This window comes from Neoarius graeffei, chromosome 5 (genome assembly GCF_027579695.1).
Source record: "Neoarius graeffei isolate fNeoGra1 chromosome 5, fNeoGra1.pri, whole genome shotgun sequence".
NCBI lineage: Eukaryota > Metazoa > Chordata > Actinopteri > Siluriformes > Ariidae > Neoarius > Neoarius graeffei.
In genome coordinates, this window is record NC_083573.1 from 256,072 (window position 1) to 328,160 (window position 72,089).

General features: G+C 44.2%; 1 protein-coding gene across 1 annotated transcript; it reads right to left on the reverse strand.

Annotated features, from left to right (window-relative positions):
* Positions 1–7,273: 7,273 nt before the first annotated feature.
* On the reverse strand, positions 7,274–51,611 carry LOC132885809 (potassium/sodium hyperpolarization-activated cyclic nucleotide-gated channel 3). Its single transcript, XM_060920327.1, has 11 exons — positions 51,001–51,611; positions 34,120–34,438; positions 33,576–33,686; positions 26,154–26,315; positions 21,088–21,306; positions 20,034–20,180; positions 18,632–18,872; positions 16,699–16,863; positions 8,159–9,708; positions 7,723–8,002; positions 7,274–7,668 (listed from the first exon to the last, which is right to left on the reverse strand). Exons 1-11 carry the CDS (start codon positions 51,609–51,611, stop codon positions 7,274–7,276), a joined length of 4,200 nt encoding a protein of 1,399 aa, XP_060776310.1.
* Positions 51,612–72,089: the final 20,478 nt, after the last annotated feature.

The window sequence follows — 72,089 nt, forward strand, 5'->3', positions numbered from 1 at the left end:
GTACCTTGTATAGTGAATGCTTCACAGATTTGACAGACCACGACAGATATTGACAGACCCTGACAGACCTGGACAGACTTTGACAGACCACGACAGATTTCAAAAGACCCAGAGAGACCTCAACAGACTTTGACAGACCCTGACAGACCTCGACAGACCTGACAGACCTTGACAGACTTCGAGAGACGCTGACAGACCTTGACAGACATCGACAGACCCTGACAGACTTCAACAGACTTCGACAGACCCCGAGAGACGTCGAGAGATTTCGAAAGACTTCGACAGACCTCGACAAAATTCAACAGACCATGACAGACATGAAAAGACCCCAAGAGACTTCGGCAGACATCGACAGACTTTAAGAGAATCTGATAGACTGCAACAGACCCTGACAGACTTTGACAGATTTCAACAGAGCCTGACAGACTTGACAGACCTCAACAGACTTCGACAGAGTTCGACAGACCCGGACAGACTTCGACAGACTTCGAGAGACCCTGACAGATTTCGAGAGACCCTGAAAGACTTCGAGAGACCCTGAAAGACTTCGACAGACCCTGACAGACCTTGACAGACCATAACAAACTTTGAGAGACACTGACAGATTTCAACAGACCCTGAGAGACCTTGACAAACTCTGACAGACTTTGACAGACCCTGAGAGACTTTGACAGACTCTGAGAGACTTCGACAGACTTCAACAGACCCAGACAGACTTGACAGACCTCAACAGACTTCGACAGAGCTCGACAGGCCCGGACAGACTTCGACAGACACTGACAAATGTCGAGAGACCCTGACAGACCTTGACAGACCCTGACAAACTTCGACAGACCACGACAAACTTTGACAGAACCTGACAGATTTCGACAGACCCTGAAAGAGCCTGACAGACTTTGACAGAGCTCGACAGACTTTGACAGACTTGGAGAGACTGCAGCAGAACCTGACAGAGCCTGAACAGACTTCGACAGAGGTCAACAGACTTTGACAGACTGCGACAGACTCTGACAGACATTGACAGAACCTGATAGACTCTGACAGACTTCGACAGAACCTGATAGACTCTGACAGACTTTGACAGACCCTGACAGACTCTAACAGACTTCAACAGACCTTGACAGACCTCGACAGACTTCGACAGACGTCGAAAGACCCTCACAGACTTCAACAGACTTCGACAGACCTCAACAGACCTCAACAGACCCTAAGACACTTTGAGAGATGTCAACAGATGCTGACAGACTTCGACAGAAATAGACAGACCGTTACAAACTTCAACAGACCCTGACAGACCTCGACAGACCCTGACAGACTTTGATAGACCTCGAGAGAACTCGAGAGAACCTGATAGGCTTCAACAGACCCCAAAAAACTTCGATAGACCTCGACAGACTTGGACAGACCCTGACAGACTTCGAAAGACCCTGACAGAATCCGAGAGACCCTGAGAGACCCTGACAGTCTTCGACAGACTTCAACAGACCCTGACAGAGGCTGACAGACTTCGACAGAGATCAACAGAATTTGACAGACTGCGACAGACTCTGACAGACATTGACAGACCCTAATAGACCCTGAGAGACCTCAACAGACCCTGACAGACCTCGACAGAATTCCGCAGACCCTGACAGACTTCGACAGACTTCGGCAGACCCTGACTGACTTAGAGAGACGCTGACAAACTTCGACAGACCTGACAGACTTCGACAGACCTCTACAGACCCTGACAGACTTCGACAGACCCCGACAGACTTCAACAGACCCAGACAGACTTTGACATACCTCAACAGACCCTGACAGACTTTGACAGACCATGACAGACTTCGGCAGACCTCTACAGTTCCTGACAGACTTCTACAGACCTCGACATACCCTGACAGACTTCAAAAGACCTCAGAAGATCCTGACAGACTGTGACAGACCCTGACAGACATCACCAGACCCTGACAGACTTCAACAAACCTTTACAGACCATGACAGACTTCGCCAGACCTCGACAGACCCTGACAGACTTCGACAGACCCTGACAGACTTCGACAGACATCGACAGATGCTGACAGACCTCGACAGATGCTGACAGACTTTGACAGACCTTGACAGATGCTGACAGACTTTGACAGACCTCGGCAGATGCTGACAGACTTCGACAGACCTCGACATATGCTGACAGACTTCGACAGACCTCGACAAACTCTGACAGACACTGACAGACTTCGACAGACCCTCACAGACTTCGACAGACCTCGACAGACCCTGAAAGACTTCTACAGATGCTGACAGACATCAGCAGACCCTGACAGACTTCGACAGACCTTTACAGACCCTGACAGACTTTGCCAGACCTTGACAGATGCTGACAGACTTTGACAGACCTCGACAAACCCTGACAGACACTGACAGACTTCGACAGACCCTCACAGACTTCGACAGACCTCGACAGACCCTGAAAGACTTCTACAGATGCTGACAGACATCAGCAGACCCTGACAGACTTCGACAGACTTCAACAGACCCTGACAGACTTCGACAGACCTCAACAGACCATGACAGACGTCGATACACCATGACAGACTTCAACAGACCCTGACAGACTTCGACAGAACTCTACAGACCCTGAGAGACTTCGACAGACCCTGACAGATTGCGACAGACCTGGACAGAACCTAACAGACTTCAACAGACCTCGACAGACCCTGACAGACTTCAACAGACTTCGGTAGACACTGACTGACTTCGAGAGATGCTGACAAACTTAGACAGACCCTGACAGACTTCAACAGACCCTGACAGACTTCGACAGATCCCGACAGACTTCAACAGATCCCGACAACTCGGAAACCAGGAAGTATGTCGCACAAAATGATAGGAGTGAGAGGATAGAGAGGGGGAGAGAGAAGTGAGGAGTAAGAGGAGACAGGCGTGAGAGAGGAAAAAGAGGGGGAGAGAGGAGTGAGAGGGAGAGAGAGAAGTGAGAGGAGACAGGCGTGAGAGAGAGGAGTGAGGGATGAGAGAAGTGAGAGAAGGGGGAGAGGAGAAAGGAGTGAGAGGAGAGAGGAGTGAGAAAAGGGTGAGAAGAGTGAGAGAGGAGTGAGAAAAGGGCGAGAGGAGAGAGGAGTGAGAGAAGGGGGAGAGGACAGAGGAGTGAGAGGAGAGAGGAGTGAGAGAAGGGGAGAGGAGAGAGAGGAGTGAGAGAAGGGGAGAGGAGAGAGGAGTGAGAGGAGAGAGGAGTGAGAGATAATGAGGAGGATCTTGTTCATTGTAGAAAAATATTTAACTGTTGTTCAGCTGTGGCTTTTCGGAACCATTTTCACTGATGGAGTAAAACTAAACTCAATATTTGGACATGTTGTGTCTGAAGTATAAGTTCCTCAAAATTAATTTCTGAACTCAGTAATTTTAATGCAACGCTTCAATGAAGGAGAATCTTTCATCTGGTAAATCACTTTGTCCTCAGTTCCATTCTTTGAATTCTTTCTCTACTTCGTTGGAGCAAAGAAGCAATGAAAGGAAATAAGGAGATGTGATTAAAGAGAAGCAGCTTCAGTGAAAAAAAAATGACTTGACATGACTTTAATAGCCAATTGAACCTCAGCTCCAACAGAGGGTGCTGTGAGCACTTGGCGAGAGGGACAGTTAGCTACGCTCTGACTCATGTCTCTCTGTCTCTTTGATCCAGTGTCCTTCAGTCTATGACCCAGAAACCGATGGAAGATGAATCGAGGACTCAGGAAACATGTCGATGAAGTAAAGGAACTTCCTATGCACAATTTTTTTTATTGTGTCAGGCAAGCATCTACAGTATAAATGCTCAAGGTGTCCAAAAAATACCAATTCCAATAAATAATGTGAAAATAAGAGCCACAAATGTGGAAGAACATGTTGGATGTCACTGGAGTTGACGTGTTTTGAGCAACACTGAGTTTTCAGAAAAATAATGTGGAAATAATTTTACTTGGGGTTTTTTGTTTGTTTGGTTGGTTTTTAATTTAACCTGAAGCTCGTGTTTAAACACCACAAGTGACATTTACCTCAGATGATGAGACAGACTGATATGATGCTGACAGTAAAAGTGAAAACTAATTTCCTCTTGTAAATTTATAATTTTTAATTTTTTTCCTCAGGACATTAGTTCAGCTATACATGTCGAGGTAGATGTCACATCTATCAGTGGAATTGGAATGAAATGCTAAAATGTGATTTTCTGTCCTTTTCACTTTAAAATGCTAGAATGTTGCTTCTGGTTTACAAACAACCAAAAAAAATAGAGAAATAGATTTCAGTTCAGTGTGTCGTTTTCAGAACTATGTGTCGTTTTCACTGTGCTTGAAGTGTGCATGCGACAAATAAAGGTTTCTTCTTCTTCTTCTTCTTCTAAAGTAGAAAATTTTAGAATTATCAACATAAAGCATTTTCACAGACCAGCACACAAATACGCAACTTACAATTCGAATGAAATAAACAATCCAATAAAGTCATGGCCTCATGGTCAGTCAGATAGATGAGAAGGGGGGAGGTTTGCAGCACACTGATTCTAAACTGTCTTTATTCTTTTTAACATCACCTTATGCACCATAAATCACTTACATCACCTCACAACACCCCAATACCCCAGTCCCCACCACAAACACCACCACTCCACATCCCCTCACCCTGAGAGAAAATAAAACCCATTTGGTCCATAAGTGCACACTCTATAGGCAGCCTGGTTTAGAAAACAAGAATGCTAATTGCAAAAACACATCTAACCACTCTGTGTGTGTGTGTGTGTGTGTGTGTGTGTGTTGATCATACAGATGGCTAGTGATGGCACAATCAGAACACTAACCCAACATTACAATATTGTTTCCACTGTGCCCATGTCCACTTCCCCTAATGTTAAGTGTTAGTTATTTTGACCTGATACCATCCAGATGGTTAAACATGTGAAACACTGGTGCTAGGAAGCTGAGACAGGAGACCCTGCTGTTGCTGTAAATAAGGCTAATGAATTCGCTCGCAAGAACGTGTAACCGAAACTTAAGTGTTTTATAGAGACAGTGGAAAGACAATGTGTATGTGGAAATGAGATGGAATCATCTGGAACATTAATGCGTTTCTCAGTGTTGGTAAATTATGAAGAAAAGACTTGCACAAAATTTACAATTAGTATCACTGCAAACACAACTACCATGTTTAACCATCTTGTGAAATAAGATTGTCACAGTTCATGAACTATTTTGTCAGAAAATAGAGAGCATCCTAATAATGGACAATTAGTGTGGACCATGACTTTGGAGGAGTTCAAGCGCTCTGTTTATGTTAGCTATTTAGCTAGTCTGACCTACGCTGGTCTTTTCTCATTTTAAAAAGTATATAAACAGAGATATGAGCCTGATCGATCCTGGTGTGAGCCTGATTTTGGCCAGTAAAGAACCAAAACCATCTTTTCCTCCATGATGAAAGCATAAGCTGTAAAACTCAGTGCAAGTTATTCAACATCGAAATGAATATTTACTGATAATTGCACACAAAGGCAGCACGTAACCTGAACATACAATCAAAAACTCAAAATATGAAGAGATTACTTGCTTCAATTTACACTTATAAACAGCCTTCTTCTTCTTTCGGCTGCTCCCGTTAGAGGTCACCACAGTGGATCATCCTTCCCAATTTATGATCGGCATATTTGATTTGGTGTAGCTTTTACACTGGATGCCCTTCCTGACGCAACCCTCCCCAATCTATCTGGGCTTGGGACTGGCGCTAAGCATGCACTGACTTGTGTAACCCCAGTGGCTGGGTATTTTACCAAACCTGCATGTCTTTGGACTGTGGGGGAAACCGGAGCACCCTGAGGAAACCCAGGCACATACGGGGAGAACATGCAAACTCCACACATAAAGGCCCCCGTCAGCCATGATGTTCGAACCCATAACCTTTTTGCTGTGAGGCGATAGTGCTCACCACTACACCACCACTTAAAAACAGCATTAAACACCATTAAAAACATAAAACACTTGAAGAAAGCATCCTGTGTAATTTGCAATGTTGATGTGATCCTCATTTCAAACGAGGCTTACACAAAGTGTGATGATGAGCAAGTCCCGTCAGTGACCAGCTCATGTGAGCTAGCTTGCTTTTTCCCCCAACTGGTAAAGTCCAGTGTGAGCACGAAGTACAAAGAGGTCATGTTTTATTCGTGTTCAGGCTCATCACTGATTTACACAGTTCGCTCAAGTCGCCAGAGTCATGTCACAATCATTTAGATGGCCGAGACAACTTAACCACTTGAACAAGGGAAGCGGATGAGAGAAAGTGTTCCAGGATTGGAACAGGGCCTCAGTGTTTCACAGACTAAAGCCTAGGTCACAACCGGACGTACGATTTTTTGGGCCGTGCGATTTTTGGCATTTCCCAAATCGCTGCGTTTTTTTTGTTCGTGGAGAAAGACGCACGTTGGCCATAAGTTTGTCTTACAACCAGAAAAAAACGTAAGCGCCCGTAGAGTTTGTTTGACATGACAAAGAACCTCTGCGGCCGGTCTACGGCTCGAAAATCAGCACGTCACATGCGCGCCCTCCGTGCGTTTCTTGCGTTTTTTGCACGTAGACTGGCCGTAGGAGCACGTACGGCCGGTTGTGACCTAGGCTTAACAGAGAAGCTGTTATTTACAGGGCTGTGTGTAACTACATCACTGAACACCAAAACCACATAGTAATCACAGTAGAGAGAGAGTGTGTGTGTACAAGAACAATAGAGCTGCACTGTCTCAAACTAACACTGAACACCTGAGACGAGACACCATGAGTGGACTGTTCCTAATTTGTACATAAATATTCCTATTTATATTTAATATTTATTATTATTTGCATTATTATTTATATTATATTACACTTTGGTGAATAAAAGATGAGTGGAGGAGGCAGAGCTGGAAAATGATGACATCACTCTTCTTTACCTTTTTACATGCCCAGTGTAGGCTGCTGTTCAGGTCATTAACGTTTCACTTTAATTGAATTTTTAATGAATAAAAGTGAATAAGTTTTTTGCTCCTGGTAAGTGATGTTCCCCGACTCACTACAGCTGCTGACCAACCGATTTCCAAAATTACATTTACTTTCTCCACTAACTGTTCACTGTCTTGATAAGATTTTTGAGTATCGTGTGCACTTAATGAACAGCAAAAGAGATGCCATGTGCTTTTCCCAGCTCCGCTCCCTCACCTGCTGCTTACAATCACTAACATATTATGACCTCTAAACTATCACCTGCTGTGATGACCTATGATTCTTTACATGTTAGCAGGAAGCTTGTGACTTCGTGCATCAGACTCTCTCTGAGATGGCAGTGTGGCTGCGTCTGATTTCCCCGACTTGGAGGACGTGAAGGATGCAGTGTTTGAGGTCTCTGAATCTGGAGCTGTGGTGGATTTAGCAAGTTCTGGTGAGACTGAAGTTGGGTTTGAAGAAGCTGCAAGAGACTGTGGTGAGGAAGGGCAGAGGGTGAAAGAATGCTGTGGCATGTGGAGGGTGGATGGAGGCTGAGTGGGTGGAACTGGTGCTGGAGTTTGGGATGCTTTTGGGATTTGAAGTGTTGAGGAACCTTTCTGTGATAGGGACAGAAGGGATGAAGATGGAGTTTGTCTTAGAGTTTGGTTTGGAATTAGGCTCGTTTCTCGGGTTTGGGCTGTAGTTTCAGTAGAGCTCTGAGTATGAGCTGTGGTTGGAATTTTAGTAGAACTCTGAGCTTTGGATGTGGCAAGAGTTTTAGTGGAACTCTGAGTTTGTGCTGAAGATGGAGTTTGAAGGGAACTCCGAGTTTGAGTCATGGTAGGAGTTGCAGTTTGGTTTTCCATGAGCATTTGGGTTGGTCTTTGAGTGATTGAAGACCTGGCTGCATTTTCTTGAACTGACAGTTGCATGGTGTTGGTTGGAGTTGGTGGTATGCCCTTGCTTTGAATTTGCAGAGCGGCTGAAGTTTGGGACGGAGCTGGAACAGATGGTGGAGATTGAGGTGTAATCTGGGTTTGAGCTTGGGCCATGGTTGCAGTTTGGATTTGCGTCTGGGTTTGAATTGGGCTTTGGGTGGGTAGAGAGCGGGCTGGAGAAAGTACGTTTGGCATCTGCACAGAGGTTCCCATTTGAGAAGGAGGAGAAATAGAAGTTATGGTTTGGGCCTGGGTCATTGAGCTTGTTGGAGTCTGAGCTGGTGTGATTGTTCTGGTTTGGGTGGCAACTGGGATTGGGAGCAGAGCTTGAGTATGTGTAGGTGTTGGAGCAGGTGTGTGAATGGGGGTTGGAGTACGAGTGTGTGATGGAGTTGCAGATGGAGTAAAGGATAATGGAGAAGGTGGAGGAGGAGTCTGAGAAAGTTTTGAACGAGGACTCTGAGGCTGAGATGGGGAAGTGGGTGAGGGCTTACTAGTCTGAGTTTGGGGTGGTACCATGGGGGTGGTGTTAGAATAAATGGGTGTATCTGAGGTGGAGAAAGTAGGAGAAGGGGAGGACTGTGTAGGGATGAGTTTGGGATGCTGAGTTTGGGGCATCAGTGGGGCAGAAGAAGCTGGACCTGGAGCTGGAGAGGCGTGAGCAGAGGCTGAGAAGTAAAAAGCATGTGTTTTTGGAGGGGAGGAGCCAGTGGGAGGGGGCGTGGACTGTATGGCTGATTGTGTATGTGTAAGTGGAGAGGGGAGGGGCAAAGATGTCTGTGCAGGTATTTTCTGCACCTGTGAATTGTGAGAGCTAAGCACTCCAGCACTGCCTCCCCATGCAAACTGAGGCTGTGGCATCACAAAAGGAGCAGGGAGTAAGTTGCCCCCAGAAGCTTTTCTGTGGAGAGGGGGGTGTGGCCAACCACGATGGAGAAGAGTGGGCTGAGAGGCAGAGAGTAGACGTGCCTCCTGGGTCAGACGGCCCAGTGAGGGAAGGCCTTGAGTGCTCCCACCTCCAACATGACGCATTAGAACCTGTTTGGCTCCAGAGGAAGGGGGCATGGCTTTCTGGAGAGGTAACATATTAGCCCCTCCCCCAAACATAACATACGGTTCTGTTTGAAGGCGGAGGTTGTTGCGTAGAGTCCTGCTGGGAGCAGGAACTGATGACATGGGAGTGCAAGGTGTTTTGGTGACTACTGCTCCACCGGTAATTGGTGGGCCTGCTGTAGAAGGAGAAGGAGTTGAGGTATTGGAAGTGTGGCCACCACGGGGCATTACAATAGCACTGAGGGACTGGCGGGGTGGTAGAATAGGGGCACGTGGGGATGAGAGGGGGCAAGATGATGAGGAGGGGCAAATAGGAACAGGAGAAGGGCAAATAGGTAGAGGGGTGGGGCAAACTGAGTGGGGGGAGGGAAGAAACATGCCCTGCTGTTGTTGCTGCTGCTGCTGCTGCTGGAGAAGAGTAATGGCAACATTCGAGGCAGCTGCTGCAGTGTGTAAGGGGGCATGGACTAATGGAGCCCAGATTACTGGCCGTGGGTGTGAGGATACTCCCCCAGCCACAGTCCCTCCTGCACCCCCAATCCAGTTACCAGTAGCAACATCCTGCATGGTTGGCATGCTGTCATGTTTGACAATCTGCTGCACTAAAATGCTGTCGCAGGATCCAGCACCTGCACGGCCACTGCTGGCTCCGCCCCCAGTCCCAGGCCCGCCCCCACGGCCCAGAGTGCTGCTTGCCACAGAGCCTCCCTGAGATGTCTTTCGCAAGAGGATGGAGTTCTTCTTACCTGGTATACACAAATGGAAATTATTATTATTATTATAATAACAATACTTTGACTTGAGTTCAGTTTTTGCTTACTCTACCCACCTCTGGTCAACTGATAATTTCTGTCCCATCCCGATTCACATGTATGTGATTTTCTTTGCAGATATCCCCTTGCATTGGAAATAAAGATGTTTGACTGATGCTACTTGCCATATTCAGTCTCAGAGCGCACTTATCAGTGACCAGCCCCCACATATTAAACACTTCCTGAGTTGCAAAATAAAAAATGGATGCTTCTCATATATTTTGTTTTATTGCCAGCATCTTTTCTCTATTCCTGTGCCTCTTTGACTGCTTGGATGAGATGTTATGAATAGAACATTAGTATATCACCCCTCCTGTGGTCATTTAATTGCTGTCTGGGTGCAAGAGCTTTATCACTGAGGAGACGTAAAAATATATTACCTGCATCCCCATGATAAACTAAGGGACTTTAATGCATGTCTGACTTTAGGACAAGTCTGACTTAAATATACAGTACCAGTCAAAAGGTGCCCGAAAGGAGAGTAGATTAGATAAAACTTTATTGATCCCTTTGGGCGGGTCCCCTCAGGGAAATTAAGATTCTAGCAGCATCATTACAGATAAACAGAGAAAAGAAATAGAGAAAACATCTAGAGAAATTAAAATAAATTAAGTATTTACATATACAAATATAAAAAGAATAAGATATGGGGAAGAGAGGAAGGGGGAGGGGGGAAGAGAGGAAGGGGGAGGGGGGGAAGAGAGGAAGGGGGAGGGGGGGAAGAGAGGAAGGGGGAGGGGGGGAAGAGAGGAAGGGGGAGGGGGGAAGAGAGGAAGGGGGAGGGGGGCTTCAGCAGGGGCAGCAGGGGGAGAGATATTGCACTTTATATTGCACATTGTCCGGTATTGCTTATTGTTAGGCTAGGCTACTGCTCCTTTCCATCCTCTGTCCTCCTGTTACCCCTCCTCCCCCCCAGAGAGGAGTTGTACAGTCTGACGGCATGAGGGACAAAGGAGTTTTTAAGTCTGTTCGTCCTGCACTTTGGAAGGAGCATTCTGTCACTGAACAGGCTCCTCTGGTTGCTGATGACGGTGTGCAGAGGGTGACTGGCATCGTCCATGATGTTCAACAGTTTGTCCATAGATCTCTTCTCTGCCACAGTCACCAGAGAGTCCAGCTTCATGCCGACCACAGAGCCGGCCCGCCTGATCAGTTTGTCCAGCCTGGATGTGTCCTTCTTGGATGTGCTGCCCCCCCAGCACACCACGGTGTAAAACAGGACACTGGCGACCACAGACTGGTAGAACATCCACAGGAGTTTCCTGCAGATGTTAAAGGACTGCAGCCTCCTAAGGAAGTATAGCCTGCTCTGTCCCTTCCTGTATAAGTGTTTGGTGTTGCAAGTCCAGTCCAGCTTGCTGTCCAGCCACAGCCCGAGGTACTTGTAGGAATCCACAGCCTCCACCTCGACTCCCTCGATCAGAACTGGTCGTGACCTTGGTCTGGACCTCCCAAAGTCAATGACCAGCTCCTTGGTCTTCGAGGTGTTGAGCTGCAGATGGTTCCTGTTGCACCACACAGCAAAGTCCCTCACCAGGCTCCTATACTCCTCCTCTCTGTTGTCACTGATACACCCAACGATGGCTGTGTCATTAGCAAACTTCTGAATGTGACACAGCTCTGAGTTGTAGCAGAAGTCCGCGGTGTACAGGGTGAAGAGAAGAGGGGCCAGTACCGTGTCCTGGGGTGCTCCGGTGCTGCTAATCACAGTGTCGCCCCGTGCCGCCCCGGTCATTAACATGACTGGGTATAAAAAGAGCATCTTGGAGTGGCAGCGGCTCTCAGAAGTAAAGATGGGAAGAGGATCACCAATCCCCCTAATTCTGCGCTGACAAATAGTGGAGCAATATCAGAAAGGAGTTCGACAGTGTAAAATTGCAAAGAGTTTGAACATATCATCATCTACAGTGCATAATATCATCAAAAGATTCAGAGAATCTGGAAGAATCTCTGTGCGTAAGGGTCAAGGCTGGAAAACCATACTGGGTGCCCGTGATCTTCGGGCCCTTAGACGGCACTGCATCACATACAGGTATGCTTCTGTATTGGAAATCACAAAATGGGCTCAGGAATATTTCCAGAGAACATTATCTGTGAACACAATTCACTGTGCCATCCGCCATTGCCAGCTAAAGCTCTATATTTCAAAGAGGAAGCCGTATCTAAACATGATCCAGAAGCGCAGACGTCTTCTCTGGGCCAAGGCTCATTTAAAATGGACTGTGGCAAAGTGGAAAACTGTTCTGTGGTCACACGAATCAAAATTTGAAGTTCTTTATGGAAATCAAGGACGCCGTGTCATTCGGACTAAAGAGGAGAAGGACGACCCAAATTGTTAACAGCGCTCAGTTCAGAAGCCTGCATCTCTGATGGTATGGGGTTGCATTAGTGTGTGTGGCATGGGCAGCTTACACATCTGGAAAGACACCATCAATGCTGAAAGGTATATCCAGGTTCTAGAGCAACATATGCTCCCATCCAGACGACGTCTCTTTCAGGGAAGACCTTGCATTTTCCAACATGACAATGCCAAACCACATACTGCATCAATTACAGCATCATGGCTGCGTAGAAGAAGGGTCCGGGTACTGAACTGGCCAGGCTGCAGTCCAGATCTTTCACCCATAGAAAACATTTGGCGCATCATAAAACGGAAGATACGACAAAAAAGGCCTAAGACAGTTGAGCAACTAGAATTAATTTGTAATTTAATCTATTTCTATAGCGCAAAATAACATACAAATGATCTATTGCGCTTTACAAGCTAAAATTTCCAAAATTATATGATAAAACAAAAAATACTAAAATTGCAACGTATATAATAAAAATCTTATTTATATATTTATAATTAAGATAGATTGACTATAAAATAAAACAAAAATAATAATAAAGTTCTATAGAGTTATAAATTATAGGCTTCCCTGAAAAGATGAGTCTTCAAAAGGCGCTTAAAATCGTCTATATTCTGGGACTGGCGGATTACTTGTGGAAGTGCATTCCACAGTGTGGGGGCTGCCGCTGCATATGACCTGTCACCTAGCGTCTTCCTAGCTGTCCGCGGTCTGTTTAAAACTGGCGCTTCGAAATACCTTAAATGATATCTAGTTTTCTTCACCGAGATTAAGTCGGAGAGATAACTAGGTGACAGGCCATATAAAACCTTGAATGTGATTAAACAGATCTTAAAATTGATTCGGTACTTGATGGGCAACCAATGCAGCCGAACAAGCACAGGGGTAATGTGACAGAACTTAGGCAGGCGAAATATTATGCACGTGGCAGTGTTCTGTACCCGCTGTAACTTGTCCAGCTGCTTGGCCGGCAGTCCGTAGAGCAGACTATTGCAATAGTCGATGCGACTAGAAAAGAAACTAGAATCCTACATTTGACAAGATTGGGTTAACATTCCGATCCCTAAACTTGAGCAACTTGTCTCCTCAGTCCCCAGACGTTTACAGACTGTTGTAAAGAGAAAAGGGGATGTCTCACAGTGGGAAACATGGCCTTGTCCCAACTTTTTTGAGATGTGTTGTTGTCATGAAATTTAAAATCACCTAATTTTTCTCTTTAAATGATACATTTTCTCAGTTTAAACATTTGATATGTCATCTATGTTCTATTCTGAATAAAATATGGAATTTTGAAACTTCCACATCATTGCATTCCATTTTTATTTACAATTTGCACTTTGTCTCAACTTTTTTTGGAATCGGGGTTGTATATGTACACATACGCACACCCTTTTTTGTATACTTAGTACTTTTGCATGACTCCTTCACTGCCTTGTCTTTTTCTCCTTATTTATTTTGCTGCTGTAACAATGCAAATTTCCCCTTGTGAGATAATAAAAGGCTATCTTATCTTCTACCGCGGGGTTGGATGACCAGACCGTTGTGGTCAACGGCCAAGTTGGAGTGGAACAAGCATTGTTTAGGGGCTCTTTTATACCCCCCTCTCCAGCGGGAGAAGGCAGTGCTGTCCCTAAATCGGGCTGCCTTGTCGTCCTGGCAGGATACAAACAGGAACGTTGTTCCAGGTCGTCCCCTGAGCTACCATTACACTCGAACCACCTTGCATGTGGAATCGTGACTGGAAACTCCCAGGAGCATCCTCTCCCTGCCTCCATTGCCACTTGTCCCTTGCCCGCAGGACTTAAAATGATGGATAAAGGATGAGAATGAAATGGCAGGGAGAACTACCTGCACAGTGATGGATTAAAGTGGGAATGGGGTGTGCAATCCCAGGGTCAACCTCTCTTCCTGACACTCAGCAGTGGGTACAGGTTCAGAAGTCCAAACAGGTATCTGCTAGGTGGAGGCGCAGCAGCTGGCCAGTATCCTTCTTCAGAGGACTGCCCTCACAGTAGCTTGCAGTTGCTGGGACTTGATTTCAGAGTTTCCTCCTCCTAGGATCGTTGCTGGACTAAGCTGAAGAGTCCATCCTCCCCTGCTATTTAAGCCATAGCTGGCACCCTAAACAGGCATTACTGCCCTGGGTCAGGGCAGACCTGGGAGTGATGGCAACTAAGGGGCCACTCCACATTCCCCACAGCCACAAGCATCCCTGCTTGGAAGCCTTGCCATCAGATGCAGTTTTACATCATACCCAGGACAAGCTGGAGCCTATCCCAGCTGAATATGGTTTGAGAGGCGGGGTACACCCTAGACAAGTCGCCAGGCCATCGCAGGGCTGACACTTAGAGACAGACAACCATTCCCACCTACAGTCAATTTAGAGCCACCAATTATCCTAACCTGCATGTCTTTGGACTGTGGGGGAAACCAGAGCACCCAGAGGAAACCCACACAGACACGGGGAGAACATGCAAACTCCACACAGAAAGGCCCCCGTCAGCCACTGGGCTCAAACCCAGGACCTTCTTGCTGTGAGGTGACAGTGCTAACCACTACATCACCATGCTGCCAAAACTGAAATCAATGATTTATAAATAATCTTTGACATGTATTGTGCCCAAAACAATACAACAGCATGTATTTTATGATTTACTCATTATTTTGTTGGGTTTTTTCCCCCAAAGTAAACATATTTAAATTTTGATTGTTTCAACACATTTCAATGTTCCTGTTCCTTCTCCCAACACTTAAAAGATGTTTATGGGGAGCATCGCAGCTCAGGTGGATAAGGCGCCATACCATAAATCCGGGGACCCGAGTTCGATTCCGACCCGAGGTCATTTCCCGATCCCTCCCCGCCTCCTGCTCATTTCCTGTCTCTACACTGTCCAATAAAGGTGAAAAAAAGCCCAAAAAAGATATCGGGTTTTTTTAAAGATGTTTATGGACTGAAGACTCCAAGTGATGAAGTGTTTCAGGTGTTATTTTTGTCCCGTTCTTCCTGTAAACAGGTCTTAAGGTGTGTCACAGTACGGGGTCGTCACTGTCATATTTTCCATTTCTAAATTCTCCACCCATTCTCTATTGAGGACGGAGGGGACACGCCGTCTTCTTCCACAGCCACGCCTTTGTAATGTGTGCAGAACGTGGGTTTGCACTGTCTTGTTGAAATCTCCCTGGAAAAGATGTCGTCTTGAAGGCAGCAGATGTTGCTCCAAAATCTCAGTGTACTTTTCTGCATTAATGCTCCATTACAGACGTGTAAGTTACCTTTGCCAAGGGCACTGACCCAACCCCATACCATGACACACCCTGGCTCTGGGACTTGTTCCTGCTAACAGTCTGGATCGTCCTTTTCATCTACAGCACACACCATGTCCATTTCTTCCAAAAAAACCTTGAATACTGATTCGTCTGACCACAATCCATGTTCCTACTGTGTGATGGTCCATCCCAGACGCCTCCGAGCCCAGAGAAGTCGACGGCGCTTCTGGACACAGTTAACATAAAGCTTTCTTTTTACACAGTAAAGTTTTAACTGGTGTTTGTGGATGTCACACCGTATTGTAGCTTGATCAAGGTTTTCCAAAGTAATCCCGAGCCCATGTGGTTCTATCAGCTGTAGATGAATGACGATTCTTGATGCAGTGTTGTCTGAGGGATCAGAGATCAAGGGGGTTCAGATTAGGATTGAGCCCATTACATACCGAAATTCCTCCAGATTCCTGAAACGGTTTAATATTATTCACTGTAGAGGGTGAAATATCCAAATCCCTTCCTATCTTTCTTTGAGGAACATTGTTTTTAAACATTTCAATCATTTTCTCATGCATTTGTTGATAAACTGGAGATCCTCAGCCCATCTTTACTCCTCAAACGCTCGACCTTTCCTGGAGACTGATTTTGTACCAAATCATGAATATAGTCACCTGTTGACATCACTGGTTTCAAAATCACATCATTATTTCATTGTTTTACCTCATTACTCGCCCTAAATTGCCCTGCCCCAACTTTTTTTGGAATGCGTTGCAGGACTGAAACACAGGAATGGATGGATATTAACTAACGAAATGAAGTCGACCAACAAAACATGAAATATCTTGGGTTCATTCTGTCTGCAACAAAATACAAGTCAAAGTCCATTTAGAAATCACTGCTTTGTTTTTTTATTTGCATTTTCCACACCGCCCCAACTTCTTCTGATTTGGGGATGTATGTTCCAGATGTTATTTCATAGTTTTGATGACTTCAGTATTGTTCTACAATGTAAAAAATAGACAAAATACAGAAAGACCTATGAATGGGTAGGTGTGTCAAAACTTTTGACTGGCACTGTCTGACTTTAGATTCTGTCTGACTTTAATCAAAATCTGAGTTGAGGGTATTGTATGTTCTAAAATTAAATAAACAAGTATGACATTAACAATTATGAAGTACAGACATGAGGTGGAAGTAAACTAATATAAATAAATGATAAAATGCACAATGATGAAATAGCTAATGTTCTCATCGTGTTTGAATATTAAATAAAGTAAAATAAAAGCAAGACTGAGGGATTGATTTAAGTTACCAATGCGGTTTAGTCGGTCAGCTGCGACTGTTTCAAATGCTCGTCTCATCATTGGATGTTCTTCTAGAACCTCGTTAAAACTGTCCACACTCAGAGAGTAAAGACGACAGTACGTATCAGCTCTCACACTGGCTGTCCTCCTGCCACGGGTCAAGAGACAGATCTCTATAACGGGGACACACGCACACACACACACACACACACACACACACACACACACACACACACACACACACACACAGTCATAAACTATCCATTTCACCAGATCCACTCATACATCCATCTCTACACCCATCCATTTGTGTGTCCATCCAGACAATTATCCGCATATTCAACTGTACAATTTTTCGATCTCTCCTTTTGTTAAATTAGTTTTCCATCTATTGAGGTTGTTCACCCACGTGACCAAGTCATGTGATGCATCGTTAGGCTGCCATTTTGGACGTCACGGCTCGAATCAGTTTGAATGCGAGGAAGGCGACAAACGAAAAGCATAAAAGAAAAAGGAGCGAGATGCAGAAAACACCTTCACTATCCAGCGACGTAGGGCATTTACAGGGCGAGCAGAGGGAGAGGGATTTGCAAAAATTGAAGTTAGCAGGCTTAGAGAACGACGTTTACCTGCTTCCACCAGGATTGTTCACTGACGTACGGAAGTACAGGAAGTCCTCGTCTTTACCTGACTTCGGCCCACATGATCTGTATACCTAAGTCGTTAAAAACCCATCGCCATACACAGGTATTGATCTGAAAGCGTATAAGAGTTTGGATACCTACAAATATTTTGTGTCAGGCTGGGTAACATGCCTACATCAGCGGGTCGTCCCTGGAGCCGGTGGTCGCCATCTTATTACAGCTAAGGTTTGTTCACATTTTCATTTACTTTCGGTCCTCAGGATAAACAAAATGTTATTAAATGTCATTGAAATAACTTCTTAGTCTGTTGAGACATGGCCCGTTATAAATTTGCTGTTACCAGGCAATGACCAAGAACTGTATTATTAGGGTCGGTGTCTGTGTTGTAGCAGTGTACTAGCAGCTAGCTGTTAGCACTAGCTAATGTCAACAACATAGTAGCTAGTATGTTACTGTAGCAATGTTTACGTTCAGTCATCTGGATGACTGTTAAAACCTTTCAGTCTCAAGTTTTTCCTTTACTGGATTTACTAGTTTACTGTAATTATGATCCGGCAGCTATTTACACCGGATCCAGTATAAATAGTTGCCGGAGCGTGCTCCAGCTTGCTCCCCCTCAAATTAAGCAGCGCGGGAGCAAGCCGGAGCGCGCTGCTTAATTTGAGGGGGAGCAAGCCGGAGCGCGCTCCGGAACCTCGGCCGGAGCACTCCGGGAGCAAGCCGGAGCGCGCTGCTTAATTTGAGGGGGAGCAAGCCGGAGCGCGCTCCGGAACCTCGGCCGGAGCACTCCGGGAGCAAGCCGGAGCGCGCTGCTTAATTTGAGGGGGAGCAAGCCGGAGCGCACTCCAGCAGCTATTTACACTGGATCCGGTATAAATAGCTGCCGGATCATAATTACAGTAAACTAGTAAATCCAGTAAAGGAAAAACTTGAGACTGAAAGGTTTTAACAGTCATCCAAATGACTGAACGTAAACATTGCTACAGTAACATACTAGCTACTATGTTGTTGACATTAGCTAGCTTGACCTTCAAAATGGCGGACACCGGGGCGTCACGTGACCCTGTGACGTCAGGTGAAATACCTCAATTAAAGCCTTTGGACCATCAATCCAGACTTCATCTATCCATTCAACCACTATTTTATCTATCCATCCATTCATCATGCCTATTATGAGGTATGTTATATGTAATTCAAGACATTTATTTAAACTCTAACACTAACACACTTTAAATCACAGTTAGTTATCTCCTAATTATTCTGTAATTATTATATTCTGGGAAACAAATGTGTTCACCTCCAAAATATGATCCATCACTGAGTTTGGTCTCCTTGTTTCCCCTGGTGAGGACGCTCACTCGGCCATGCTGAATAAAGTACATCTTTCGGCCAACAGTCCCCTCACGAATGATGAAGTCTCCAGGCTGAAATACCTCAAAGCGCAGCTTAGTGAGGACCGCAGTCACGAAGTTTGGATCCGCGTTAGCAAATAGTGGCATGTTAGCCACCAAACTGCGGCAGTTAAAGCTCACAATTTCCTGTTTAGAAAGGGAAAGTATGTAGGTGTTTCTTTTCTTATCTTTAATCAAGAGCGTGGACTTTAAATTTGAGAGCAGTATTTATTCATTTCACATTCAGAATCATGCACTCTCTTGGATTTTTGTGAAGCGACCCTATCAAAATTCAAATACATGCAGATTAGATAAAATACCCAGTTACTGGGGTTGCACAAGCCAGTGCACACTGAGTACCAGTCCCAAGCCCGGATCGATCAGGGATGGTTGCGTCAGGAAGGGCATCCGGTGTAAAACCTACACCAAATCAAAATATTGAGATCATGATGATCTGTTGTGGCGAACCCTAACAGGAACAGCTGGAAGAACAACAAGAACAGCCTATCAAAATTCTCCACCCAATAGAATGCAAGGTTTGACCAATGAAACAAATCAAGTTGTCACTATCTCTTGAGTGGACTAGCTTTACTTACGGGCAAGTTACTGTTTAATCAGGTTCAGCCACGCATCACTCCATCAGCATGGATCACTCCAATTAAGGACCTCAGGGAAGAATTTTATTGTGATTGCGCGACTACTTTCTTCAAATGTTATTTGAAAAGCCATATTTACAACACAGGAATACATCCATGACAATAAACATGACTTTCAAGTGTTAATTATGCTTAATTATATGAACACTGTTTCCTACAGAACCTGCTGAGATGTCACAGAGACTGCAAAACAAGATGCAAAGTATCGTCAGCCATCTGGACCGAATGATATCTGAAGAAATTAACAGTAATACTTGAGGTCCTTGATTTGAGTGATCCGTGGTGAGAGTGGAGAAATCTGTAGCAGAAGATTGGTGAGTGCACAAGAGAAGTGTGAGTGCAAGGAGCTGGACTCAAACTGAAGCACAGGATATCTGAGCAAGGAACAGTCTATCTGAGGGCAACAAACAGCTCTGAGCAGGAACAGAGCAAACCTGCACCCGAGCAGGGGCTATTGGAGAGAGGGGCCAAGTTTTCAGGGAGAACATTGGAAAATCTGAACGTGAAATGAATAAATACTGCTTTCAAATTTAAAGACCACGCTCTTCATTAAAAATAGGAGAAAAAAACTCCAGAGAAAAGCACAACTCGTTTTCAAAAAAGTGAAAGCGCTCTGTGTGTATGTGTGTGTATGAGAGAGAGAGACACTGACCTCCTTTAGAGGGTCACTCAGTTCCCCCAGTATGTTCTCCTCATCAAACATTTTGCCCTGATAGCGATGTTCATAATACTCATGGATCTTCTGTCTCACATCAGCTGGAAGTTTGTGGAAGGACATGTACTGCTCCACCTGCTTATACTGTAACACACACACACACACACACACACACACACACACACACACACACACACACACACACACACCAGTGATTCAGATCAAATGTAAATCAGTGGGTCATTATGAAACATTCAGGAATAAGTCGTTCAATCAACATTAATATCAATCATCACATCAATATTCAGGAACCTTCCTCTCTGTAACTGAGAACCAAAAATTAATTCTCTACCCCCCACACCCATCCCTCCATCAACTCCTCTGTCCATTCCTCCATCAATCCCTCCATCCATCCCCTCGATCCATTCAGCTGTACATGTCAAGTCACCTTTATATAACACATTTAAAAGACGAGTATTGGCCAAAGTGCTGTACATCATCTCAGCATCACCAAACGACAATGAAATAAAACACAAATAAAATGAGATAAAAGAATAAAACCAAAATCAAATCCCTCCCAAAAAGCATGTCTGTCCAACCTGGATACCTGGAATGAACATAAATTTGTCTTTCCCTTCAACCATCGACCCAATTTTCTATTCATCAGCTTCATTTATCCATCTACCTCACTATTATCCTGTTTATGAATGACAAATCATCTATCTGTCCATCTCCAGCCATTCACCATTTATTTCTCCAAGTATCATCCTTTCATACATCCATCTATACCACGACCCATTTCCCATCAGTTAATGCAGCCATTTGTCCATCCATCTAAAAAAAATCAACTCTTCAGCCATTTATCTATTCTTTTATTCATTAACCCATTTTTTCATGACCAGTCACCATCTGCCCATGCATGCATCCGTATATCCAACCATGTATTTTTCCATCCATCTACATATCCATTACACCATCCAACCATTTCATTGTTTGTCTGTCTGTTCTTTTATCCATTCAGCCAATCCTTCACTTGTCCCTCCATCCATACCTTCTCCTGGTACTGTCTCCGTGAGGAGTCCAGGGACTGGATGAGAGCAGTGGCATGACCGATGAACATGGCGTAACATGTTGCTCCCACGATCATGCTAAGCATTGTTAGCCAAACATCAGTCATTCCTTCTGGAGCCTGAGCGCCGTAGCCGATACACAGCATGTGACTCATCGCCTTAAAGAGAGCATATGAGTACTGCACACCCCAAGAGTCATTCTGCACAGCAAACAGACAGACAGAAAGGAGAGACAAACAGGAAAAGAAACTGAACATTTAATTGGGACATGGCTAATCAAATTATCCGCTAACTGTCAGCTAAGGAGTTACGACCTTGTTATCAGAATTATCAGCTAATTCTCTCTCTCTCTCTGTGTGTTGCATGCTGGGAGTTTGGGAGTGTGAGTGCGTGCGAGTGTTCATGGTGAGAGGGCGATTGTTAGGGGGTTTATCCCTTTCTTTTTCATACTTTATTTCTTGGTTTAAGCATTAAAATAATTTTCAGTTGAAAGTTGCTGAGAAATTGGTGCCAATTGTTGATTTAGTTTGTTAGGAGGAAAGTGGTGACATGGCGGGGTGTAGGAATGGCGTCTCACCCGGATGGGTGTGGGCCTTCCCTTTCACTCCGTCATGGAGTTCAATGTGTCCCTGAAGCGTGATCGAGCGTGGAGGATGTGCTGCTTGCAGTCGGTAAGCAGGTCAGGTATGACAACATCGCTTCGGAGTCAAGAATGAGTAAGGCAGTAGTGATATTTCTGAAGGAGGAATGCCTTGTGAATCATCTTGTTGAGACTGGGATGTGAATAAATGGAGTGTTTGTGGCTATTATACCATTAGTCTCACTAACAATTAAAGTCACCATCTCCAATGTTCCCCCTTTTATCCCGAACAGTGACATCGAGCACGAGCTCTCAAAGTTTGGGAAATTCACTAGTGCAATAAAGATGATTCCACTGGGCTGCAAGAACGAGGCACTGAAACATGTGCTGTCTTTTCGGTGGCAGGTGTTTATGTTCCTCGAGTCACCGACATTGGAAGTTTCTTTTCGTGTCCTGCATTAAAATAAGTCGTATACTGTATGTTGTATGCGACTACGGGGAGCATGCGGTGTTTTGAATGTGGCGATATTGGCCATAAAAAGTTTGCATGCCCTCATAAAGCTCAGGCCAATGAGGGCGAAGGGACCAGCAATGGTTCAGCTGGGGTCCAAAAGGGACCTGAAGTAGTGGAAAGACAAACGGAGATTTCTGACTCGAGCGTCCTGGCTGCGGAAAGATCAGTGGGACAAGAAAACAGCGACAGTAACAATTCAGTGGGAAACACAGCAACTGAAAATGAAACAGAAACTGACACACTAATTGAGGTACAGTCAGCAGAGCAGAACCCTACAGAGGTGAGTGATGGGGTAGGCACTGATTTGGGGGGGAGATACCAGGGTACAGGCCACCACTCCAGAGGCTGCGACTGACTTACCCATTACAGACAGACATCGCTTTACTGGATACTGGTGAGTTACCGGCAGAAGACATGGGTGATGAGGTAACGGGGAATGAGGATGCTCTGTCCGATGTCTCTAGCATGCCTGATTTGGGCTCACAGATAATGGATGAATAGCTTTACTCTTTAGAGGAAATTAATATGTTTTTAGATGAGACATTCAGGAAAAGTGTGGAGGTGAGTGACTACTTTTCAGATGATGATAAGTTCATCGTGTCAGTGGTCATGTTACAGCGGATGGTCAGCTATGATGTGCTGTGTAAAAGAAAGTGATTCAGATTGAAAAAAAATGTTAGCAAAATTGTGGAGGGGCAAGACCCTTGTTACTCGGAGAAAAAGTGAAAAGGTCACGTGGTGAAGCCCATCCTCTGACTTCCTCTGTTAGTTCTTATTCTGCTCTTTTCTCACTTCCAGAATATTTACGGATTAAAAAAGTTGATATCGCATTCTTGCAAGAGATGTACTCCGATAGCACTAATGAGGTGGGGGGGGGGGGGGGTGTTTAGTGGGAAGAGAAACACTTTTTAAGTCATGGATCGAACACTAGTGCAGGAGTAGCGATTCTCTTTGCAAAAAAACCGATGTCACAGTTCCTTCAGTAACAGAGCTTGTAAAGGGGAGGGTTTTAGTTATTGAGGCCGAAATTCGGGGCACCTTGTTTGTTTTTAGAAATGTTTATGCACCTAATAGCGGCCCATAGTGCTTAAGTGTTTTTCAGAAGATAGAAAACAAGTGCAGTAAAGATTGTTTTATGGTAATGGGGGGAACTGGAACTGCACTACTGATTTTATTTGAGACAGAAATGGGGAGGAGCCACATCCCCAGTCTGGTCAGCTGCTTACAGCCTCATAAAAAAGGCTAATTTAGTAGATGTATGGAGAAGCAGGAATGTAAAATCAAGACAGTACACATGGGTAAAGGTGTCTGATGATGTTTTTTTTTTTTGCTGCTAGATGAGACAGAATATATGAGAGCAGTTCATATAATAATAGAATAATTAATGCTTTTATATTCCCCAATGGTTTTACTTATCATCACATGACAACTGTTGATATGAGCGTGATTAAACTACCACGCCCACATTATTATTGGCATTTTAATGTAAAACTGTTACTTGATACAGTGTTTTGTGAAAAGTTTATTTTATTTTGGAATCGCTGGAAACAGAAAAAAATGTATTTGAGAATCTGAGTCAATGGTGGGAGGTGGGGAAAACTCAGATAAATATTTTTTGTTTTGTTTTTTTGCCAGAACTATACTGCATGTTCCACTGTGAACATAAAAGTGACTATTCAGAGGCTGGAGAAGGAGATTTTACACTTTGAAAGCAACTTAGAACATCAAAACACTCCAGAGGTGAGCAGGGCATTGCGGGAGAAGAGGCAAGACTTGGGCGTATTTCTTTGGGAACAAGTGAAGGGGCCAGAACGGCTGCAGTGACAGACATGGACACCCCCGGTGCTTTCTTTTTCAAACCTGAGCAGAAGGCGGCACAAGAGAAACAAACGCTTCCTCTTTGTTGACCTGATGGGTCCCTGACAACAGACCCAGCTGAAATGAGGAAGTTGGCAGTGTCCTTCTACTCTGAGCTCTACGCAGCTGGTGACTATGATGAAGAGAGCACAGCTCAACTCCTTCAGGGACTACCAGAACTCAGCCCAAGGCAGAGGGAGACCCTGGACACCAACATCACCTTCAGAGAACCTACACAAGCCATTCAGCAGCAATCAGCAGGACGCGCAGCTGGAATAGATGGACTGCCAGCTGAGTTCTACAAGCACTTCTGGGGAGTGCTGGGGGAGGACTATCACAACGCGATGAAGGACTGTGTCAGGAGGGGGTTGCTGCCCAGCAGCAGCCGGCATGCTGTTCTGTCACTGCTGCTGAAGAATGGAGACTTGGGTTTACTCAAGAACTGGTGGCCCATTTCCCTTCTCTGCCTGGACTAAGATTTTAGCAAAGTGTCTGGCAAATAGACAAAGTTTTTTTTAAGCACTCTGGTTCATAAGGATCACTCATACTGTGTGCCTGACAGATCTATCATGGACAATTTGTTTTTAATTAGAGACATTATAGACATCGAAATCCTGCAAAAATATAACGTGGGTCTTTTGTCATTAGATCAGGAAAAAGCTTTTGACTGGGTAGGACATGACTACCTTTTTAATGTTCTTAAAAGATTTGGGTTTGGAGAAACTTTTATCTCTTGGATTAAGCTCCTGTATGCTGATGCTTTGGTCATGGTGAAGGTGGGAGGTGGACTGAGCTGTCTGGTTCCAGTACAGAGGGGCATCAGACAGGGCTGTCCACTCTCTGGACAGCTGTATAGTCTCGCTATTGAACCACTCTTCAGCAGGCTGAAGAGAGAACTCAGTGGTTTTAGTATTCCAGGTGACCCCACAGGAGGAAAAATGTATTTTGTCTGCACATGCAGGTGATGTTACAGTTTTTATTATGAAGCAGGAAGACATATCAAGACTTAAGGCCAGCTTGGCTATATATGAGGGAGCATCCTCAGCCAAAGTCAGCTGGGGAAAGAGAGAGGGATTCCTCATAGGTAGGTGGGAGAACACTGGACCACCACGAATACCAGGGGGCTTACAATGGGGAAAGGATGGGATGAAGTTCCAAGGCGTGTTTTTAGGGACAGATGATTTTAAGAAATGAATTGGGAGGGCATGCTGGAGAAGGTGGTTGCCAAGCTGTCGAAATGGAATTGGATATTGTCTCAGTTGTCCTACAGGGGGAAGGCCTTGGTGACAAACAACCTGGCTGCCTCCATCTTATGGCACAAACTTGGCGTCCTGGAACCACCTGTGGACCTCATATGTGCAATTCAGAGGAGACTGGTGAACTTTTTCTGGTCCGGCCAACACTGAACTAGGGCACCAGTGCTCTATTCACCAGTACAAGAAGGGGGACAGGGCCTGATCGACGTACACAGCCGGACCACCACTTTCCAGCTGCAGGCAGCGCAGAGGCTGCTGTACAATGAAGATGTAATATGGACAAAAACAGCAAGCACATTCCTCAGGAAGGTGGAGGGCCTCGGCTACACCCAGCAGCTGCTCCTGTTGAACACACAGCAGATGGAGTTCGGGAGCCTTCCCAATTTCTACCAGTCAATGCTGCAAACATGGCAGCAGGTGTTTATTGTTCACAGGGGCCTCTCTCAGCCAGAGAAGTGGATTTTCAGAGAACCTCTGTTGTATAATCCATGTCTCTCTCTCCTTCCCCCTCCCCCCGAGAATTTCTGGGCATCTCTTACCTGACAACTGTTTCTATAGCAATTGCAGTGGAAACACGGCCCCAGCATGAGTCAGCAACAACACTGTTTCGTGTGTGTGTGTGTGTGTGTGTGTGTGTGTGAGAGAGAGAGAGAGAGAGAGAGAGAGAGAGAGAGAGAGATTTCAGATTGAATATGTCTTTCCTTAAAATTCAAGTTATTCTTTTATTTCACCTCCAAACACAAACCAATGAAAACCTAAAGTTGGATCTCACACACACACACACACACACACACACACACACACACACACACACACACACACACACTCTCTCTCTCTCACCACCATATTGTTCTTGTAGACCCAACAATCAGGCGGGAAGTCCTGCAGCATGGGGACGAGGAACTGCAGACAGCCATCCCAGTGACACAGCAACAACATCATCCCGATGAGATTCACGATCCGCACCATTGCACTCGCCAGGTCATACGTCATGTGGAAAATCTGATATTACACACACACACACACACACACACACACACACACACACAGAGCATTGACACCAGCACTGGGTTTATAAGATGGGTGATTACAGTGTGTGTGATTATAGTGTGTGTGGTTGTCGTGTGCGTGTGATTATAGGGTGTGTAACTATAGTGTGTGTGTGATTCTAGGGTGTGTAATTATAGTGTGCGTGTGATTATAGGGTGTGTAACTATAGTGTGTGTGTGATTATAGGGTGTGTAATTATAGTGTGTGTGTGATTATAGGGTGCATAGTTGTAGGATGTGAGATTATAAGGTGTGAGATTATAGGGTGTGTGTTTTGACAAAGGAGGTGATGATAGAGTGTGTGGGTGTGAGGAGTGTGATTATTGGGTGCCTAATTATAGGGTGTGTGATTAAATTGTGTGTGTGTGGTTATAAAGTGTGTTATTATAGTATGTGTGATAACACACTTTATAATCATATACACTCTATAATAACACACTTTATAATTATCGACTGTTTGTGATAAGTGTATGATTATAGACAACAACCCTGATGACTCCTGACCTTTGTTTAACTTCTGGTGGCCAGATCATAATTTATAGCAGACACCTATCAACACACACACACACACACACACACACACACACACACACACACAAAGTCCACCGGTTGATGACCTTTCCTGATTAGTCATGTGATTGGACCAGTCCGACATGTGATCTGCAATGCAACTGTGTGCAGGGTTTGATGAAACTCAGCAGTGTTAATTTCAGGTTTTAGCTGTTGGTGAATTTTACTTTCCTCAAAAAGCAGAATTATCTGGAAGGTTTAATTTCTCCAAGTTGGATGTGTTGATGTTTATATAATTGGCCTATCATCTGCTTTTCCTGCTGACTAGTCGACGTATAGTGCATGTCTGCACAGCGTCTGTCTCAGAAAGCAGAATGTGTAAAATCCACAGGAAGCAGTGAAGCGAGTGTTTAATTACACTGATCTGAATGCTTAAAACAACCTGCTTTTTTCAGGAATTCAAAACAAGGTGCTTTGTTTCTCCAGGAAATGCCAAGAATCTGCTGGTGGTGATGTTGGATGTTATTGTCTGTTTGAGGTTCAGATAGTGAAGCGTCATCACTCTTGAGGAATGTAGAGACACAGATGGCTTCATAGATATTAGCAAGGTTTATAAAGTCACTCAGTTTTTAAGGTTCCACCCGAACGCAAAATGTTATTCTGGGTCATACCCTAAAGAGAATGCTCTCAGTGCAGTTTGTGTTGCCGGAGCAGTGATTGGTGGCTCGGTGGTGTAGTGGTTAGCGCTGTCACCTCACCGCAAGAAGGTCCGGGTTCGAGCCCCGTGGCCGGCGAGGGCCTTTCTATGTGGAGTTTGCATGTTCTCCCCGTGTCCGCGTGGGTTTCCTCCGGGTGCTCCGGTTTCCCCCACAGTCCAAAGACATGCAGGTTAGGTTAACATGGGAGGGCCTTGGGCTGAAGTGCCCAGGAGGCGGCGGTGTGCACAAACGCAGCAGCTTTACTCTCCTACGATGAACTGAATTTCGTTGTACATTTGTGCAGTGACAATAAAGGCATTCTATTCTATTCAGGAGCAATACAGCACCAATCATATCCGAAATCCTCCATACAAGGACACAACAAAGTGAAATTAAACCACAAACACATTATCAAAATAAAAAGACAGACCCCACAGTAACAACCTGATCAGCAGCTGTGATAAACCAAGTCCTAGCACATTCATGACACACAATGGCCAGGGGAATTTTCATGATACCTTTTTCTCTCCACACAAAACAGTAAAAAAATAAAAAAAATCTCTCTCCACCTTGGAGGGTGTTTTCTGAAAGATTTGTTTACACTGACCCAAAACACTGTGTTTGTATGGATGGGGTGACAAAACACAGATATTGAAATAATATCCGTATGTGTGTGTGGGTGGGACCTCAGGATATGTCGTCTCCTCTGATCAACGTCATTAATATCTGGGATAGAATGCTAGTTACACCATTTTTTGTGGCCATTACAAAATCTTAAAAGGTGAATAAGACAGATAATCTCGCTGGGATTCTGCTTTTTCAATGAGTCAGAAATTCAGTTTGTGAACTTTGGCATCTTTCCACCGGTGAAGGACATGACCTCACTGCCAGACCTGGCTAATGAACAGATGGAGGGCTCAAGTGATGAAATGTTCTGTGCGCGTGAAGACCACTAGAATGTTGTCTGCGCATTTTTAACCAATTTTACAGTTTCTGTGAAAGCTAGAAGAGGAATTTTGGTAATGAATCAGAAGACAGTGTTTGGGTCGATATCATATCAATTTCAGTATGTGCATGCTGCTATATTTCTCCAACCTCAACCACCTGTTTTTGAGGGTGCAGGCCATGCCTTTAACTTATGTTAAGGTGTGATTGTGAAATGAGAGAGAGAGAGAGAGAAAGAGAGAGAGAGAGAGAGAGAGAGAGAGAGAATGGTCTGGGATGTGAATCTGTGAGATGATGGAGGAAGGATATTATTGTCTTTAAATATTTGGGTCATTCTTTGTCGACGGAGTTAAAATAACTTTGGTCATCCACTGTTGCTCCAAAAAGAGGAATGCTGTAATTACGGGTCGAGTTCCCACAGGAACTCTGCTGAACTCAGAAAGTGAGAAGAAACCAATGACCCTTTATAGAAACCACCAACCTGATGGACAGTGCAGAAGAGAGGATAACTGATTCTGGTAAAAGGAAATATGATTTCAGTATTTGTAGGCTCTAAGAAGTTCTGTGAGGCAGACACCATCCAAAGAACACTTCTGTACAGGAACAGAACTGATGAAGTGACTGTGAGAAGGTGGGAGATGATTGGCTGATCCTGAGATATGATTGCAGTAGTTGAGGACTGACAGATATTTGTCACCCTGTGAGCAGTCAGCTGATCTGAGGACTGTGAGAATGATGCCGTCGAGGTGACTTCAGCTGGTGAGGTTTGAAAGGATACTGTATAAAAATTCCAATGAGGAGGAAAAGGCTGATGTTAACATCTAAACACCTTATTCCAGATTTGGTTTCAATCACTTTTTCCACTTTGAGGAAATACTTCATAGATCGAACGGATCCTTTATATGCTCCTCAGATGCGAAGGTGGGAACACGGGTCCTTCTTATTTTTTGTGTCAATCAGTGCAATCTGTAACATGGCTGCTGACTGTCTGTTGATTGCGGCTGCTACTTTAGTCCAGCTCAATAACTTCTCGTGCTCTGACTTCTCCAGGTCTTTTGGACCTGCTCCTTTTGCTCAGCTCTCCATTACCACCAAAACTGTCTTTATTGTATGAAATTATTTCTGGGCATTCACACAGGACAACCAGCACCAATATTAGAGCTACTGAAGGACACCACTACCTGCACGTGCTTTCTCTGTCAGCATGTGCTGCCTTTGGATGAGCAGATTCGTCTCCAAGGCCATGGTGCAGTGGCTGATTAGCTCGACAATGGACACCATCCTCTGAGGCCCCATCCGGGCCAAAACTTTCCATCTGTCTATCCTTCAATTTAGGCTTTCAAATGAAAATATAGCCTTTAAAATAGTACTTTTTTTCACTAAGATTTACTTTTATCTTTTCACACTGATATTAGCATTTCATACGAACATCAAGGCTTTTCATTAGCATTAGCCTTTAGAGGTTCACAGACTTGTCCTAAATCACAGACTCGTAGCTTTCAATTGAGACTGTGCTACATTTCATCAAAAATGTGGCTTAGAACCAAGGGAGTTTATGTTCATCACTGTTACCCCTGGCTTGTGAAGTATCTACACTATATGGCAAAAAGTATGTGCCCCCTGACCATCACACCCATATGTGTTTCTTCCCCAAACTGTTACGACAAAGTTGGAAGCAGAGAATTGTACAGAATTGTCTTTGTTTGCTGTAATATTACAGTTTCCCTTCATTGCAGCTCAGAGTCCAATCTTGTTCCAGCATGATGATGCTCCTGTGCACACAGCGAGCTCCACGAAGACATGGTGTGTGAAGGTTGGAGTGAAGAACTCATAGCCCAGGAGTAATAGGGTTATACCCGGAACAAATTAGTAACAAGCTGAAAAATTCAGAATATGTTCAGAATACCTTTAGGAATAACATATTAAAAGTCCCCGGAAATCCCCCTTGTGCTCTCTGAGAAATTCAAGATGGCGTCCAAAATGGCCACCAAATGGAGATCTGCCCATATCTCAGGCCCAAAACAAAATATTAATGCAATTAAAAGGTCAGAATATATGTTTTGTAGGGTAGGAGAGTAAATTCCAACATGTGTGTATTAATTACATTGTGTATTAACATTATATAATAACAATGTACACATTATTATAACAGTATATTTGTGTATAGTGTGGATCCATTGGTTACTCGTTCACTCCGTATCATCCTATTCTGTTCACAAAACAACAAACACAATTACTAGGGGTTGGAGCACTTATTTTCATTAATATTAATTAAAGTAAATTGGTGGTGTAAAATGAAAAATGGCATGTTAAAAGGTCATGCTGAGTTCAGTCATTTTTAAAAGGTCATGCTGAGTTTAGTCATTTTTTGTCCGAACACACTGGCATTGCTAGTAGTAAAGACTGGTGCTAGAAACTCAAAGATTAATTTTTTTCCACCCTTAAACAAGCTTGAATAAATTCCCTACTTCACTGATGGTACAACAAAGGTCCAAGCATTACAACTGAGGCACTGAGAAGTGTTTAAGTCTACTCATTGTTTATAAGCAAGAGCTTTTATTGAGGCAGACCTTTTTGTCATGAAAGTCGCCGGAATGTTGAAGAAGTGTACTGAAACAGCTTGCCATTGTAGTTTTAGAAGATAGAGTTCTCAAATTTAATTTCCCTTTAATATTTTATCAAAGCTTAAAGATGCACTAAATATTAAGGAAATTGATGTCTAATTGTTGTCTTACATTATGTTCATGTATGTAGGTAGCCTACTAAGGTAATCTGTCAATCATGTCAACCATCAAATTCCATGTAATTTCCACATTAATGACCTTGTAATCTTGGTTAATTTTAACAGTGTGACAATGGTGAATTTGCGTTGCTTGTATGAGAGAACATATAATTTAACATTTTAATTGCATTTATATTATGTTTTATCCCTGAGATATTGAAAAATCTCCAATCGGCGGCCATTTTGGATGCCATCTTGAATTTCTCAGAGAGCACAAGGTGGATTCCCGGGGACTTTTAGTATGTTATTCCTAAGGGTATTCTGAACATATTCTGAAAAATTCAGCTTGTTACTAATTTGTTCCGGGTTGGACTCAATTTTGAGCTAATGCTCTTGGGCTATCAAGTGTCCTGCACAGAGCCCTGACTGAACTCAACCCCACTGAACACCTTTGGGATGAACTGGTACTCGAGCCTCTTCACCCAGCTTCACTAGTGCTCTTGTAGTTGAATGAACACAAATCCCCACAGCCACGCCCCAAAATCTAGTGGAACACCTTCCCAGAAGAGTAGAGCTCATTATCAGAGCAAAGGGGAATAAATCTGGGATGAGATGTTCAACAAATACATATGGGTGTGATGTTCAGGGTACACATACTTTTGGACATACAGTGGTGCTGGAAAGTTTGTGAACCCTTTAGAAATGTTCTATATTTCTGCATAAATATGACCTAAAACATCATCTGATTTTCACACAAGTCCTAAAAGTAGATAAAGAGAACCCAGTTAAACAAAGGAGACAAAAATATTATACTTGGTCATTTATTTATTGAGGAAAATGATCCAGTATTACATATCTGTGAGTGGCAAAAGTATGTGACCCTTTGCTTTCAGTATCTGGTGTGACCCCCTTGTGCAGCAATAACTGCAACTAAACATTTGCGGTAACTGTTGATCAGTCCTGCACACCGGCTTGGAGGAATTTTAGCCCATTCCTCCATACAGAACAGCTTCAACTCTGGGATGTTGGTGGGTTTCCTCACATGAACTGCTCGCTTCAGGTCCTTCCACAACATTTCCATTGGATTAAGGTCAGGACTTTGACTTGGCCATCCCAAAACATTACGTTTATTTTTCTTTAACCATTCTTTGGTAGAACGACTTGTGTGCTTAGGGTCATTGTCCTGTTGCATGACCCACCTTCTCTGGAGATTCAGTTCATGGACAGATGTCCTGACATTTTCCTTTAGAATTCGCTGGTATAATTCAGAATTCATCGTTCCATTGATGACGGCAATCCGTCCTGGACCAGATGCAGCAAAACGGGCCCAAACCATGATACTACCACCACCATGTTTCACAGATGGGACAAGGTTCTTATGCTGGAATGCAGTGTTTTCCTTTCTCCAAACACAACGCTTCACATTTAAATCAAAAAGTTCTATTTTGGTCTCATCCGTCCACAAAACATTTTTCCAATAGCCTTCTGGCTTGTCCACATGATCTTTAGCAAACTGCAGACAAGCAACAATGTTCTTTTTGGAGAGCAGTGGCTTTCTCCTTGCAACCCTGACATGCACACCATTGTTGTTCAGTGTTCTCCTGATGGTGGACTCATGAACATTAGCCAATGTGAGAGAGGCCTTCAGTTGCTTAGAAGGTACCCTGGGGTCCTTTGTGACCTCGCCGACTATTACACGCCTTGCTCTTGGAGTGATCTTTGTTGGTCGGCCACTCCTGGGGAGGGTAACGATGGTCTTGAATTTCCTCCATTTGTGCACAATCTGTCTGACTGTGGATCGGTGGAGTCCAAACTCTTTAGAGATGGTTTTGTAACCTTTTCCAGCCTGATGAGCATCAACAGCCCTTTTCCGAGGTCCTCAGAAATCTCCTTTGTTCGTGCTATGATACGCTTCCACAAACGTGTTGTGAAGATCAGACTTTGATAGATCCCTGTTCTTTAAATAAAACAGGGTGCCCACTCACACCTGATTGTCATCCCATTGATTGAAAACACCTGACTCTAATTTCACCTTCAAATTAACTGCTAATCCTAGAGGTTCACATACTTTTGCCACTCACAGATATGGAATATTGGATCATTTTCCTCAATAAATAAATGAGCAAGTATAATATTTTTGTCTCATTTGTTTAACTGGGTTCTCCTCATCTACTTTTAGGACTTGTGTGAAAATCTGATGATGTTTTAGGTCATATTTATGCAGAACTATAGAAAATTCTAAAGGGTTCACAAACTTTCAGGCGCCACTGTATAGTCTGACACCATCTGTGGGTGGAGCTCAGGTTGTCGCTGCTACTGACAATGCTGATGATCTCACCTCCTCCCATTGGTGAATGTATCGAATGAGGCGAGACAGCCGGAGCAGACGCAGCAGGCTGAGGATTTTTGTAAAACGAACAATGCGCAGGGCTCGAGCTGTTCGATAGACCTGAAACACAAATTCACACCTCATTAAGCTCACATGACACTCGCTGAAGTCACTCATAGGTTAACACTTGGAATCAGGTCAGTGATCACAAACTATTTTGTAATGTTGTAATGGGCGTGTCTGATATTCATAGACTCCATACTGTAGGATTTTATAAGTGTACTGGATATTCTTCAGTCCAGTTTCAGTAGAGTTAAACAGCAATAAAACTGAGGTCATTTTTCCTGTTATTGAAAGGAACTGATCAAGGAATTGGTTGATATACCCTCCCATACACATTTCTGCCTGAAAATAAGAGCTCGAAGTCAGTGTGTGTGTGTGTGTGTGTGTGTGTGTATGTGATTTTAGAGTGTGTGGTTATAATGTGTGTGTGGGGAGGAGTGATTATAGACAGCTTGATGATAGAGTTTGTTGTTAGAGAGCTTGTGTGAACCTCAGAATCTAGGCGCTCCTCCAGGTCCACCATGAGGAAGATGTAGTCGACAGGGATAGAGGAGATGAAGTCAACAGCGAACCAGCTCCTCAGGTAGTGGCGACGGATGGCTTTGGGGTCAAGCATAATCTCAGTGCTGTCCTCCTTCACAATGCCGGTCCTGAAATTCAGTACCAGGTCCACCAGGAACAATGTGTCTGACACCACATTGAAGATGATCCATGGTGGCGTGTTCTCATCCTTAAAGAACGTGATTCCCACTGGAAGGATGATCAAGTTCCCCATCATCAACAGAAGCATCAGGAGATCCCAATAAAACCTGAACACAGAGAGAATCAAGTCAAAGTGCTGCACAGTTAAATCAAACTAACGTAAACAAAAATAAAATAAAATTAAAATCAATGCAAAGATGCATTAATTAAACAAGTTGAACTCGATTCCAACAGCGTCCAGCACCATCAAGTCTAGTCTAGTCCAGTCCTTCTTGTTACTAATTTGTATGCCAGAACTACCCTTCAAGACACTTCAAACAGGAAGGAAGCTATTGAAGAAAAACTATTTCAGATATTTGACCTTACTGTGACCTTGACCCTGGTTGAATCAATTCCAAAATCCAATCAGTTCATATGCAGATTACAATAATCACTCCATTTAAATCTACAAGCATTCAACCACTCAGTCTTGAGATATCGCACTAACGAGAATCTTGGATGGATGGATGGACGGACGGACGGACACACAATCCAAAAACATTATGTCTCCCCCACTAAGTGGCAGAAGCATAACAAAAAAAGGACAGTAACCAAGACAAACCACTGCTGAGAGGAGAGGATGAAAAGAGACACTTGCAGACACTTTATGGACTTTAAAAAGCCTCAAAAGTCTCTAAGAATACACATTTTTAAGCTGAATCATTTTGCTCACAGATGTCATTCTGCCTCAGCTGGGTCAGACGGCCACACCACCCAATCTGCAACCACAATTATCCATAGTGTGAATGCCTGCAGCATTCAAACTCTGCATAGTCCATCTCAATCTCAATGACGTGTGTACATCATAACTGTTGGACACAGGCACTACGGTGTCTCTCTTGAATGTTGACACAACAATTACAACTTAAAATAATTGTTCTGTTCACTGACACTGTCGGCACCATCTACTGCCCTTTGTGGTTACGGCAACTCCAGAATTTATCTCTCTCCAAATCACTGTTTGTCATGGAACCAAGGTTCTACCCAGCATTGGCTTTCATGTTTCCCATCAGGGAGCCAATCTAATGGGGTTCTCCCTCTTGGATACAAGGGGTCTGCAATTTTAACGGTTGTTATACCCTGACAACAGAAATAGCCTGAATCTCTTTGCCTTTGAGCACCAGCCTCTCCTCAACCCAAGTGTTACCCCTGTCATCCAGCCATTTCACGGCTTCCCACTGGATCTCCACAATGGAGTTATGACAGAGCTGCAGCAGCTGCTAGACCAGGGGTGTCAAACTCAGGCCCGCGGGCCAATTTTAGCCCGCGAGGTACTTAAATTTGGCCCGCGAGGTCATAAACAGATCCGTATTATAGCTGGCCCACCGCGTATTCTATACAGCGCATCCGTATTGGAGCTGGCGCGCCAGTGTTCTATTCAGCACATCAGCAGCGCGGCCCATCGCTGCATAGGCGCTACATACTATACATTCAGCGGATCATGCCGATAACACTCCAAATCCCAAAATGCCTTGCATTGTTATTGCCGCCTTTTCTGTTCACAGACAAATTTGTATCCATGCAACCAGACAAACTTTCCTCGAAAATGGCGAAGCGAAAGATTGATAATCGGACTTTTCAAGATAGGTGGGAGAACGATTACATGTTCATATTATTCAAGGACAAACCTATTTGCTTGGTGTGTGGATTTACTGTGGCTGTCACTAAAGAGTACAATTTAAGACGGCACTACGAAACTAAACATGAAGAAAAATACAAGAATCTGGATGCAAAACTCAAGCTACAAAAGGTAGAGGAGTTGAAAACAAGTCTGCTTTCAAGACAAACTATGTTTATCCAAGCAAAGTCATGAAGCGATGCTGCTGTCAAAGCTAGTTTTACTGTTGCACAAGACATCGCTATATCAGCCCGACCCTTTACAGAGGGAGAGTTTGTTAAAAACTGCATGGTGAAAGTGTGCAATATCGTGTGCCCAGAAAAAAAACAAGCGTTTCAAAACGTAAGCCTCAGCAGAAACACCATAGCTGAGCGTACATGTGAGCTCACCACCAACCTGCAAGAGCAGCTGGTGGAAAAGGGGAAAGACTTCGTGGCATATTCCCTTGCTGTGGATGAGAGCAGTGACATACCGTAAGTGACACTGCGCACCTGTCAATCTTCGTCCGTGGAGTGGACTCTAATCTGTGCGTTATGGAGGAACTTTTGGGAATAAAGTCGATGCACAGCACAACCACGGGGAAGGACATTTTTGAAGAGGTGGCCAAGTGTGTTAATGAAATGGGGCTATCTTGGGAGAAACTCGTGTCACTGACCACAGATGGTGCGCCAGCGATGTGCCGACAGAGGAGCGGACTGGTGGGCCGGGTTAGGGAGAGAAAGCAGGAGCATGCAGCAGGTGAGCTTACTGTGTACCACTGCATCATACACCAGGAAGCGTTGTGCGGGAAAAGCATGCGAATGGAGCATGTGTTGAGCACCGTGACGAGCGTGGTGAACCTCATAAGGGCCAAAGGACTTGATGAAATTGGCTCTGAATACACAGACGTGCCCTACCACACTGACGTGAGATGGCTAAGTCGAGGGAAGTTTTGAACAGGTTTCTTGAGCTGCATGAGGAAATCTGCCAGTTTTTGGAGAGCAAAGGAAAAGACACCACAGGCCTCAGGGACAAAAAATTTCTGTGTGAGCTGGCATTTTTGTGTGACATCCTGAAACACCTTGATGCGCTCAACCTACAGCTTCAGGGGTGTGGCCACGTCATCACAGATATGTACGCTGCTGTCAAGGCTTTCAGGACCAAGTTGCGCCTGTGGGAGACTCAGCTGCTGGGCAGAAATATGGGCCACTTTCCGTGCTGCCAAGCAATACAACACCAGATCTCGCCTGCCACGGTGCCAACCGCACAGTTTGCTGAAAAACTCAGCTTACTCAGCGCCGAGTTTACCCGACGATTTGCCGATTTTGAAGCCCAGAAATACAGATTTCAACTGCTCAATAATCCGTTTACGGTTGACATCGAAAGCTCACCAACCAACATTCAAATGGAATTGATTGAACTCCAATGTAGTGACGCGCTCAAGTCAAAGTATGACTTCGTGAGCAAGCTGCTCAAATGCTCTCTATGTTCGGCAGCACATATCTGTGCGAGCAACTGTTCTCTTTGATGAAGATGAACAAAACGCCACTCAGGAGTCGCCTCTCAGATGAGCACCTTCACTCAATTCTGAGGATTTCCTCAGCTCAGAGCTTAACCCCAGACATTGATATGCTCGCATCTAAGAAGAGAAGCCAAGTATCTGGTTTGAACCAATGCGAGTAGCCCATGTCAGACCGTATAGCAAAGATTGGTTTTCCATGAACTGTTAATAGTTGAATGGTTTTTTTTTTTAAATTAAATGTAGGTAGTCTATTGGATTTCTTTGGTATAAACAGAAATGCATTTGTTTTATTTCACATTTTATTTCTTGTTTGTTTACAGTGTTTTATTCAATAAAAAATTAATTATTCAATAAATATTGAGTTTGGCCCGCGACTTAGTCCCAGTTCTTAATTTTGGCCCCCTGTGAATTTGAGTTTGACACCCCTGTGCTAGACGCTGGCATCATCGAGCCAGTGGACGCCTTGCCCTGGGTCTCATACCTGGTGGTGGCTAAGAAGACATCAGATGCTCTGCCTGTCTGCGTGGCCCTCCATGCTTTTAATAAGGCTGTGGTACCCGATAAATATCTACTTCCCATTTCTGAACTCACAGCTCAGTTCTATAACTCAACGGTTTATTCAAAACCTGACCTCAAACAGAGATACTTACATGTTCTGCTCCAGCCCAACAGCAGATACCTCACAGATTTTATAATGCATGCATGTTCCAGTATACCTGAATGGCATTTGGTTTAAGTCCCACCCCCAGCTCTTTCCAGAAGGTCATGGACTCTGTGCTAGTTGGCATCCCAGGTGTGGTTATCTATGTTGATGACATTGTCATACACGGGCCCACGACTGAAATTCATGACAACTGAGCTCTGTTGCCCAGCTCCTTCCTGGTCATGACAGACTACTACTTAAATTTCCTCCCCGAGTATTCCACAACCACAGATCCACTACACCAAGCTGCTGCATTAGGATAAGCCTTGGGAATCATCTCAGACGTATGCTGATACTGTGCACACCCTCAAAGCACAACTCAGCTAACCCTCAGTCTTGGTTCACTTTAATGTCTTCAGTCCCACCCTCATCACCTGCGATGCCTGTGGGGGCTGTGCTTATATAAATGTGGAATGATGTGGACAGGCCTGTTGCCTTCACCTACTGGGCCCTCAGTCCAACTGAACAGCGGTACTCTTTGGGTGAGTGAAGCATTGGCCTGCATTTAGGCCTGTGAAAGATGTCACTGGTACTGTTATGGCTGCCCCTTCACACTGAGAACTGAGCACCATGCCCTGACTGCTCTGCTATCCACTTCAGATATGGACCATCTTTGTCAGTAAAACTATATTCTGCAGTTCACACAAGGCAGAGACAATGTCGTGGCAGATCTATTCTCTCGCTGCAACTCTGCCCCTGCTACTCACGGAAATAATGATCAAGGACAGCAGGAAATCATCTATGCACACCCCTCCAGGCGACAGTCACACTGTAAATGTTTTCAAATCTCACTGCTGAGGCAAGTCTCCAAACAGGACCCAGTTCTCTCTCAACTCTGCACTTTTATTCAGGGTGGCTGGCCTAACAAAGTCTCAGAAGAAACGGTTACGATCTCCTGAATCAAACAGGAGCTTTCATGCTAGAACGGGACACTTAACCACAGGTGTCTCCCCAGTTTCCTTCATGCTCAGCCTGGAACTCCATCGTCTCTACAGGCTCCGCCCTTTCCCAACTGGGGTGCCTTCTGACCGAAAGTACTATCAACACACAGTGAGGATAATACATGCCAGACCCTAAACTTAGCATGGTAAGATGCACCACTTGCACCTCCAGCAGGCCCCAGACTTTTACCCCAGCTGCCCCAGCCTTGTGCCTCCCCAACCCATGTCTGATTTTCTATGTTATGTTTGCAAACAGAATAGTCCTGTGTTCTGCTGTGTTCAGTTATACTGCAAATATTTGGTTATGTGTCGCAAATTAACCTGTGAGGGATGATGAGAACGGGGGGTTCTGAGGTGTGCAGAGAATTTAAAGCTCAAGTTAATGAAAAAGTGTTGAGATGTTTGATTACAAACACAATACTTGTCTCAGATGCTTCTCCTCAAGACAAACCTGGTGATGATGGAGACATGAACTACACATACAGTACCGGTCAAAGGTTTGGACAAACCTCCTAATGCTCTGTGTTTGTTTTTTTTGTTGTTTTTTTTTACGAATTAAAAGTCACCTCATGTCTTAAAGTAATGATGGATGTCGTTTCTCTTTACTTAGTTGTTCGGTTCTTGATATCATATGGATTACTACAGTTGTGTTATTGGGCTATTTACTATATTTTTATTATTTACCGTTTGATCTCAAACACATTAAGAAGGTAAGAAACTCGTCCGCTAATTACCTTTTGATGAGACACACCTGTTAATTGAAAAGCATTCCAAATGACTCCCTCATGAAGCTGGTTAAGATAATGCCAATAGCGTGCAATGCGTCATCAAGGGAAACACTGGATATACTGAAGAATCTAAAATATCAAACAGATTTCGTTTTTAACACTTTACCACATAATTCCATAAATGTTCCAGATGTTATTTCATAGTTATGTCTTCACTTTTGTTCTACACTGTAGAGAATAGTGACAAGACAGAAACACCTCTGAACAAACCTGTAAGTGTCCAAACTTTTGACTGGAACTGATTTTAATAATCTGAATATGGAGCACAGTCCATCAGACAGTTTCTGAATGTGCAGAGTTCTCCTTGCCCGAGATACTTAAACTCCTCCACTTGAGGCAGGACTTCTCCACCAAGCTGGAGAGGACAAGCCACCCTTTTCCGGTTGAGAACCATGGCCTCGGACTTGGAGGTGCTGATTCTCATCCCTGCCGCTTCACACTCGACTGCAAACCGCCCCAGTGCATGCTGAAGGTCCTGGTTTGAAGAAGCCAACAGGACAACATCATCCGCAAAAAGCAGAGATGAAATCCTGTGGTTCCCAAACAGGATTCCTTCTGGCCCCTGGCTGCGCCTAGAAATTCTGTCCATAAAAATTATGAACAGAACTGGTGACAAAGGGCAGCCCTGCTGGAGTCCAACATGCACTGGGAACAGGTCTGACTTACTGCCGGCAATGCGAACCAGACTCCTGCTCCGTTCGTACAGGGACCGGACAGCCCTTAGCAAAGAGCCCCGAACCCCATACTCCCGAAGCACCCCCCACAGAATACCACAGGGGACATGGTCGAATGCCTTCTCCAGATCCACAAAGCACATGTGGACTGGTTGGGCAAACTCCCATGAACCCTCAAGCACCCTATGAAGGGTATAGAGCTGGTCCAGTGTTCCGCGACCAGGACAAAAACTGCATTGTTCCTCCTGGATCCGAGGTTCGACTATTGGTCGAATTCTCCTCTCCAGTACCCTGGAGTAAACCTTCCCTGGGAGGCTGAGAAGTGTGATTGGAGCACACTCTCCGGTCCCCTTTCTTAAAAGAGGGACCACCACCCCAGTCTGCCACTCCAGAGGCACTGTCCCTGACCGCCACGCGATGTTGCAGAGGCGTGTCAACCAAAACAGCCCCACGACATCCAGAGACTTGAGATACTCAGGGCGGATCTCATCCACCCCCGGTGCCTTGCCACCGAGGAGCTTGCAAACCACCTCAGTGACTTCGGCTTGTGTAATGGACGAGTCCACCTCTGAGTCATCAGCCTCAGTCTCCTCAGTGGAAGACATGATGGTGGGATTGAGGAGATCCTCAAAGTATTCCTTCCACCGCCCGACAATGTCCCCAGTCGAGGTCAACAGCTCACCACCCGCACTGTAAACAGTGTTGGCAGAGTACTGCTTCCCCCTCCTGAGGCGCTGGACGGTTTGCCAGAATTTCTTTGAGGCCGACCGATAGTCCTTCTCCATGGCCTCCCCGAACTCCTCCCAGTTCTGAGTTTTTGCCTCCGCAACTGCCCGAGCTGCAGCACGCCTGGCCTGCCAATACCCGTCAGCTGCCTCAGGAGTCCTGGAGGTCAACATGGCCCGATAGGACTCCTTCTTCAGCTTGACGGCATCCCTTACTTCTGGTGTCCACCACCGGGTTCGGGGATTGCCGCCACGACAGGCACCGGAGACCTTGCGGTAAAGACCTGCACTCCCGCGGGAGTCCCGCGGGACTCGCGGGACCCGCCGCAAAGCAGTGCGGCGCGGGACAAATTTTGAAAGCTCATTGCGGGCGCGGGCGGGACCGGAAGTGCACATATGCGGGCGCGGGCGGGAGCGGGAGTGCACATATGCGGCGTGGGCGGAAGCGGTGATAAGCTGCAGTCCCGCTAACTAAAAAGGTGTTTGAAATAAAATTTATAAATTATTAATTTATGTTTGTCATGTATAATTTGTGCTGGATATTTTATTAGACATTAATAAAAACATTTTAAGATGCCTAAATTTGCAGAGAGAGTCAGATTGCCAGATTGAGTGAGGAATGGCATCTTAAATTTGCCATTGATCACCCTAATGGGAAATCCTTTGATCACGCTAATGACTCACCGTTCACACCCAACTAGCAAGAGAACCATGAGTGAAGTGATTTACTGCTTGAGTTAGTCTACAACTCTAATCAGAGAGACAGGTTACACAGTGCCGGTAGGCTTGACTCAATGCTATCCCAGAAATCCTTCCTGTAATATGCAAATTTGGCTGTCCAATCAGAGGCAGCCAAATTTGCATATTACAGGAAGGATTTCTGGGATAGCATTGAGTCAAGCCTACCATCACTGTGTAACCTGTCTCTCTGATTAGAGTTGTTCACTTATGGTTCTCTTGCTAGCTCTGCTTTGCAATAAAAAAAAAAAAACATTGGTACAAAGCAAGCCCATTCACTTTTTTATGCTGATCAGAGAATTACAATGGTTTCTCATGTGACAAAAATGTGCGATTCGCTATTAAATATTTTAATCGCTTGACAGCACTAATTATTATTATTATTAGAGACACTACATGCTGAATTCAGAAACAAGGTAAATAATAACGAACGTGAGCTGTAGATATTTATGCTCAAATCCACTCAAAGTAGGGGGCGGGGCACCATCACGCTGTGTCAAGACAAGAACTTTCCTGAGAAATAACGCGAACGTCTGCATCATGCGGGATTTGCGGGCGGGAGCAGGACAAAATATGGTAGGCGCGGGTGGGAGCGGGACTGAAAATCATAATTCTTTGTGGGCGCGGGCGGGAGTGGGACTGCACAATGCGGACGCGGGCGGGAGCGGGACTGAAAATCATAATTCTTTGCGGGCGCGGGCGGGAGTGGGACTGCACAATGTGGACGTGGGCGGGAGCGGGACTGAAAAATCCGACCCGAGCAGACCTCTACCTTGCGGCCACAGCTCCGAACAGCTGCGTCCACAATGGAGGTAGAGAACATGGTCCACTCAGACTCAATGTCCCCCGCCTCCTTCGGAAGCTGGGAAAAGCTCTCCCGGAGGTGGGAGTTAAAGACCTCCCCAACAGAGTGCTCGGCCAGACGTTCCCAGCAGACCCTCACCATACGTTTGGGCCTGCCAGGTCTGTCCAGCTTCCTCCTCCGCCAGCGGATCCAACTCACCACCAGGTGGTGATCAGTTGACAGCTCAGCCCCTCTCTTCACCCGAGTGTCCAAGACATAGGGCCGGAGGTCAGATGAAATGACTACAAAGTCTATCATCGACCTCCGACCTAAGGTGTCCTGGTGCCACGTGCACTTATGGACACCCCTATGCTCAAACATGGTGTTCGTTATGGACAAACCGTGACCAGCACAGAAGTCCAATAACAAAACACCACTCGGGTTCAGATCGGGGAGGCCGTTCCTCCCAACCACGCCCCTCCAGGTGTCACTGTCGTCGCCCACGTGAGCATTGAAGTCCCCCAGTAGCACAATGGAGTCCCCAGTCTGAGCACCTCTCAGTACCTGTCCCAGGGACTCCAAGAAAGCCGGATACTCTATACTGCTATTTGGGCCGTAGGCACAAACAACAGCAAGAGCCCTCGCCCCAATCTGAAGGCGCAGAGAGGCGACCCTCTCATTCACTGGGGTAAACTCCAACACATGGCGGCTGAGCTGGGGAGCTATAAGCAAGCCCACACCAGCCCGCCGCCGCTCACCATGGGCGACTCCAGAGAAGTGGAGAGTCCAGCCCCTCTCGAGGAGCCGGGTTCCAGAGCCCAAGCTGTGCATGGAGGTGAGCCCGACTCTCTCAACCTCCCGCACAAGCTCAGGCTCTTTCCCCCCCAGCGAAGTGACATTCCATGTCCCAACAGCCAGCCGCTGTGTCCGGGGATCAGGTCGTCGAGGCCCCTGCCTTCGACTGCCACCCAATCCACACTGCACCAGTCCCCTACTGCTACCTCTGTGGGTGGTGAACCCACAGGAGGTTGGGCCCACATCACCTCTTCGGGCTGAGCCCAGCCGGGCCCCATGGGCAAAGGCCCGGCCACCAAGCGCTCGCATACGAGCCCCAACCCCAGGCCTGGCTCCAGGGTGGGGCCCCGGCTGCGTCATACCGGGCAACGTCACGGTCCTCTGTTTTTTCTCCATAGGGGTTTTGGTGAACTGCTCTTAGTCTGGCCTGTCACCTAGGACCTGTCTGCCTTGGGAAACCCTGACAGGGGCATAATGCCCCCGACAACATAGCTCCTAGGATCATTCAAGCACACAAACCCCTCCACCACAATAAGGTGGCAGTTCTAGGAGGGGTCCTTGCATAAACATAACTTTTTTTTTTATTTGACATAAGCTTTTGTTGTTTTACCCAATTTTTCTCCCTAATTTAGACAGGGCCAATTCCCACCCACCACACAGGTCTCCCCTATCACATGACGGCTACCAACTTGCTTATGCAACGTGAGGGGGTGATGTAATACTCTTAGAGGAAAGTGCTGTCCATCCTCCTTATGTACAAGCTCACAGATGCTCATGATTAGCGAGTGTTGCTGTAACTGACAGGGGAGCGAGTATATCACCCCTCCGTCCCCTCACTGAGGGTACAGGCCAATTCTGCTGTGAGTTCCTGCCCTATGGATGGCTGGGGTATCATTGGGATTCAAACTCATGATCTCCGGATGAGAGGGCAAATGCTTTTCTGTTGCACCACTTGGGAGCCCAACATAAATTTGTAAAATGGTATCACCCAGAAGAGGATTGGATCAGAAAACTGGCCTCATGTGTAGAACTTTGTCAATGAGATATGTCATTGAGAAAAGTACATTCAAGCAGGATTATTACACTCCAGAGCAGGAGCTTACTAAAGTGCAACAAAGTAGTTCAAAGTGCTGTGTGTTAATACAGCGAAGAGTACTGCGTGAGTCTGAGGAAAACACTGATTATAATGAGAGCAGTATTCGGTGGGGGGGGGGGGGGGGGACAGGCAGACATCAATGCAGTAGAAAACTGGATGCTTTTACATGAGCGTGCGCAAACACACACACACACACACAACCTTGAGAATCTGAAATGAGTGACCCTCTGATATGTGTAAAATTGCTACTTCAATATTCATCACATCATTCGGTGCTGTGAATATAAAATCAAATAGAAAACATGTTAATTTTTGATAATGTGGCCTGATGATGTAATGAGTTAATTTACATACAGAGTATCAGTGGAGCTTCGGTTAGAGCGAGAAGCCATGTTCACTCTCAATACAGGAACGCAAACACTGAAACAGGAACTCCAACATGAGAGCACAAACACGGGAACGCAAACACAAAAACGCAAACATGACGACCTAAACGGAGGAACACAAACACAGGAGGGCAAACATTTGTTCCTCTTCTACACCCGTACACTGTAATGATTTATTCCCAGATGAGCATGGGTTCCTTTTGAGTTCCTCGACAGGTTTCTTCCCATCATCTCAGGGAATTTTTCCTCGACACTCTCACCCAGACTCGGACTGGGCATCAGGAGATTCGGGAGAAACCCCGCTGGGCCGGCCCATCTGGTGACTGATTTTGGCCTTATGGAGTCATAGGAGTGCCATAAAAAAGAATAAATCTGTAAAAGAATAAGAAAATAAATGTTTACAAAGAATAAAAAAAGATAAATAAAATCATAAGATATTAAATAAAAATAAGAAAAATGCAGAAATTAAATTTAAAAAAATAACAGAATAAGAAAAGAAATGCTTTATTTATTAATTTTGCTTTTCCTTTTTTGACTTTTTCTGTTCCTTGAAGGGCCAAGCTGTCAATCAACTGGCTTTAAGCAGGCCTTCCTGCCCAGGCTGAGGATTCAATTCCTGTTCACAAAAATCCTGATTTTCAGGTACTTTTCAAGTAAAACTGCCAAACTGCAGAAATGCTAAAATAAAGTCCATCCTTTCTGTTTATTTCTTTTGATGCTAATATTGTCCCCATTTGTTTCATTTCTTTATCTCTTGCTAACAGCTAATGGCTAATGTTTAATGTCCTAATGGCTAACATGCTAATGGATAATGTGCTAACTAAACTTTATCTATCTATCTATGATGAACTTTTAATTTTTTGCTTTGCAAGCATTTCAGGAAATGCAAATCTAGTTTATAACTGCAAACTATTTGTTTGATATTCACTAACAATTGAGCTAAGAGCTAAACTATTTAGTGTGCATCGAAAGCCTCCTTGAAAGATGGTTGAGCCAGTGAATTTGAGTATGTAGCCCCGCCCAGTTATCCAGACTGCAGCTGGGTGTATTTGTAAAAGGTCCTGCCAAAGCAAGATGTGTGTACAGGAACTGAATCCTCAGCCTGGGCAGGAAGGCCCGCCCAAAACCAGCTAAGTGACAGCTTGGCCTTCAAGGAAAAGAAAACGCAATGAAGAAAAGCATTTATTTTCTTATTCTTTTACTTTTTTATTCAAAATGTATTCTCTTATTCTGTCACATGTTTATTCTTATTTAGTTTAAATACACAGGTGTTTGTAGGAAATCACGTGCACCGATTGGTCGAGAGAGTTAGATTATTTCTCGATAATCACCTCGAGCGACTCAGCAAGATGGCGTCCAATTGTTTCGTCACTGTAAGTGAGGAAGGATTAAAATGATGAAAGAAAATGCTGTTCCTAAAAGCGCTAAAGATGCTGCAAAGTTTGGTCTAAAACTATTCAAAGGGAAGGTGGGATCAGGATTTATTTTATCGATTTCAAAACAAAGCATTTTATGTGATTCGGTGGAGATCAGTGACAAGTCTGCACCACAAAGTTATTACATTTACATGAAGAATTTAAAATTTGAAATGAATGATATTTCACTTTTTTTTTGTCAACATAATCACCAGTGTATTTATACAAAACTATTATCTGCCTCAGACTCAGTGAATACCAGTGATTCATCACTTTGACTTTGTCTCGATTATTATTCACCAATATTTGCTTCACCTTCAGAGAATAATTGTTAAACATGGCACTCCTGTGACTCCATAAAATCCTGACGTTCCTAGAAATTATGTTCAGTCCACTGAGTCAAATGTGATTGGTTAATAAATTACAAACCAATCAGTCCTGAAATACTATTGGTCCAAGTTTACCTCAGCTCCATCTGGCTCCTCGAAATGAAAGCAACATGAAACAGAAAGTGATGAAACACTGAAGAATGGCCAAGGAGCAGCGAAGTAGAGCAGGGAGAGGAAGAGCACGAAGAAGGAAAGCTCTCCACGAGGATGCTGAAGAAAATTAACAGACTTTAATTAAAATAACTTCACGTGTAGGTCAGTCTGATCAGGAAACACATCACTGACTTAAACTCGGCTGCATTAACAACAATATCATGATCTAGCAGGTAAAACCACACCCACCTGGGGACATCACTGACAATATCGGCTGTACAAGTGAACATTCTGCTACAATTTGTTCTGAAAGCCAGTGGATATATTTCAGGCTTGTCTCGAAGAAACATCACTCATGTAAGTGTTTAAACAAGAAATTTGGTTTTCGTCAAAATTCTGTAAATTTGGAAACATTTGTATTCTACATGCGTGTAAATTTATGCATAAGAAGACTAACTAATGACTCCAGCAACTTCAAATCATATGATCTGCATGGATTACTACACTTTTAATTCTGGAATAAGTTTACTGTCGAGTTTAAATCTCATTTTTATTATGTTTCGAGAGTTTAGCAGATGTGCTTATCCAGATTAACTTACAGAAGAGCTTTGGAGTTTCGACCAAACGCACATCCTCATGCTAGTTCACTCGGTCACAGACTAAGAACACCATCCAGAACATTTCGTGAAAACCAGTCACTTTATTTTATTGGCTTTAATTTTAAAAATAAAGAAAGCTCTGTGTTGTTAGCCATACTACTGTGCTGCTACAGGAACCACCTGCTCTTTTTTATGATTGGTTTGTTTATGTGTCAGTCAGATACAGCACAATCGTGCGCGCACACACACACCAACATCTGCTCCATAAAACTTGTGATGCCGGAGCGTTTAGAGTGCAACTTACAAAATGTGCTTAGTATCAGAAAACTTGTGATCTCTCTGTAAAAATAGAACATAAAAACATTTTAATCATTTTTGATCTAGGGTTAGGGTGAGTGTTGGGGGTGAGGGTTAGGGTTAGGCTAACCCTAGCTCTAAGATCATCATAATCACCCACTGCAAGGTTAGGATTAGGGGAGGTTAGGGGTTAGGGTTAGGCTAACCCTTGATCTAAAATCATCATAATCACCCACTGCAGGGTTAAAGGTTAAGGGTTAGGGTTAACGGTTAAGGTTAGGGTAAAGGGTTAGGGTTAAGGGTCAGGGTTAGGCTAACCCTAGATCTAAGATCATCATAATCACCCATTGCAGGATGTGCAATGAGGCAGTCATCATAAATGTGACTCCAGAATACCAGAAATTAAATAACACTGAAAGGAGGAGAGTGTGAATGACACAAACGCTGAGTTCCAAAGAGAATTGAGAGAATCCAGAAGACCTGAGAGAACCCAGGGGATCTAAATCTGTCTGCGGGACTAACACTCAGAACACATGTCCAGAAACAGCTTCACACCAGACTCCAGACTTGAATGTGAAGTGTTGGCTTTCACTGGGAGAGTCTGATTGGCCAGGCCTTTTCCCTCATTTGCATACAGACAATGAGTTTTGCAGACAACGAATAGGAGTGGCACACATTACTGAGCTCATGAATATTAATATTATTAAGCATTTCTAAATTCTATTAGCCTTCATATTTCCCAAAAATTCCTCTGCACACACACACACACACACACTCACTCACACACACTCACTCACACACACTCGCACACTCACTCACACGTGCATTCACACGCGCGCGCGCACACACATATGCAGAATCACCTACAGTGGTGCTTGAAAGTTTGTGAACCCTTGAGAATTTTCTATATTTCTGCATAAATATGACCTAAAACATCATCTGATTTTCACACAAGTCCTAAAAGTAGATAAAGAGAACCCAGTTAAACAAACGAAACAAACATGTTATACTTGGTCATTTATTTATTGAGAAAAATGATCCAATATTACATATCTGTGAGTGGCAAAAGTATGTGAACCTTTGCTTTCAGTATCTGGTGTGACCCCCTTGTGCAGCAATAACTGCAACTAAACGTTTGCGGTAACTGTTGATCAGTCCTGCACACCGGCTTGGAGGAATTTTAGCCCGTTCCTCCGTACAGAACAGCTTCAACTCTGGGATGTTGGTGGGTTTCCTCACATGAACTGCTCGCTTCAGGTCCTTCCACAACATTTCCATTGGATTAAGGTCAGGACTTTGACTTGGCCATTCCGAAACATTAACTTTATTCTTCTTTAACCATTCTTTGGTAGAACGACTTGTGTGCTTAGGGTCGTTGTCTTGCTGCATGACCCACCTTCTCTTGAGATTCAGTTCATGGACAAATGCCCTGGCATTTTCCTTTCGAATTCACTGGTATAATTCAGAATTCAGCATTCCACTGACGATGGCAAGCCATCCTGGACCAGATGCAGCAAAACAGGCCCAAATCATGATACTACCACCACCATGTTTCACAGATGGAATAAGGTTCTTATGCTGGAATGCAGTGTTTTCTTTTCTCCAAACATAACGCTTCTCATTTAAACCAAAAAGTTCTATTTTGGTCTCATCCGTCCACAAAACATTTTTCCAATAGCCTTCTGGCTTGTCCACGTGATCTTTAGCAAACTGCTGACAAGCAGCAATGTTCTTTTTGGAGAGCAGTGGCTTTCTCCTTGCAACCCTGACATGCACACCATTGTTGTTCAGTGTTCTCCTGATGGTGGATTCATGAACATTAACATTAGCCAATGTGAGAGAGGCCTTCAGTTGCTTACAAGTTACCCTGGGGTCCTTTGTGACCTCGCCGACTATTACACGCCTTGCTCTTGGAGTGATCATTGTTGGTCGACCACTCCTGGGGAGGGTAATGATGGTCTTGAATTTCCTCCATTTGTACACAATCTGTCTGACTGTGGATCGGTGGAGTCCAAACTCTTTAGAGATGGTTTTGTAACCTTTTCCAGCCTGATGAGCATCAACAATGCTTTTTCTGAGGTCCTCAGAAATCTCCTTTGTTCGTGCCATGATATGCTTCCACAAGCATGTGTTGTGATAGATCCCTGTTCTTTAAATAAAACAGGGTGCCCACTCACACCTGATTGTCATCCCATTGATTGAAAACACCTGACTCTAATTTCACCTTCAAATTAACTGCTAATCCTAGAGGTTCACATACTTTTGCCACTCACAGATATGTAATATTGGATCATTTTCCTTAATAAATAAATGACCAAGTATAATATTTTTGTCTCATTTGTTTAACTGGGTTCTCTTTATCTACTTTTAGGACTTGTGTGAAAATCTGATGTTGTTTTAGGTCATATTTATGCAGAAATATAGAAAATTCTCAAGGGTTCACAAACTTTCAAGCACCACTGTACATACACACACATACACACATGCACACACAGGCACACATTTGCCTTACTATCCTTCTGAGGACCTTCAATTGACATCATCATAAATGCAGTTAATTAATGGCATTGCTGCATTTCACTGAACCCGAGTTTTTGGCTCTTTTTTATTTTACTTAAAAAAACAACACTTTCCATGTTGGGATCATCAAATGTCCCCACAAGGTCAACACTGTCTGATTTTACTGTCCTTGTAGGGATATTTGGTGCTCAGTAGTCTATAAAATCTGTGTGTGTGTTTCTACAGTCTACCAGTCTGTACTTTCTTGATTATCTGTTGTTCTCATATATCAACTAGTACAATTTCACTCGTGCATCTCTTTCGACACCTTTTACTTCCTCCCTCCCTGAATTAACTCCTCCCCCTCCATCAACCTCAGCCAAGATTACTCTCCACACTCCTCTCTCTGTCTCTGCTCTTCCACTCACTCAGCTTCAATCCTTCACTTCCTCAAAACTCACTACTCCACTTTTTACCCATCTGTCCATCTCCCCATCCATCACTCTGTCCGTCCAACCACTGCACCTCCGTCCACGTCCCTGATACACTTCCTGCCTTCACACACTCATCCCTCCGCTGTCCTGTGTACCTGAAGTCACTGTATGGGTGGATGATCCATACGCCAGCACTCTTCAGTCGCTCCTGTTCGAGGGCTACAGCTTTGTGGGATCCAAGCATGCGCAGTGAGAACTTGTTGACTCCAGGCTGCAGCATGGGGCCGAGCTGCCGCTGCATGAACGTTGACTGGTTTGAGTAACTGTAATATTCTTCTCCGTCCAGTCCAGGAACAACTTCTGGACTTCCAGCCACTGTAGTCGTTGTGGTGGTTGGCTCCGCCCCTCCTGTGGCCCCGCTTCCAGCAGCAACCACCATCACGCCAGTGCCAGAGGACGAGGTGGATGCGAGGGCAGCACGGGATGCAGCAAATCCCACAGTACGCGGCCCACCGGCAGAGGGCGCGGAGCCAGGTGGGCCGGGTGTGGTGGGCGTGCCTGCTGCCGTGCCAGACCGGAAAGCACTAGTGCTGTCTCGTGACGAGCTCATGACAGACGGGCGGCGTCTGGGGGCCACCTCGCCATCCAGAGACGCTTGAGAGAGACGGAAACCAGGAGACGGTAAACTTCCTTTACTGCGCCGCTTCGTGTCTCCATTACGCACAGGCCGAGGGTCCGATGAGGCCCCGCCCACTGTTCCATCCATGATGCCTAAGGTCACACACCCACTGACCTGTTACACTGTCTCGCTGAAACTTTCACACACACACACACACACACACACACACACACACACACACACACACACACACAGTCACTGAAGTGTCACACAAGAGCGTGACCTCGCGCGCGTGTCCAGAAAGATGAAGGTCGCTCGCTTCCTTCCTCCGGTGTTGAGAGCGCGCGCTGTGTCCCCTCTGTCCTCCATGCTGCTCACCTCAACGCCCTTGGAGCGTCATTCAGTCGCGCGCGAGTTCCTGTTTGTCCTTCAGCGCGGACGCTCCATCATCATCATCTTCTTCATCCTCATCATCACCACCGCCGTGTCTTCGCGGTGTCATCAGCAGAGACACCCTTCCGTAAAACGCCCCCCTCCCCCCTCCCGTGTGATCACGCTGTTGCTCCTCCGGTGGCTGCTGATGACCGTCGCTCCGTTCGCGTGCTCGTTTCTTCTGCCCGATGTAATATGGCAGCGGCGCGTGTGTCCCGGTAACGGCAGAATGACGAGGACATCCGATCCGATCAGAAGAGAAGATCAGCAGACACCCGCGCGCGCTCATTCATACTGACACACATTCACCCGCACGCGCGCGCGCGCACATTCACGGCGTGTTCAGAAGACGAGAAAAAGAAAGAAAGAAAGAAAGAAAGAAAGCATAAGCGCGCGTGCGCTCCGAGTGTTTATCTCAGCTTTGTCCAAACCGAACCGGCGCGAGGGAGACATCGGCACTGCACGCGCAGCAGCAACAGGGCTTCCGTCCCAGAGGGACACCGGACCGAGCGCGCGGACACGCTTCTCCTCCTCCACACATCAAAACGCGCGCGTGCGGGCAGCTCAATGTCCCGGTCACCGGAGTCTGAGTTTATTTCATTTTATTTTATTTTCAATGAAATCTGATTTTAAATCACAAGTCTTTCTGTTGTCAAACCTCCACGTGCTGATGATTAAAAATGTCCAGATTTCCGGTTCTACTGCTCTACTAAGAGTGCGTGCAAGAGCGAAAGAACGAGACACACACACACACACACACACACACACACACAATTACATAAATATAGAAACACAAATCACACAGTCGCACACACGCAAGCAGGCTCGGGCTCGGCGCCCCGTTACCATGGCAACCGCATCCCCGAGACGGGAGCGCGCCGTAACAGTGTCAACCAACCAGGTAAAAGCAAAAGAGAGAGGGCGGGGCTTAGAGACAGAGAGGATATGACAGACATTCGGGGGGGGGGGGGGGGGGGGGGGTGCATTTTAAAATGACGTTGATTTAGAATTCCTTAAATTATGACAGTAAATAGATAATTAGGAGGAATAAATGATAGATAGATAGATAGATAGATAGATAGATAGATAGATAGATAGATAGATAGATAGATAAAAATGGCCAGATTTCCGGTTCTACTGCTCCACTAAGAGTGCATAGATAGATAGATAGATAGATAGATAGATAGATAGATAGATAGATAGATAGATAGATAGCAGTGGCGGCTGCTGGTTTTTAAAACAGGGGAAGCCCATTTTACGCATTCATCGTAAAACCTGTAGGCCGGATATCAAAGCATAGAAAGGTGTGCCCCATTAGCATAGTGAACTAGACAACCCCACCTAGTGGCAGAAAGTATTTTGCTTGTACATTTCATGTTATAGTCTGGCTTGCCAGGCTAGTGCCTCATATCCTTAATCAAAAATATCAAACATCCAAAAATCACTGGCTATTCAACGAAGAGCCTTGAACATCATACCCTGATATGCAACACAGAGTCTTTAACACAACACCCAGCTGTGCAACACATCCTTGAACATCTTCTGCAACACAGTCTGGAAATTCATAACCAGGTAGGCTATGCAACACACAGAACCTTGAATATTATACCCAGGTATAACCTATAACACAGAGCCCACCATTCTCTTAACATTACTGAACAATATACACACTTCACATTCATGAACATGAACACTATTTATACACAAATTCTGCCCTCGGCTCCTTTTCCAGAAAATGGTCTGTGACCCTGTCATACCAGCTGGTTGTGCTTTCCAGAGACTTCACCAATTTCTGTTAGCAGCTAGCACTGCAGATCCCAATAAGGCTCAAGCTAGCCTACAACCAGATTGAACTACAAATGAAATAAACGAGTGAATTCACAAATGCTCAAACTGATAGAATGGATGAAAGTTAACGGAGCACAATTAGTAATATTTACATTTATTTAGAGTAATGTACAGAGACATCAATGAGAAGAAACGTTTATATGAAAAGAAAGTCGGACAGCACTTTGGCACACGACTGCACTTTCTCGACATCCTCTGGGGACTGACTGATCATACTTCCGTGTTCCTCGCCGACGCCGAAGTACAGAGCCCGCCCTCCTCATGTCTTTCAAACACTACCTCCAATAATCCTTCATCAGCCCGGCTTCTTGTCCCTCCCACTGTCTCGTTTAGTCCCAGAGAAGCCCGGCTTCCCTGGAAGTGACGATTTTGTCAATTTTAACCAATAACAACTAGCCGAAATTGGCTGTTCAGAGCCGTCTCATAGACTGCAACGGATACCCGGCTGCCAGCCATAGAGCCCATTGAAATAAGAAAGGTTACAGCCAGTGTTGCCAGATTGGGCGGTTTTAAGTGCATTTTGGCGGGTTTTGAACATATTTTGGCTGGAAAACGTCAGCAGTATCTGGCAACGATGGTTACAGCTTAGCAGCAAAGGTGATTCTCGTAGCGAACTGCAAGTTCGTCAGACATCACTCAAATAAGTTACAGGATAGTTATGAACGTAAATACAATCTTGGGCATATATTATGTTATGCAAGTTATTGTTTTAATGAGAATTCAACGTCGTAGACGCCGCAGTTTGGGGAGAGAATTTTAGGGGAAGCTCGGCTTCCCTTGTTGTCTCTGAGAAATCGCCCCTGATAGATAGATAGATAGATAGATAGATAGATAGATAGATAGATAGATAGATAGATAGATAGATAGATAGATAGATAGATAGATAAAAATGGCCAGATTTCCGGTTCTACTGCTCCACTAAGAGTGCATAGATAGATAGATAGATAGATAGATAGATAGATAGATAGATAGATAGATAGATAGATAGATAGATAGATAGATCCCACCCCATTCTATTAAGACAAGCAAAGTGTAAAATGAAGTTCATCGTCCCTCAAAGAACACCGCGCTCCTCTGTGGCACCAGATTCTCTCAAACATTATTCATCTTCTGTTTTCTTAGGAAAGAGAAAATCCACAAACATCCTGCACTTTATCATCGCTGAAATCTCCATTATTGCATTGTGGCTTCCTTTTTGTTCCACTTTGTTCCTCCTCCTAATGTAATGTTCATTTCTGTCTGGCCTAGAGTGAAGTTTCAAAGCTGACATTCAGCTCGCTTTCTCCGGAAATATTTTACACCCAGGATAAACGTCTGCACTGAAAACCTTTCACTAAAAAAAAAACAAGTCTGCAAGAAAGTAAAAAGGTGTTTCAGTCTGGAGCGCTGCATAAAATTATGAAAAAAAAAGAACAGTCTCTGTGGAGCAGAAAGGACACTCGTGGCCTGCCTCTGGACACAGGATGGAGCTTAAAGCATTCACAGCAATAATTCCATGCAGGATTCTCCGCTGTGTATCTCCAGCTCTTTGAGTGAATGGAGGCTGATGCAGTGCTCTCCACTGCGGTCGCTCTTCCTCACTCCACCCGAGGACAGTGCACCAGGGTGTGTCAGCTCTAACATGGAGCCATTTCTTATTAAAAACCTTCACCCACGGCTCATGAAAACTTTTACCAGAGACAGCATGCATGTTCATATTCATTATGTTTTTACTCTTTAAAAAAAGTGACCACTGCTTCCCTGTAGGTCTGGAGACAGTAACAGTTCAGGGAAAGGATCATCTTTGTCAGGCTCCTCTGTTCCTCCACAGGACTCCACCAGCATTTCTTTTTCCTCACATGAGAGGAGAGAGTTCCACACATCTTCTGGAGTAGTTGTACTACAGTACAATCTGTACAGATCTCAGTCCCAGACGTGCAGCGACTCCATCAGTGTTCTGAAGATGAGGTCCAGCCAGGTCCATTCGGCGTCCCAGAGTGGTGGGTCCAGAAGTGACAAGAGTCCTGGTGAACGCACTACCTGTAATGTCCAGCTGTGCTCCATGAACCTGCAGCTCCTTTAGTAGCCAGTGTAAAGATTCTGTAGTTGTGGCCTTCTGCACCTTAAAAAGCTTCTTCACTTTAAAAGAATTGTGATTTTTAAAAAAAAACAGGTTGTCTGGAGGTGTTTGATCATCTTGGATCCATGAGGAATAGAGATTTATCAAATCTCAGGTCTCCAAAAGTTCTTAAAATAGTACTGGTCAAAGCTTTCTACTTAAAACACATTGAATTATTTTAAAAACTTTTGTAAAAACTGGAAAAGAAAGGCAGCGGTTCTGTGCTGAAGGTGCACAAGACCTTGCCCACCTTCTTCCTCAAGTAAATACAGTACACAATGTGGCCCCCAGTGGAACTTGCCCCAAAATATGTCCAATAAAATTGACTGATTTTTGCTAAAAGTGTCGTTGGGGTCACTGCAGGTTATTTTGTGCCAAAGTGAGGATGCCACTGGAGTATTAATAATTACCACACACCCTTTATAAGACAGTTTGAGTACCAGCTGTGTTGTTATGAGCAGAGTAAATGAACTGCATTACCCAGAATGGATTAGATATACAGTATGGGCAGCAGACATTATGGATGCATGTTGAAAGTTGCTCCAGTAAAGTTCGAGCAAAACTCACGCCGACCATGAGAGAGTATCTTTTAAAATGCACTACACTGCATAACATGGTGTCAGACAGAGAAATGTCTGAGAAGCGACGAGGAACCACGTGCAGAAGATTGATTTTAGCAAGTTGGAGCTGTAAAGAAAGTAAGCTACCTGACAGCTAGTCAAAGTCAATGCAAGCACGGCAGCCTACCAGCGAGCATACATACTGATGAGCAGCAAGAGCGAGGGGGAAGAACGTGACGAGAACGAGTGGAGTGATTTGCCCGAGCAGACGGTAGAGCCTCCAACATCGTCAACTTCATGAGAAACTTCACCGGAATCATCGGGAGAAAGGATTCCACAACAGAATACAGCAATGGATAAGGCAAGTCCACCCACACCCATGCAGTTTACAGGCAATCTTGCTGATAACTGGAAACAGTTCAGGCAAAGATTTGAAATATATTTAGCTGCAAGTGGATTAGGAGGGAGAGATGAAAAGGTGTAAGCACAGATTTTTCTGCATGTAATTGGGGAAGATGCACTGGACATTTATAATAGCTTTCAAATTGCAGATGAAGATTTCAAACTGTCAACAGTGATGAATAAATTTGAAGCATACTTTGTGCCCACTAAAAATATCACGTATGAGAGATACAAGTTCTTTTCCTGTGACCAAAAGCCTGGCATCAGTTTTGATCAGTATTTTGCTGAACTGTATACATTGAGCAAGTCATGTGAATTCCGAGACCTTAGAGATTCACTAATAAGAGACCGCATGGTTTGTGGAATTGCAGACAATGAATTAAGAGACAGATTGCTGCGTGAGAAAATTTTGACTTTGGACAGGACTGTGGATTTGTACAGAGCTGTGCAGAGCTCACGTGCACAAGTAAAAGAACTGAGTAAAACAGAAATCGCTGTGCATGCAGAAAAAAAAAGAAGCGTCAGGCTTAGCAAAAGACTGAAAAGGGGACTGAAATTAAATGCAACAGATGTGGAAGCTGTCGTGCCCCTCGATCATGTCCTGCTTATGGAAAGACCTGTAATAATCGTAACAAAAAGAATCACTATGCCAGATGCTGCACGACTGGTGACACAAAGAGAAAAGTGCACACAGTGGATGAGGAACCAGAGGAACTATTTGTTGATGTAGTGAAAGCATCCAGTGAGAAACGAGAATGGATTTTACCTGTGACTGTAAACGAGACAATAACTCCATTTAAATTGGATACCGGAGCCCAAGTGAACCTGTTGTCCGCAGCTGATTACAGTACACTTAAAGTGAAAAGTAAGATTCGTCCAGTGAATATTAAAGTGACAGGCTATACAGGAGAAAGTATGCCCGTTAAAGGGAGTAGTTTAGCAATTTCTCAGCCCAAGGGCCAGAGCCAAAAGCACAGTTACTGATTGTTGAAAGGAAAGTGCAGCCAATATTGGGCCTTTCTGCACATGAAAAGCTCAATTTTGTGAAGAGAGTGTTCATTGTTGCCTCAGAGCCCAACAATGATCAAGATGCACTCATGACTGAGTACCAAGACATTTTTGAGGGACTAGGTTGTCTACCTGGCAAACACAAAATACACATGGATGAGACTGTCACACCAGTAGTACATGCATGCAGGAAAGTTTCCTATGCACTGAGAGACAGACTTAAAGAGGAATTAGCACGCATGGAAAAGATGAATGTCATAAAGAAAATCGATGAACCGACAGATTGGGTTAGTTCACTGGTGATTGTGCAAAAGAAAAGTGGTGCATTGAGGATATGTCTGGATCCCAGAGATCTGAACAAAGCTGTTAAAAGGGAACACTTCAAGTTGCCAACACGTGAAGAGATCATGTCCCTGTTTGCTGATACCAAGCGGTTCAGTAAACTTGATGCGTCCTCAGGTTTTTGGCAAACGAAACTTGATGAGGCGAGTTCAAGATACTGTACCTTTAATACACCCGAAGGATGGTACCGCTTTCTTCGCCTGCCTTATGGGATACTTTCTGCTCCGGAGGTCTACCACAAGACAATCCACACAATATTTGAGAATATCCCTGGAGTTACAACCACGATGGATGACATCATCGTCTGGGGGTCAACAAAGACGGAACACGGCGCACGGCTGAGGCAAGTGCTAGATCGGATACGAAGCATCAATCTTAAACTCAACAAAGAAAAATGCGAGTTTGCAGTTCAGTCACTTACCTTTGTTGGAGATGTAGTGTCCGAGGAAGGGGCGAGTCCTGACCCGAGGAAGACGTCAGCCATCGTGAACATGGAGAAACCCCAGAACAAGGAAGAGGTGAGGCACTTCCTAGGGATGGTGACCTACCTTGCAAAATTCATCCCCAGGTTGTCCACTATATCAGCACCACTCAGATTGCTGTTGGATCAGAACAACGAGTGGATGTGGCAACATGAACAAGAGAGTTGTTTTCAGACTGACCTCAGAGCCGGTGCTGAAGTTCTTAGACCCAAAAAGGAACACAAGAATCTCAGCAGATGCATCACAGCATGGCCTAGGGACTGTTCTTCTACAGCGGCAGGAGGAGACTTGGCAACCAGTGGCCTACGCATCTAGGGCCCTGACAAGTACAAAGGTCAACTATGCACAAATTGAGAAGGAACTACTGGCCTCAACATACGTATGCATGTGAGCACTTCCACCAGGACATATATGGACAAGGCGTTGAAGTGGAAACGGACCATAAACCATTGGTCGCCGTCATGTCCAAACCATTGACTGACTGTCCAATAAAGATACAGCGTATGTTGATTAAGCTACAAAAATATGATGTGAAGAGGACATACACACTTGGAAAATACATGTTTGCTGCAGAAGCACTCTCTAGAGCCGTGGACAAACACGAGAGACAGGACAGTGAGAAATGCTCAGACATACAGACATATTTTGACATGATCATGACATCACTTCCTCTGTCAAGCGAAAGAGCAGAACAGATAAGAAAAGAACCGGCAAAGGACAAAATAATGAAAGAGCTCAAGATGATGATTTCAAGAGGATGGCCTGAACACAAAAGTGACTGTCCATTAGGAGTTCAAGACTACTGGACAGATAGAACAGAGTTGCCAGTTGTTGATGACAGTGTTCAAAGGCAATACATTCGTAATTCCTTCTTCAATGCACAAAGAAATTCTAAGAAAGATACATGAAGGACACTTGGAAAAAGAGAAGTGTAAAACCAAGACACTGGCCATACCACGGCTTCATGCAAAATATGTTTGACCTATCGACCCAAGCAACAAGCAGAGCCGCTCATGACATACCCTGTGCCAGACAGACCATTTCAAAGAGTGGGAGCAGATCTGTTTGATTGTCATGGTAAGAGCCATATAGTTGTGACAAATTACTTCTCCAACTACCCAGAAGTAGTAACTCTACAGACAACATCAAGCAAAGCTGTCATTGCATTTTTGAAAACAGTTTTTGCAAGACACGGTGTACCATGTGAGCTTGTCTCGGATAATGGTCTGCAATTCGCAAGCAGCGAGTTTGCAGACTTTGCAAAAGAGTGGGGATTCCAACACACAACATCTAGCCCACATTATCCAAGATCAAGCGGCCTTGCAGAAAGCTCAGTAAAGGTGGTCAAAGGCCTCATGAAAAAAAGCACAAGATGGAAAGGCAGACTTTCATCAAAGTCTGATGATTTACTGAAGTGCACCACTTCAGAACGGCCCATCACCAGCTCAGATGCTGATGGGACGGCGCGTACGCACACCAATCTGCCAATACACGAGGACCTGCTGACACCAAAAGGTGACACGCAAAGTCAAAGTGACCAAAATAAAAGACAAACAGAAACAAAAACAGCAACACGATAAGAGAGCAAAACATTTACGTGACCTGAAGCCAGGAGAACATGTCAGAGTCAGAGATCATGTGACTGGCATCTGGAACGTACAAAGATCAGTTCAAAGAGAAGTGGCACCATGCTCATATCAGATACAGACAGGGCAGGGAGCATCTCTGAGAAGGAATCGAGTGGATCTCAAGCCACAACTGTCAAGCCAGCAATGTGTGGAGCAACCGCACAGTACAGCACATGTCGGAGACACCACAAGTGCCACGGCTGACCAAACATCAGAGACCAAAACAACAGATCCAGGCGTATCAAGCGTGAAAGACTCGTTACAAGCACCACGGAGGACACCTGGCAGGCCAAGGCATAATATTCAGCCTCCTAAAAGACTCATTGAAAGTTACTGAACACTAGAGACTGTAAATGTGTAGAAATGATTTGGGGGGGAAAAGAAGAGAAAAAAGGATTTGTTAAGTTAAGGTTTGGTAAGAAAAAAAGGGGTTAAGCTGTATTTGGAGTTTATTGTGAGCATAATGGCAAAAATGAGCATTAGAGTAAGGTAATGTGAAGCTCATGGTTTATTTGACATAATGAGGTTTGTGTCTGGTTTGAAAAGGAGGGTAATTCTTCTTTCAAAGGGGGGAGATGTGTTATTATGAGCAGAGTAAATGAACTGCATTACCCAGAATGCACTAGGCATACAGATAGCAGACATTATGGATGCATGTTGAAAGTCGCTCCAGTAAAGTTCGAGCAAAACCCACGCTGACCGTGTGAGAGTATCTTTTAAAATGCACTACACTGCATAACACCAGCCATTTCTATTTGTCTAAGTGACCACTTTTTCGATGGTTCCTTCCCAGTTCTTTTGCAGCACTCCATTTCCCAGGTACACTCCCAGATAGTTAAAACAATCTTTTTCTCAGGTCATGTGTTGTAGTTTCACAGGATGAAATAGAAGATTAATACATGCATTACCTGAATCAAATGTAATCATGAATATGCAAAGGAACTTAAAGGTATTATTCTGCACTTTTATGATGGCCGCTGGTCAGATATTACATTACACTAAAATGGCATAAAAACCTACAGAGACTGACTGCAATATTTACATACATGCCAACCATTATTTTTGTTCTGGCTCTAGAAAATATTTAATGGTGAACCAGTGTTCAATAATAGAAATTCTAGCAGTGAAAGAGCAAACAGCTGTCTCTGGTTTCTGAATCAGATGAATGGTGGGTTGGTACAGTAATTGTCTCCTTAGTTGTTGCAGCCACAGAACCTCGAGCCTGCAAATATAATTATAATCAATGATAAATTGGGAAATTCTTGTTTACCATTATATGGTCAGATTAAGTGATGTATGCACATATGAAATATTTTCAAGAGGTAAGTACCTACAGATAATTCTGCACAATTTCATCTACGCGCATCAGAACGTTTCTCTGATAATCTATAAAAACACATAAAAAGGAAATGGTGAGTGTCATGGGCCACATAAAAACGAGTGAGCATTATGCATTTATGAATTAAAGATGTACATTTAAAAAATGGTTGGATTTTATGATAAAATACCACACATCAATAAGTAATATTATTAGTACTGGATGTCACTACACAGATATTCAGACTGACAGATCACAAATGTAAGTCATTTATTCAAGTAGTGTTTCTATCTTTTCATAAAATGATCTCCACCGCGCGCATCATCCGCCACAAACAACATGGCGCCGCGCGCGCTTTCCTGCAGTGGAGACTCACACACTTATCTCATCTCATTATCTGTAGCCGCTTTATCCTGTTCTACAGGGTCGCAGGCGAGCTGGATCCTATCCCAGCTGACTACGGGTGAAAGGCGGGGTTCACCCTGGACAAGTCGCCAGGTCATCACAGGGCTGACACATAGACACAGACAACCATTCACACTCACATTCACACCTACGCTCAATTTAGAGTCACCAGTTAACCTAACCTGCATGTCTTTGGACTGTGGGGGAAACCGGAGCACCCGGAGGAAACCCACGCGGACACGGGGAGAACATGCAAACTCCGCACAGAAAGGCCCTCGCCGGCCACGGGGCTCGAACCCAGGACCTTCTTGCTGTGAGGCGACAGCACTAATCACTACACCACCATGCCGCCCCACTCACACACTAACATTCATTAAAATAAACATTTAACGATAACATTTGCATATAACATATTGTCGGACTTAATCACCTTACATTCACATACTGACAACAATAGCAAGGGTAACATTCTTACCTTGAAAGATTCTGTCGATCAAAGCTCTCCAATTATAACCAAACACCTTCCCTTCGCACCAATAAAAACAACTGGGAGGCTGGAAGTAGCTCCAACGGGTTTTGAAAGACCGACATGATCCGGAGCCGCAAAGCATGATGGGATAGAGGTCAGCCAGCATATGCCCTTTTCCCACCAAGTTAACAGGGTGGAGAGGGTCAGGGATAGGGCCAGGGATTGTATTGTATTGATAATTTCTACTAAAAGCATTGGCGAGCAGCCCGAAGGCGCGCTGGGAAATGAAACTGTACATGTTCATTCAGTGAATTTGAGCATATTTTGAATAATTTTGCTTGCTTCAAGCTTTCTGTTGTGTTTACTCTTTTACCCCCCCCCCGGTCGCTGAAGGGGGGTGGGGGGTTAAACCCCGCCCCCGGATCCACACCTGGGGGTCACAAACAAACATTCTTAATCACACATCACAGGAAAAGAAACAGGCTCAAATCACCAGTCATGGAAATAATTTGCTGGCAAGCATGGATCATGTGAAAATCCTCCCCTTCAGTTAAAGTTTTGTGTGTACCAAACATGATTTTGGATTAAAAAAAAACACCACTAATAGTTATATTAGAGAGTTACAATGCAGATAAACTGATAAGACATGCTTAACTGCAAAATCATGAATCTACGAACTTTTATTTCACTGAAATGGCCTCATTCCCAGGGCTTTCCACTAAGGCTCATACTAGCCAGCCATGATAAATAAGTAGCCAGCCGGGGGAGTAAACACAAAATAAACTCCTGTGCACGCAGTTCCCAGGATTAAGTGTATTTTCCACAGACCATTCATTTATTCACTTTACTCAAATACAAAGTAAAATGGCAGTAAATCTTCTTTCTTTTCTTGCGTATTGCATCATGAGGCGTTCCTGGCTTGTAAATCTCTTATTTTCGGTGCATGACACATTCACGCAGCTGAGCATGCTATGAATTAACAACGACAACGGTCTGCAGTGGGGCGACACAATTACACACTCAGCCAACATTTCTCCATTTGTGTATGAAAATAGACTCCAACCGCTCAGTTTGGTTTCATTTACAACCAACGGTGTCGTTTGATGCCAGCACGTAATTGAACGAGAGAAGACTGGTTTACCGGAGACAAAATAAGTGTCATCTCTGCTTCTGTTCCCTCTGATGTCGCCTCCGCCGAGTGCGCGCGCACACCGCATGTCGGGGCGCGGATGAGTTACTCTCCCTTGATCAACGGTTCAGTTTGACATTATTGTCAGTCTGTTAGATAAACATTTAATTTTATTAAAATTGAAAATTAATATTTAGAGCCTGTGGGCTACAAAAATAATAGTCATTAAAGTAGCCGGCTGGATTTAATTGTGTAGTCAGCTGTATGGCCGGCAGCCGGCGCTTGTGGAAAGCCCTGCATTCAGTGCTATTTTAAAGTTAAAATACGATCAATTCATCAATAGACCAAGATCACATTGTTAATGTTATTCATAGACATACAACAAAATGTACGAAAGCAAATTATTAATACATCGATCATCAAATAGAAAATAAACACAACATGTAGACTACGTAGTAGGACATACGTCACTGGATGGTCGCCAGATAACATGTCCGTTACATATTACCACTACGTTGTCGTTAGGTATTACCTCTATGTTGTCGTTACGTATTACCACTAAGTTGTCATTACGTATTGGCACAACGTTGTATTAGGACGTGCCTACTATGTAACGACAACGTATTTCCCTGACAACCAAACCACTACCTAAAGGCCCGGTCCCACTGCACTTACGGATGCAAAGAGGATGTAAAACGTAAAAAAATCTTTGCCATCCGTTGGAAAACGCTATGCATCCATTGTGTACTCATTGCATACGTGCTTCATACGCTCTATCCATCGGGCATCCATCCACTGTGATTTCATCCGCGCAAAAAGTTTTGAGCTGCACAAAACTTTTAGAACGGATGAACTTTCCGCCGTGTACGATGTAAATCCGCGACATATACGAGCAACAAACGTTCTATGTCCGTTATCATCCGTTAAACGTCTGCTGTATCCTCTCTGCATCCTCTGGGCATCCTCGCAACTCACATCCGCTGCAGCTGAAAACGGAAAGAGGGAGGAAAGATAAGGTACATGAAACGTCTATTCATCGTTAGTAGCACGGAAATAGAAAGGATGTAAGCGTATGCATCTCGTATATAAAGTATTCAAAACGGACAAAGTGTTTATATCTGGGATGTATCTCGTATATTGAGGATGTCTGGAGTATGTCTAGAGTATGTAGAAGGACAACTAGCGGACAATCGGTCTGCATCCGATATACATCCGCGCAACATGCCCTTTGTTTCCGTTAGGCGTACGTGGTGCATCCCCTTAATCCGCTACGCATCCGCTCTTTCTGCTATGCGTCCGCTTCTCAGTTATCACCGGTAACCCCTTCGGAGCTGTCATCCACTTCCATCCGCTTTCATCCGCTAGGCTTCCTATGAACATGCGTTTAACATCCCCGCTATATACTACCCACGTCCGTTCTTTTCCGTTCTGTTTTCGCAAATTTTCGCCAATTTTGTCCATTTCTGGAGCGGATGAAAACGGATAGAGCCACCCCCGAAATTTTGCTCGTCCGCTGTGTCCTTTTTGCATACGTTTTGTGTCCATCGGCCAGTGGGACCGGGCCTTAACCATTACGTCGTATATACGTTTGCTGGGTGGCTGGTATGAGAACTATCCTCCTGCAATAGCAGTAAGCCTGTAGTTAGACTATTGTTAAGGACTTCCAGCAAGTCTTCTCCTATGATGTCCCAGAAAGACTTATAGAATTCTGCTCAAGTCCATCTATTCCAGGTGCTTTGGTACAATCCAGACTCTGTAGAGCTTTTTGCAGTACGTCTTTGGTTTCTGCTCCACTGAGTGCTGTTTTGGAGTCGTGATATTTTTGAGTAGTCCTCCAAGGAAGATCTGCTCTGTGACCTGGTCCTCTCTTTGTTTACAGGTGTGAAGATTTTCATAAAACCTGACTGCTCTCTTGTATATTTCAAACAATATACATATAAATAAAATGTCTCCTGTTTTAAAACACAGGTCGTAGCTAAAATATTTCTTTTCATTCTTTTTCTCAGGGCTATTAAAAAAAACTACACCTTCAAGGGTGCATCCATTTGGTTCCACATTCTGGAAGCGTGATCTTACTACTGCCCCTTGTACTTTAAAACCTCAGAGAGGGTCTGAATATGCTTTTTGTCATCTGTTGGCTCTGCTTGCGACTGAAGTTCTGTGATTTCATTTTCTATTTTTTTTTTCATTGATTGAGCCAATTCCCTTGTGACATCAACAGTGTACTGTTGACACAACAGTTTGGTTTGTATTTTACCAAGGTTCCACCACTGTTGTAAAGGTGTAAAACGTCTTTTTTCTTTTCTGAAATTGTTCCAAAAAAAGTAAAAATGTCTCTCAAATGTTGGTTAATAATTCTGTATTAAAATGCCAGTAAGCACTCTTTGGTTGAATCGAGCTCAAAGCTCCTCTGCATGAGACCAAACTGTGGTGTGAAAGGCCAGTAGGATGTATGAAGCAGCTTTTCATAATGTTCAAATGATGCTTTAAAAAACCTGTCCAACCTTGCAAAAGACATAAAATTGTTGCCTATGTGAGCCCATGTGTACTGTTTTTGAGCTTTATGAAAAGATCTCCAAGCATCACATAACTCGTGTTTTTCTACTTTGTGAATGAGCCATTTGCAAGAAGGCATGATTACAATCAGTGTTCTCTGTTGTGCAACTGAAATCTCCACCCACAAATAAATATTCTTCAGTATTGCAAGTTCCTAGAGTTTTCTGTATTCTTCTTCCTCCAGCTGCTCCCATTAGGGGTCACCATAGCGGATCATCACGATCTGCATATTTGGCCGACTTGATACTGGGTGTGGAGCAGACTAACCCAGACTCCCTAGTTATCATCCTTGGTGACTTGAGTAAAGTTAACCTCAGCCACGAACTACCAAAATACAAAAACAGTTTATTCAATGCCTGACCAGAGAAGAGAATATTTTGGATCACTGCTACACTACAGTCACTAATGCCCATCACGCCATCCTCCGCACTGCACTGATGGTTTCCTACGATATCACTTCTCTTTTCACCTGCATTCCCACCACATAAGCAGTTGAATCGGTTAGGAAATTACTTCTTCGAGACAGCACTTTACCGGACAGAACGAACCTCACCATGGACCACATTTGCACCCTGCTTGACCTCTGCCTGACCATCACTTATTTCCACTTCAGCAAATGTTTCTACAGACAGAAGCATGGATGTGCCATGGCTCACTGATGTCCCTCTATAGTGGCCAATCTATACAGGGAGGAAGTGGAAAAAAAAGCCTTGACCACTTTTTCAGGAGTCCCTCCCAGCCACTGGTTCAGGTATGTGGATGACACCTGGGTTAAAATCAAAACCCGTGAGGTGGAAGCCTTCACCGAGCACATCAGTGCAGTGGATATCAACATCAGGTTTGCTCGAGAGGACATCAGCGGAAACAACCTAGACTCTTTGGACTGCAGTGTGCACATCAAACAAGACCAAAGCTTTAGCATTGGGGTGTACTGGAAACTCTCACACACAGACCAGTACCTCCTGTTTGACTCTCACCACCCACTGGAACACAAGTTGGGGGTCATTAGGACCTTACATCACAGGGCTCAGAACATTCCTACAACGGTACAGGGAAAAGAGAAGGAGCAAAAACACATCAAGGAAGCTTCAGAAGTGCGGGTATCCCAACTGGGCTTTTGTCAAGACCAGAAAAAGAAATATAATGGACAGGGAAGAAAACAGCAATAAATGCAAGAACATTGTCATTCCCTACATTTCTGGACTATCTGAGAAATTCAGGAGGATCTTCGACAAACACAACATCCCTGTACGCTTCAGACCCAGTAACACTCTGAGGCAGAAACTGGTCCACCCTAAGGACAGAATACCCAGACACAAACAGGACAATGTAGTGTACGCAATGCAGTGTAGTGAGGAATGCACAGACTTGTACATTGGGGAAACAAAACAAATGCTTCACAGGTGCATGGTTCAACAAAGGAGAGCCAGCTCCTCAGGCCAAGATTCAAGTTTTTAAGTCAAGTTTATTTTTTATAGCACTTTCAACAATAGACATCGTCACTAAGCAGCTTTACAGAAAATTAAAGACTTTAAACATGAGCTAATTTTATCCCTGATTTATCCTCTCTCTGCAGTCTATCTTCATCTCAAAAACAAAGGGCACTCATTTCAGGACTGTAATGTATGCATTCTAGCCAGAAAAGACCGGTGGTTTGAAAGAGGAGGAAAAGAAGCCATCTTCGTCAACCTGGAACGGCCATCACTGAACAGAGCAGGTGGTCTGAGATGCCGCTTATCAGCCACCTACAATGCAGTCCTTGGCACACTTCCCAGAAAACTGAATACACATCCACACCAAGACTCAGCTGACTTCAATGACTCACATGATGGCAGAGAGAGCCAATGACCCACAGATCACCCTAACGACCCTCTAGGCTGCTAACACTCTTCATACCCAGCCTCCAGTGACCCTTACACCTACAGGATGACTGAGAGGGTCAATGACCCATGTGACCTCAACAACTCTCCTTAAGGTTGCTTTTGCTCAACTGGAGAATAAATACCAGGAACTCCCCACTAGTCAGACAGAACTGAAGAAGCCTTTTGGATGAGAGGTGAAACGTCTTCAAGAATTTCAAGCAAGTTCAGTTGCCTTCTTTAGCACCTACGGTTTATGATGCCCTGGATGATCGAGAACCTTCACAGATATGTTTGAGGATATCTTTGAATCTCTTCTTCGGAGCACCAAAATTTCTGGTTCCTGTGGATAGCTGACTGAAAAGAAGTTGTTAAGGAAGGCAATGTTTGTCCATTCTAACCACATGTCCATACCATTTTAGTCTATTCTGCTGTAAACTAGCCTCAATGCTCATCACAGAACACTGGTCAAGAACCTCAGCATTGGGGCCACATTGATGGCATCATACCATTTGATATTCATGATTAAATGTAAATATATTTGGTGAAATTTCTCAAGTTGTTTTACTTGATATTGGTACATCATTCACATTTCAGACCCATACAGGAGTGTTGGTATAACGGTGGCTTGGTAGACTCATATCTTGGTGTCCAGTTCAAGTTTGTGATTGTCACAAGCATGCTTACGTAGCTTGACAAAAGCTGTTACAGCAGTGCTAATCCTGCTGTTGATCTCACAATCAAGGCTACATAGCTACCAAGATACTTAAAGTGTGGGACAACCTTAAGTATAGTTCCATCCACTGTGATTTCAGACTGAGTGACAGCTGAGGTGGTGATACAATTGGCAAGTCGAGACATAACCTCCATTTTAGTGCAATTTTATGATAGTCCAAGTCTCTTGTAGGCTTCTGCAAAGGCATCTGTAATTCTTTGCAGCCCATCTTCCAATGTCCATCAGACCGCAGTATCATCAGCATAGTCGAGTTTCATGACTGAAACTGTAGACACTTTGTTTTGGCCTGTAACTGGAGTAGGTTAAACACGTTGCCGTTGTAACAATAATCGATTTGAACACCATAATACAGTATCTCAGTTGAGGCTCTGCTAATTGCAGGACAGCACCCATGTAGAAAGCAAACAGCATGGGAACTATTACACAGCCTTGTTTAACACTGACTTTCATAGGGAACGGTTTCACTTGTTCACCTGCACACAGTACAGAGGCAGTTAGTCATGTTATTGTGGAGCAGGTGAATCATCACCACCGATTTATCCGGGCAACCATACTTCCTTCAAATTGTAGCCTACCTAAATTGCACAGGGTTACTAGTATTGTTTTTCTATATTCCCCGTTCCCCTAGGTGGCGATATGCCGTTCATGTAGGCGTGACACATTTTAGATTGACTAGGGAAGATCAACACTTTTTTTCCCCTAGACGTTACCATTGAAGTGAAAACGTATGAGAAGGCGAATATTTGACACTTTAACAGTTAATTTTCACCTTCTTTTGTAGTTGTAATATCAAGAAGCAGTTTTGTTTTGATCCATTGCATCTGAAGTGTTTTTTTGCCTTTGTAACGTCGACTCTCCGGTGAGTGTAACTTATGGGAAAAAAACGCTTGCCAGTGAACTGTCTTAGCCATTGTTAGTCTCACTTTGATTCAGGAGGTAAAAACGAACTATTTTAATGGACTAACTATGTATATTATGTTATTTGTGACATCTTTTGAGTAAAAAAACAGTCGGAGATGATTGAAATGTAATTTTTGTTGTGTTAATCTGCCGTAGTGATTTAGGCCCTGTCCACACGACAACGGATTCAGGTGAATCTGATAAAATTTTTTATCGTTTCAGCCTGGCGTCCACACGGCACTGGCGTTTTGGGTGCCCCAAAACGATATTTTTTGAGAACGGGTTCCAGAGTGGAAAAATCTGGCAACGGCACCGTTGCGAAGTCGTCTGGATGAGTAGAACAGATTTGTTTATGATGACGTCACAACCACATGACTAGAACAAGCAGCACTCTCGCGCGCATCATTCGTAACAACAGCAGCAACAATGGCTTTTAAATAATTTTAAATAATTCTTTTAAATAAACAACTGAACCATTTCTTGAATTTCTTTTTTTTATTGGATAAGACTGCTTTTCAAAATGTTCACACACAATATAAAAAGTTATATAAATTATATAAAAATGCTTTTCAAAATGTTCACACACAATAAGAAAATTAAGTTATATAAAACTATGCACACTAATAAAACTAATTAGTACACACAGAAGGCACGATTTCCTCGCGTAGTCGCAGCCATCTTCTTCTTCTTGTTGTGTGCTTGTTCCTGTGAGTGCTTCACGCCGGGTAGAAGAAGGGGTTTATGCGCATGCGTCCTACTTCTTCTATTGTTCTGGTGTCTCCGATGGGACCGTCTTACAGAGCACGTAGAGGTGTGGCATGTGTATTGCATCGTTTTCAGCAAGCGTTGCGTTGCCATATGTACCTGATATTTTACTGATCCGTTGCCCATGTGGACGCGATATTTTTTTTACCCGCTAAAAAAAAAATCTCGTTGCCGTTGTCGTGTGGATGTAGCCTTAGAACGGCATTTTCTTTTCCGACCATGTGCGTTCTTGTTAAGCCAGCAACATGGCGCAATGTGACGTTCAAGTGCATTGCATATAATGTTTACAGCTACGAGGTTATGCTAACGGGCTAATGTTTTCAGGCTTACAGCCATTTTAAGGATTTTTGGATGTAATTAAACGTGATACACAGATTAAGTAGCTCATGGTTTAATAACTGTTGCGGTAAGCTATAAGGTTAATTCTGTGAATGTAGTACTTTACACTGCTCACTTGTAAAACTACAGATGGTGTTCTTAGTCATTTTCTTGAACTGGTACTAAGTTGCACAGTCACTAAGGTCCACGATTTAGATTAAATAATGACAGTTTGAGTTTAAAGTGATTATACTGAAAGTGTTAAGTCATGATAAAACCATATACAGCACTAATGGGATATTTTGCACTGCTGTGCAGATTGTTTTTTTTTTTGTTGTGCATTTTCTGCCACTGTTGAGAGAGAGAGAGAGAGAGAGAGAGAGAGTTATACGGCGAGCCAGTGATTACGTTCAAGGGTGTGTCTACGCCAGTGCCCGTCAACCTGCCAGCTGGTGGACTGGACACATTTTGGGTATATTTCCTTGGGATACAGATAAGAGTTTATGTTTTTTTTTCTTGAGATCTCCACCATCACTTACACACTGCCCGGGTAGGGATTAAAAAGGCCTTGCTTTTTCTACATTTCCTTTGTTCAACAATACAAAGTATGTACAAGGAACATCTCTTTTTGTTTTTTTCCTTTGCGAGTGGGACACACGATTGAACAGAACTTGAACATTGAGTTTACTGACTTGACATATTTTTTCACACTGACTGACTATGTGGGATATTGTGTGTTATACTGCTTTCTATTTGTGATTTATAATATCTTCTGGGTGTTAAATAAATGCTGTAACTATTTTTTTTCCTTTTCAAATACTGGTCGTTGCCAATTCTCTTCCTTGAGCCGAACCTAGCTTTGATTTCAAGTGTTATGCTTATTGCTCACGTTAATACATTAGTTATATTCATATATTAACTTAGTAACATTACAAAATCATCCATAAGGTTTTTCTTTTGACTGTGTCATAAGCCTTAGACAGATTGAAGAAGGCTGTACAGATGGGAGCTCTTTGTTCCCTTCACTTCTCTCGCACTTGGCGTAAGGTAAAGATCATATCGATGGTGCCTCTTCCAGGTGGAAAGCTGCAATTTGTGTCAGCCAGTTTAATATGAGCCTAGCATTTTGGCGATGGTTGACAGCAATGGAATACCTCCATACTTGCCACAATCAACCTTGTCACCTTTCTTGTAGATCGTTACCATCAGTCCATCTTTAAGATCAGGTGGTGCTTGTTCATTGTTCCAGATGCCCTGTATAAAGTTGTGATGTTGAGCCATTTCTGGCCTGCTGTGCTTCAGTACTTCAGCTGGAATTCCATCAGGTCCAGTTGCTTTACCATTCCTTAGAGGGGTAGTCCTTAGAGGCG

Coding starts and splice junctions, on each gene's coding strand:
- LOC132885809 (XM_060920327.1), bottom strand. CDS start 51,611: ATGGATGGAACAGTGGGCGGGGCCTCATCGGACCCTCGGCCTGTGCGT. Junction 20,181..21,087: donor GGAGACAGTACCAGGAGAAG/GTATGGATGGAG, acceptor TGTGTGTTACAG/TATAAGCAGGTGGAGCAGTA. Junction 16,864..18,631: donor TGATGGATCATATTTTGGAG/GTGAACACATTT, acceptor TCCCCGTTATAG/AGATCTGTCTCTTGACCCGT.